Genomic DNA, 72,089 nt, shown 5'->3' with positions numbered 1-72,089 from the left:
GAGCAGTGTCGATGCCCGGTGAGGGCCATTCGGGTTGGTTGAGCGGGTTGGATCCATTCCTGACGGGGCCCCGACCGTACAAGTCCATCGAAACGGGTTTGTGTTGGAGTATCTGAAGTGAAGAATCTGGTTGGTGCTAGAGAGATGTTGAAGCGTGTGGAAGATCGGAGAGGTTGTGTTGTTGGGTGGTTGCGAAGCGCAGAGAGAGAAAGGGGATTTTCACAGCTTCACTGTACAGGGCGTGCGTTGGAGCGTGAGAGAGAAAGTAGAGAGAGAGAAAGTGTGCTTTGTTTTGCTTCTTCTCTCTGACTAGGACTGTACGGTCTCTAGTGTAGTGTGGTGCGATGGGGTTTTCCGCTCCATTTTCTTTTCTTTCGCTGCTTTTCTTCTATTAATTTCCGTTTTTTGTTCTCATTTTGTGCCTACCCGCCACAGTTCAAAATCAGAAAACGGAGTTCTTACTTAACCAGTAACCGACACTCATCCTGTGTAAAGTGACGCAACTGTCCTTCCACTTTTCACACACTTTTATTCCATTCCAATATAATATTATATTGAATTCATAATAATAAAATTATTATTATTATTATATGAAGTTCCACAATTTTATTAAAATAATAATATTATTGTTTTGGCTCTTGGTTCATATTATTGAAGTTAACCATAAACAATTTAAGTAACAAATTAAATTCTATTCTAAAGAAAGTAGTAAAGTTTTGGATTTTTTTAAATTCTTTAAATTGTTGTTAATTTTGGTTGATGATGTTGTATTTAATGAAAAGTTTGGACACTCCTTTTAAATGGTATGTTCGTGTGTTGGATACAACATTCATATAACACTCGTAAGACACGTATTAGTGAAGTGTTCAATTCAAAAAATATTTGTTGAATTTTTTATAATTCTATTACGGTTCTAACACAATTTAAAAAAATATATACATTAATTTTTTAAAAACTCAAATTTATTGTATAAATTTTTATTATAATTATAAAAATAAGGAACGAATTCTTTTAAACCAATCATGAAAAACATCTTTCTACTTAAAAAAAATATAAACATACTAGTGTACAAAAAATTTTATTATCACTTTATATAATTCATAATTATATAATATATAGATTTGTGTCTTCGTATCCTACATTTTAAATATTATATGTGTTTTTGTGTCTGTGTCCGTATTTTGTTAGCGTCTATGCTACATAGGTAACAGGTAATGGTGTATTTATAAAAAATATTTTGATGTTTAAGTTAAAATTTAATATTAAGTAAGTATAAAATACTGTTTAATTTAAAATTGAGGTGGATTATCATATTAACTTTCTAGTTTTAGATTGTGTTAAAAGATTATTGTGAACTCTATAAAAAGTATAAAAACTATATGATTCGTAGGTATTAATAATGATGTTGAAGGAGGTATCTGAGTATGAGTAGCCTATGTTACTAATTGAAATTCCAAGTTGATTTGACTGATTTTCCTATTAGAGGTAAAGTTTTGTTGAGAGGAAGATCGGTGAGAAAATGTGGTCATCTTAGTTACGGATTGATTTGGTTAAATCCTAAACTTCTTTTTCTTTCTTTTCTTCTTCAAGTGGGGACAAGGCTTCCCAAATGCCGTATCAGACTGTGCCTCTTTATCTCTTCTTAAATAACTTTTTTTTTATTGTTACAGTTGAGAAAATTGGATTCATCTTCTTGTATTTATGTTAAACCACATCTACATTCTCACTAATTTTATAACAGATATACACATTCTTATGCTTTCTAATAACTTGAATTACAATTCCCTTTTGTACTTCATTTAAAAGTAGCATCCACTCGAAATTAAATAAAAAATTATACAAATTAAAATTTAAAACTATGATAAAAAAAACTAAATAGTTTAATGATAAGAATGTTACTCTGATATTTTATTAAATAACTTCTTATTTTAAAAGCTTTAATTATATTTATACTCTTGTCAAAATTACATGTAAATACAATGATAAGTTAATAAATTTAATCATGTATTTTATATTTATTTACTTATTTTTATATTAAAATGTTTTTTCTAAAAATATAATTTTTTATATAATTTTTATGATATTTTAAATATATACTAAATCATTCATTTTTTTTATAATGTTGTATATTTTTATTATTAGAATATTAATTTTTAATTTTTATAACTTTTATTTAACTTTTATGTAGTGTAGCACCACCAGCTATCATACCTAAATAATATGATATTACAAACTAATATTTATTTTCATAAAAAAAAAACAAATATATAATATATCAAGATAAAACAACAAAAGTAAAAGGAAAATTATTATCGTTTAATGTGAAGTTATATCACCTATAATCTTTCTTATATTCTCGTGTAATACACAATCTTTACATATTTAAATAACACAAATATACAAAGAAAATATGATGAATTATATATTTTTAAAATTTTCAATATAACTTTAGATTCAATTAAAATAGTCATAGACATCTTAATTTTCACACTTCATCAATTACTGTATACTAAATAATCAAGTGTCTATCTATAACTTATTATTATTTATCACTAATATACATAGATAATTTACTATAGTTTCGGAAGATACATGCATTGAATTTGACTTAGATATTTGTATCTATCATACTACCGTCACTGACTATCTCTCTGATCCAAATGAAACTGAAATTAAGTCCTCTCATATGACATACTAGCTCAAATTAAATTACAAATTCAGTCATAGGAATCTTTATTGTCGGAATATCTTCATCTACACGATTCTAATGTATTAGGAGAGTCAATATATCTCCTTAGTACATATCTCTAGTTCAATACATCATAAACAATCTCAACACAATTTTTTTTTTTAAATACTATGTATCAATCATATTTCAACAAGATTCATATTTCATACTACACATTAGTATACCATCTAATCACGGTATTTAGCTTTTAAAACATATTATAAGTTTTGTAAAATCATAATTTACATATGTAGAAGATGTATTCTTCTCCAACAAATCTTAGACTAAAAAAAAATAACTAACTCTCATCTTATTATGTTTAAGAGACTGCATTTCAATAATTATAGTTTGTCATCACCAATAATAATAAAGTGTTTATGTCACATTTTAAAAATAAAATAGCAATAGAAGAGAGAAAAAAAAAGAAAAAAAACAAGTTGTGGTAGTTAGAAAAATAATAAATAGGATTATAATTACGATTATATTAAATACATTTAAGAATAATAATGATTAGTAATCACGAGTGGTGATAATTCAGAAAATACCTAATAAAAAAATCACTTTTATAAAAATACCTTTGAACTATTATTAATTCACCAAACCCACTATGTAAATGTAAAGGATAAAGGAAAGACAAACAATTATATAAATTAAAATTAAATTGGTTCATTTTAGATAAATCATAAATATGTTAACCCATTGTAAATTTTCACATAACTTATTTTACCACATCTTTTTCTTACAAAATAAAGATAACATTTTCTTTTCAAATCATTGAATGCATGTAATACTTTATTTATGGAATTTGTAAGCACAACTCTGCACAAGTGGGGTTCCCATTAATATGCTACCAACCCACTAATTATAACATTTAATCTATTATTATTATTATTATTTGAATAAAAGTAAATAATATGTATTTCTTCTTTAAAGTCTATTTCTTACTCTCTTTTTTTATAATGAATGATAAACAACATAAATGATACAGGTACATTGAATAATGAACATTAATAATATTTGTCCTACCTAGTGTTTTCCATAAGACAAATTAAATTAATAAAACTGAAAAAACACATTCATAATATAAAGTCAAAACTCAGTATAAGATTTAGATAAAATGTTGAATTAAATTTTTTTGTTTCTGTGGATTTTTTCTCTCTCTCTTTTTACTTTTGTCTTTTTACCTTTGTGATATGGAAGAAATATGATTTTTTTTTTTTTAGTTTTTACTGAAAGATTAAACATGTCTATGAAAGATGTTCAAAGAATAGAATTTCTATTTTTAATTTGTGGAAATTTGTGTGATGAGATTCAATTAGAATATTCATAATCAAATGAGTTTTATTTGAACACATGGGAATTAGGAAGATCTATTACTTGATATAGAAAATTAAATGAATTAAAATTACTCCAGTGTTTCAAAGTCAACTTGAAAACCTTATAAATATTTGATTTAAAAACCATTATTGAAAGATGATTTAGTAAAATTTGATCATCTCATTGTATGTCATTTAATGGTGATGTGTGTTTATTCTTCATGAGTTGTCTAGTGTAAGTGTCTCATTTAGCTTTAAATAATGATATGTATGCCTTACAAGATATTGTGCTTTAATGTCCTTTGTTACAAGGTTGAATTATGACACAAAATGTTATGGCATGGAAACTAAAAAAACTTATTTGAGTTGCATAAGCAATGATTGTTTTGAAATGACAGAGTGAATAAGCCAAATTGCAAAATTAGATTCAACACGGGACAACAAAAAAATATGTTATGAGTCATCTCTCAAAAAGACCTAAGACGAAACATTAAAGAACTTCAAAAGCTGGAAGCATATGTAAGAGAATGAAGTTGAAAAGATAAGAAAGAGGTTCATACAAAATAATGGTTTTGAATTTTATTTAGAGTTGTTCAACAACTTATGTATCAAGAAGGACACAACAAAGCATCAAATAATATGGAGACTCCTACAAATATGACCTATTCAGAGATATTCAATAAATCCATTTTGGAAATACTTAATGTATGCTCTTGGGTGTTGGAGTTCAAAAGATGCTTTAGGTTGAAACTGTTGATATTGTTGCATATATTGTTGCATACATGATTAACAAATGTTGCTCAAGAACGCTTTATATGAAGAATTTTGAGAAAATTTTGTTAAGAAATTCTCCTAAACTTGATAATTTCAATTTTTAGTTGTTCTCTATACTGTTAAGGTTAGAATGAGGAGAACGATCCAAACTCCACAAAGATATGGATATGTAGAACTTATTGCATTTCCTTAATAACTATTATTGAGGTATTAAATGATGAATCCTCAAGTGTATTGTTTGCTTTAATAAGTAATGAGAGAACTCTATGGTTAAACATCATGAAAAATGAGGTGAATTCGCTTCATTTTCAAACACAAGGATGAAATTCCAATAACTTATCATAAGAGATTGATGGCTAGAGACTTTACTTAGAGAATGAAATTATTATAATGATGTATTCTCTTTAGTGGTGAAACACAAATCAATCCAAATGTTGTTAATCGTGACAAATTTTCTACATGGGGACTTGGAAGACTATATATACGAAACAACTAAAAAGAATTTGAGGTAGAAAAGAATAATACCTTTGTTTGTAAGATAAAAAAAAATGATACAATATGAAGCAATACATTGTAAGCATTGACTTTGAGAAAAGTAAATAGATAATATGTTTACTTCAAATTCCTAAGCAAAGATCATTTCATAGTATTATTGTGGTACGTTGAAGATATGTTAATAACAAACAATAACAAGTATGAGATTAAGAAAGTAAAAGGTGAGATGAATGCTCAATTTGACATGCAAGAACGGTGTTAAGAATTTTGGGGATTGAAGTCATTAGAGCGCATGATAAAAAACGTCTTTTGTGTTTTAAGTGGCACACCTAAAAAAAATCATTAACAAGTTTGATATGAGCAACTTGAAACCTACTTTCTAACTTCTGGCTCAACATTACAACTTTAGTGATCAATAGTGACCTAAGAAGGTGCATGCACAATTTTATATGGGTGTTCCACATGTAACCTTGTTGATTTTTTCTATGTATGTAATGATTGTCACTCGTCTCGACATAGTGTTTGTTGTGAGTATGATTGTACAAGTTCATTGACAAGCTTTTAAGTGGATTCTCAAATACTTGAAGGATTTATTTGATGAGTTATAGTTTGTGGTGAAACTAGACGTAATGCCAAAAGTACTTCCATTTAAGGGTGTGTTTGGATTAGGGAGGAGAAAGGTGAGGATTTGAGGGAGTAAATTTGAAGTGATTTGAGTGGAAAGTGTGAGGAAAGTTAGGTTGTTTGGATTAAGGTATATAGAGAATGAATTTGTGGAGAAAGTTTATTAAAGTTGGTGAGTGATGTGATGTGTGTGAGGAAATTTTTAATTTTTTAAAATATTATAATGTAAATTTATAAATTTATCTTAATCTTTAAAAATGAAAAATAATTTTTAGTAATTAAAATTTTGTATATTTATTTTTATTTATTATAAATATTTTTATTATTATTATTTATTATTATTTATTTTTATTAATAATATTATTAAATATTTTTATTGCTTAAATTTATTTAATATTTAATATTTTTATTTTTATCATGGATACATATAAAAAATATTTTATAAATAAAAAATAAAAAATTATTTTAATTATTATTAGATTTATAATTTATATTTATTATTATTGTTTGTAATTTTTTATTTATTTTAAATTTTATTTCAATTACTATTACTATTTATAATTTTATTACTTTTTATATATTATTAATATTTTAAATTTTATGTATATTATTATTATTTTATAATTTTTATATTTATATTTATTTTATTAATTTATTTTCTTTTATTATTATTTATAAATACATTTAAATTATTATATAAATGTATTAGTTTATTATTATTATATTATATTACCTAACTTCTTCAGAATTCACTCATTTTCTTCGCATTGTTGTAGACAACCTGTACCGTCCTGGTAGTCGGAAGTGATGACGTGGCACCAAGCTACAGTGTAGGCGTGTTGACAAGGCGCCAGGTTGACAGAAGGGGAGGAAGTCGGGGGGCTCGTGAAGTCGCCAGTTATTAAGTCGGCGTGTTCCGATCTCCAGCATACCAGGCGATCGGCCAGTGGAAGGTGAAGTCGCCAGATGTAAACTCAGGCGACCAAGCGATCGGAGATCGCCAGAGCACGCACATCGCCAGAGATGAAAGTGGTGCAGATTATGAAGGCGGCCGGCGAGACCACAGGGAAGGTGTACGAGAGCACCCTAACTCGCCAGTTCCAGTAGAGATTGCACTCCCAAGTTAGCTATGCACTGGGCAGTACCATGCATAAATAACTAGCCAAAAAGAGAGTCAGAAGCAGCGCCCAAGTCAAGGAGGCTCCAGATGATGGCACGTGTACGACTGGATGCGAGCCACGTGTCCAGGTCTGTAACTGCCAGGAGAGAGAAAGTGACCAGGTATATAAGAGTTCTCAACGAACTTTCTGAGGTACGCACGTTCAGATTACACTCTTTACGCTTGCGAGTTCTAAAGCTTACTGTGAGAGAGAACATTGCACGGTTCCTTGAGATTTCCTGAGTGTTCTTGCTCTTAGTATTTGGTGGTTCGGTCACTGACTTGGGCGTTGGAGTGCGATCGGCCGTAGCGGCGCCGATCTGTTCTTTTGCAGGTTCTTGAGGTGGATCTTGAAGAAGGACGGAGGTTCGAAGCGGTGCACAAGTCGATCCTTTGACGAGGCAGGTTCCAACGTTCTGGTCAACAGGCAGGATCATCAGGCGCCCACCGTGGGGCCGTGTAAAACCTGTTCCCATCCACAGCGTGAGTTCTTGGAGGTTTTCGTGATTTTCTGTGTGGTTGTGTGCTGGTGCAACCGCAGTTTGTTGTTCGCTTGAGTTTTGTTCGATGTTTTCGCGTTTTTCGCCGTTCGTTCGAAGTTTTGTTCGGTGAAGTGAGGTTTTCTGCTGTTTACGCGTGGTTTGTTCGGTGGAGATCGAGTTCCTTCGCTCGTTTGGTTATCCGTGGGAGAAGCAGTGGTTTCTGGTGGAGTTGTAGGTTTCTTTGGAGGTTTGCGGTGTTCTTGAGTTTCTTGCAGAGTTTCGCGCAGTTTTTCCGATTGATCGCTGAATCGATCGTAGCTGAAGTAGGTGTTGTTCGCTGCATTCTGTGATTCGCTAAGTTTCATGAGAAAAATGAGAAGCAATCGTTCAAGTCCAGTTGCGCCCGTCGCTGCTGAAGGCGCCGCCGCCATGACCATGGCGCAGATGGCAGAGATGATGCGTTCGTTGCAGGCAACTGTGGAAGCCTCGCGCAAAGAACAGGCGAGAATGCATGAGGACCTGGTCACCTCTCGCGCCAGGAATGATGAGCTCAACAAGGTGACTGAGGAGCTGCGTCAAGCTCTTCAGGAGCAGCAAGGGCGTTCTTCTGCTGAAGAGGTTGCGTCGTCGTCGCCACCTCGTGTTTTTCCTATGCCTTTTGTTCAGGCAATTACTGACACGCCTATTCCTGCGAGTGTGGTTCCTGTTAAGGCTGTTTTCACCGGCGTGGAGGATCCTGAGGCTCATCTCACCACGTTCCATACGCAGATGATGCTGTCAGGGGGATCGGACGCCGTGTATTGCAAGATGTTTGTGAGCACGCTCCAGGGAACGGCGCTGGAATGGTTTGTGAGCCTGCCTAATGGTCACATAACCAGCTTCCAACAGTTCTCGAAGATTTTCGTCGAGCAGTACATCGTGAATAAGGCACCGCCCAGGGTGTCTTATGATTTGTTTGATATAAGGCAATATCGGGGAGAGTCCCTCAGGGACTACCTAAATCGCTTCGGGGCGCAGATGGTCAGATCGCCGGCCAAAGATGAAGAAATGCTGGTTTATGCATTTAAGAAGGGCGTGTTGCCGGGACCATTCTGCGAGGCGTTGATCAGGGCACACCCCGCCACGTTTGCTGAGGTTAGGCGACTTGCGGTGGCCCACATCGCCGACGAGAGCGAAGTCGCTGAGAAGAGAGGAAGCGTGGCTCCCGCTAGGCCACGCGCCCAGACCAGGATCCAGCCGCAGAGGGTGCTGGAGACAGCGGCGGCCAGGAGGGATAAGAGGACTCGCCATCCTTATGATCCAAGGAAGAACAAGGGCAGGGGCCAAGGACGCCAGCAACCAGCACGCCGGGAATACAATCGCCCGCCTAGGCACAAGTTTGTTATGGGATTGGCGGATCTGATCGCCATTCCCAACATATCCGCTAGGTTGAAGGCGCCAGAGAAGGTGGGCGACAAGGTGCTGGGACCAAAGCCAGACGCCTGGTGTGAGTTTCACCAGGGCTTTGGCCATACAGTGGACTCGTGCTTAGCATTAGGATACCAGCTTGATCTGGTAAAGAGCGGGTTCCTAAATGATTATTTGCTGGACAGAAGGACGGGGGGCGCGTCGAGCTCCCAACCAGCAGGTGCTGAAGCTCAGCAGCACGAGATGCCTACGCACGGAGAAATCCACACCATTGCAGGGGGTTTCTCAGGAGGTGGATGCACCGCATTACAGAGGAAGAAGTACGCAAGGTCTGTGATGACGGTGGATATGTTTGAAGACCACTCGCCAGAAGTGGATATTACATTCACCAAGCAAGATCTCCGGGATGTTGTGCCTCATGACAACAATCCCATAGTAATTTCGTTGATAACGGCAGGAAGAAAGGTCCACAGGGTACTGGTGGACCAAGGAAGCTCGGCAGACGTGATGTTCTGGCCGACTGTCACGCAGTTGGAGCTGCCCCTTGACCAGCTGAGGCCCTATGGGGGATGTTTGTATGGTTTCGCTGGTGACCGGGTGGAGGTCAGGGGGTACATAGAATTGAGGACAACGTTTACAGACGTGGCGGGTTCAAGAACGGAGAAAATCAAATACCTCGTTGTAAACGCTCCTTCAGCATACAACATCCTGTTGGGAAGGCCCACGCTCAACAGGATAGGTGCCATACCGTCAACCAGGCACATGAAGGTAAAGTTGCCGTCCATGGAGGGGGTGGTTATCACCATCAAGTCCGATTAGAAGGAAGCGAAGAAGTGCTATGAGAATAGCCTGAAGAACAAGAGATCGGTGAGTTACGTAACAACCACCCCGCCTCCTGGTGTGAAGCCCAGATCGACGGTAACAGAAGAGATCGCCGGAAGGGATGTGGAGATGGTGGACGTTGAGCTGGGGGAGGGGAACGCTGGTCTGGAGGAGGAAGAGGCAAGGAATCGTCGTGAGGAAGCGAGAGAGCTGGGAATCGCCAGGGCGGTGATCGCCAGAGAAACCAGACCAAAACCCGTCGAGCAGTGGCTCGAGAGAGAAATCGGGGGAAAGATCTTCAAGCTGGGAAGATTCCTGGAGGTTGAGCTCCAGGACCAGATTGCCAAGGTGATTGAGCGGCATCTGGACGCTTTTGCATGGTCCGCTTCGGACATGCCCGGGATCGATCCCGACTTTTTGTGCCATCATCTGGCGATGGACAACTTGGTAAGACCAGTGCGACAAAGAAGAAGAAAGTTCAACGAAGAGAGGAGGCAGGCGATCAGGGACGAAACACAGAAACTCCTCGCTGCAGGCCACATCAGGGAAGTTCAGTACCCTGAATGGTTGGCAAATGTCGTGCTGGTGAAGAAGAGTAATGGGAAATGGCGCATGTGCGTCGATTTCACTGACCTGAACAAGGCTTGCCCAAAGGATTCGTACCCTTTACCAAGCATAGACGCCCTGGTGGATAGTGCTGCAGGGTGTAAGCTGTTGAGCTTCCTGGATGCCTTCTCGGGGTATAATCAGATTAAGATGCATCCCATGGATGAAGAGAAGACAACCTTCATGACGGAGAGATCGTGCTACTGCTACAAGGTGATGCCGTTTGGGCTGAAGAACGCGGGGGCCACATACCAGAGGCTGATGGATCGAGTACTTGCACCGATGCTGGGAAGGAACGTGCAAGCGTACGTCGATGACATGGTCGTGACCTCGCCGGAAAAGAGCAAGCACGTTGCAGACTTGGAAGAATTGTTCACCACGATCACCAAGTTCAGATTAAAGCTTAATCCAGAGAAATGCATTTTCGACGTGGAGGCTGGAAAGTTTTTGGGTTTCCTCTTAACTGAAAGAGGCATAGAGGCCAACCCTGATAAGTGTGCCGCCATCTTGGCGATGAGGAGCCCAGCTACGGTGAAGGAAGTTCAACAGCTAACAGGTCGGATGGCAGCCCTGTCTCGCTTTGTGTCAGCTAGCGGAGAAAAGGGCCATCCCTATTTTCAGTGCTTGAGGCGCAATAACAAGTTTGCGTGGACAAAGGAGTGCGAGGAAGCCTTCGTCAAGCTGAAGGAATATCTGGCGAGCCCGCCGATCTTGTGCAAACCGCTGGTGGGAACCTCTCTCAGGTTGTATTTTGCTGTAACTGAGAGGGCGGTGAGTGCGGTGCTCGCCCAGGATCAAGATCAGGCTCAAAAGCCTATTTATTTTGTGAGTAAGGTGTTGCAGGGCCCCGAAACGAGATATCAGGCCCTGGAAAAGGCTGCGCTGGCTGTGGTATTTTCGGCGAGGAGGTTGCGCCACTATTTCCATAGCTTCACCATTCTGGTGATGACTGACCTGCCCATCCAGAAGGTCTTGAAGAAGCCTGACGTTGCAGGAAGGATGGTGAAATGGGCAGTAGAATTGTCAGAGTTTGATATTAAATATGAGCCTCGAGGCCCGATCAAGGGGCAAATCTTTGCAGATTTCGTGGTTGAGCTCTCATCTGAGGCGACGCGAGTTGAAGGGGACGACTTCCGTTAGGTACTCTCGGTGGATGGATCGTCGAACCAGCAGGGCAGCGGTGCTGGAGTCATTTTGGAAGGACCCAATGGCGTGCTGATCGAACAATTTTTGAGATTTGCCTTCAAAGCCAGTAACAATCAAGCAGAATATGAGGCGCTGATCGTCGAGATTTTGCTGGCCAAGGAGATGGGAGCCAGGGTGTTAATGGCCAAGAGCGACTCGCTGCTAGTCACAGGGCAAGTAACAGGCGAGTTCCAGGCTAAAGATCCACAAATGGCGGCCTATTTGGAGTATGTGCAGGAATTGAAGAGTTCCTTTGCCTCCTTTGAAGTAGTGCATGTGCCCAGAGAGCATAATGCCCGAGCTGACTTGCTAGCTAAGCTCGCCAGCTCAGGCAAGGGGGGTAGGCAGAGGACGGTGATTCAAGAAACTCTGAAGACGCCGAGAGCATTTGTGGCAGATCACCTGGTTCTTCAGATAAGCAAGTCGACGGAGAAAGCAACGAGAAGTCATAAGTCCCTGACGCAGGAAACGTTGAGATCGCCGAGAATTAGAGCATGTCGAGGAGAGAAGGTGAACATGACGCAGGTCTGCGCGATCCATGAGCCAGACACCTGGATAACACAGTACAAGCGATGCCTGGCAGATGACCTTCTCCCACTGGATCCGACAGAGGCTAGGAAGGTAAAGAAAAATTCTAGCAAGTACACATTGATTGATGGCGATCTGTACAGGTTTGGGTTCACTCACCCACTCCTGGAATGCGTACATGGCGAGAAGTGCACGAGAATCATGGCAGAGCTCCACGAAGGTATATGCGGAAGCCACGTCGGGGGTCGAGCTCTGGCCGCAAGGACTCTCCGTGCAGGGTATTACTGGCCATCGATGAGAGAAGACTGCAAGAAGTATGCCCAATGTTGCAAACAATGCCAACAGCACGTCGATTGGCACAAGGCGCCTCCCGAAGAGTTAAAGTCGATCTACAGCCTTTGGTCGTTTCATACTTGGGGAATCAACATCCTGGGACCGTTCCCGCTGGCGATCAGGCAGATGAAGTACCTGGTGGTGGCGATTGAGTATTTCACTAAGTGGATCGAAGCAGAGCCAGTGGCCCAGATCACCGCACACAAGATCGAAGGTTTTGTGTGGAAGAATATTGTGTGCCGGTTTGGAGTGCCCAAGCGCCTGGTGTCAGACAATGGGACTCAGTTTGCAAGCCACTTGTTGAAGAAGCTGTGCGAAGGGGTGGGAATTCAACAAGTGTTTGCATCCGTCGAGCACCCTCAGACGAATGGCCAGGTGGAGTCAGCTAATCGGGTGTTGCTGAGAGGTTTGAAGAGAAGACTAGAGAAAGCCAAAGGAAGCTGGGCTGAGGAGGTACCCCGTATAGTCTGGGCGTACCACACCACCGAGCAGTCAGGCACCCATGAGACCCCATTCAGCTTGGTCTATGGGTGTGATGCAATGATTCCAGTAGAGATCCAGGAGAGCTCGCCGAGATTCCAGAACTTTGTAGAGGAAGACTCGAATGAAGAGAGAAGGCTGAACCTGGATCTACTGGATGAGGTCAGGGAAGAGGCGAGATTGAAGGCTGAAGCGGTAAAGAGAAGGATTGAGCGAAGATACAACTCGAAGGTGATGCCAAGACAGTTTAGAGAAGGCGACCTGGTGATGAGGAAAACCCACCAGTACGAGATGGAGAATAAACTGTCGCCCAAGTGGACAGGGCCGTTCAGAATAACCGAGGCGCTCGGGAACGGCGCCTACCGCTTAGAGACATTGGAAGGAGGGGCGATTCCTCGCACTTGGAACGCCACGCACCTGAAGTTGTATTACAGTTAAGAAGCCTTGTAAGTAAAGACAAACGCGAAGTTATATTACAATGTCTCTGTTAAAACAGTTTGAAGGGGGCACTCTTTTTTCCCTAAGGAGGGTTTTTAATGTGGCCACCCAATAAAGAGAAGTTTTCGAAGTACAAGTTGTTTTAGATTGCGTGCCTGTTGTTTTCAGAAAGTTTTGAAGAAAGACCTTGTCACTTGTATGTGGCTTAAGGCAAGTTAAAGATATGTTGCATGCTTTCTAAAAAGTTTTAAGTCCTCATCGTCTTTCGGCGATCGGAGGCACCAGTTGAAAGTTTTAAGTCCTCATCGTCTTTCGGCGATCGGAGGCACCAGTTGAAAGTTTTAAGTCCTCATCGTCTTTCGGCGATCGGAGGCACCAGTTAAAGTTTTAAGTCCTCATCGTCTTTCGGCGATCGGAGGCACCAGCTAAAAGACCTCAACGCCCTCGCGCGTCCTGAGGCGAGTTAAAGACCTCCTCGCCGTCGAGCGAGTGCAGGCGAGGAAGAGCGAAAAGTCCTCAGTGTTTCTGGGGGCGAGGAGATGTAACCCCTGGGACAATGTAGAGGCACCAGTGAAAAGTCCTCAGTGTTTCTGGGGGCGAGAAGATGTAACCCCCGGGGCAATGTAGAGGCAAGTAAAAGACCTTCTCGCCTATGAGCGAGTTCAGGCAAGATAAAATCCTTCTCGTCTCGAACGAGTTCAGGTATGGTGTTAAGGGTGGACGAAGTTTGGAAGGTGGCTAAGGTAGGTTCGAAGAGAACGCCTAGCCACCCGGTCTTTTATTCTGAAGTTCAGGAAGGTAGAGAAGGATCCGAAAGGCGCCTCTACCCCCAGATAAAAGAACAATGGCCAAGGCATGAAGCCAGAAAGAAGCTGATATCGCCAAGAGTCTTTGGCGACCAGGAAAAGTTCAAGCAGCGACGAGAAAGTTAAAGACCCGTGCTGATGGAGCAGATCGGGTGAAGAAATGTTTTAAGCCAGTGGTTGAGTTGAAGATCGTTGCTTGAAGAGTGATTTTACGTTAAGGTTAATTGCCTTAAGATTACGAGCTGTGAAAGTGATTATTATTGCTTGAAGTTGAAATGGTTCGAAACAGTTAAGTGCAAGATCGGGCCTACAAAATTACTAAGTTATTTTTTCTGAAGTAAAATTGCGCAAGGAAAGTTGAAGCAGGCAAAGAAATTGCAAAAAGAAATACAAAGGCAATTTCATTAAAGTAAATGACAGTTCAAAGCACATGTATAGAAAAAAAAGAAAGTTCATTACAACTGCATACAAAGAAAAAGCATAAAGGTGGTGGATGAGGGGAAATTGATCAGTCTTCGACGGGAACCACCTTCCCATCCACCACCTCGTTGTTTAAAGACACCATGCTGAGATCCAGATCGGGGAACAAGCATGCAAACTGTTCCCGTGCAGCAGCGAATCCAGCAGCCAGAATTTGGGCAGAACTCATATTAAGATCTTCAATCTGCTTCTGGAGTCCTTCAGTTTGTTCCTTCAGCCCCTTATTCTGCTGCTCCAGCTCTTCGACTTGCTTCTTGAGTTTTTCGTTGATCTCTTGAGCCTGGAGAAGGTCTTGAGTAACCTTCTTGGATTCCGCTTGCACTTGGCCCAGTTCAGCAGTGATTTTCCCTTTCTCTTTGTTGGCCTCGGCAAGCTCAGCAATGGCGTCGTCCCTCGCCTTCTCCACCTTACCCAGGAAGATCTCCCGATCAGCAGACCTCTGCTCCAGTTTTTTCACCTTGGCGGCGTCAGTTTTTATCGAAGCTTCCAAGTCAGCCACCTTAACGCGATAAGGCACAATTTTGCTCTCTAGTTCGATCTTTTCTTGAGCCAGTTGCTGTACCTTATGGCGGAGTTCAGTGGCCTCCTTGCGCGCCAATCGGAGCTCGGTGCTCATCGCATCTTCTACTTGGGAGTGTTCAATCTCCGCGAGCGTTAGATTGAAGGACAACTTCTCCACCTCAACCTTCATGGTGCTGTTCTCAGTTTTAAGGTTGAAGAGGTCGTCCTGGAGCTTCCTGGTGGAGCTCTGCACAGCTCTAGTTATGATGGCGAGGATGTCTTCTGCTATCGTCTTCAGCTTGGCGGATAAAGGCTCCCACATCCTCGTGACCTCGAGAGGGAGGTTTGCTGCTTGTAGAGGTGCTGGATGGGCTTGTTGTTGGTTTTCGTCGCCACCTTCTTTGGTTAGTTCTTCAGTAGGCGCTTTTGGGCGTGGTGGCGACGTCGGGGATTCAGTAATCAGGATTGGAGAGGTATGGGCAACCTCATCCCCGATCGGAGCAATGTCTGCGGCTGAAGTATTTGAAGGAGGACCCCCTCAAGCTGATACATACGGTGTGGAGGCGCTCGGGGGGTCCTCCAAGAAATTGTCTTCGGCGGCCTCAACCGCGGGTGGTGCAGTTGCCAATGGAATGGCTTGGACTGGGGAAGCAGGAGCTGGTGGAGATGGCATTGTTGGAGGTGGAGCAGGCGTGGATGGCGGCGTTGAGGTGGGAAGAGGGGGTGGTGCAGGTGGTGAAGAAGGTGCCACCCTCTTCCTCTTCGTGACAAGGCCATCTTCAGTGGCCTCGTCGTCTTCCTCCTCCTCCTCGTGGACTACCTGGGGAGCTTTCCTCTTGGGCCTTTTGAGGACAAGTTTTTTGCGCGGGGCAGCGGGTTGGACGTCGGAGGGAGCTGGGCCCTTAGGTGGCGATCGGCCCTAAGCGGCGGCGATTTCCACCACCGAATTTGGTACTGTTTGAGAACCCGTTGCCAACCCGTGGAGTCGGGCGAGCGTCCTTAACTCAGCAAGCTTGCCCTGGCCCAACATGTTATCTGCATAGAGCAAAAATGCATGGATTAGTTCAGAGAGAAGATAAATGCATAAGGCAGTATACACAGCAAAACAGATGAAGGGTGCAGAAAAATAAAACCAAAGTCTTGCGCACAACGCACAAGACGCCCAGAAATAGTTAACAGAAGCAAGTATTAAAACAAGAAGCTTGAATGTTCTAACCTATTCGAATTTCGAGTTGGTCCTCGAAAAATTCGAAGCAGATCAGGGTGGTGGTGAGGAAGGTGACGTTGGCATCCACCACACTCTTCCAAAAGAAGCAGAGATCCCTGTCCAATGCACCCATGCTATCAGGACTTCTGGGTCTCCTGAAGCAGCTCTTGGACTCTTTGCTCCCCTTGTTTACCCAGTACAAGGGGAAACCGTTGAGTAGGGAAGTGTCCTTGTTGTTAGGGCGCACTTGGACGAACTTTCCCTTCCAGTCTTTATAGGATTGTTGGAAGATGGAGAAGATCGACCTCCCAGCAATCCCATTTAAGCTAACCCACAGGCGGTCTCCTGGGTGCTTGGCTTCAAAGAGAAACAAAAATACATCTACGGATGCGGGCAACCCCAGATGATCGCACATCACTTGGAATGCTCGCACAAACGCCCAGCTGTTGGGGTGGAGCTGGGCGGCGGCAATGTTGAGCTCGGTGAGGAGCTCCCTCTCGAAACGTGTAAAGGGAAACTTTAGTTTCACCTTCTTGAATAGCGTTGTGTAGACGAAGCAGAAGGGCCCGTCATTGCTCGCCTTATCGTCGGCACAAACGGGCAGATCGGGGGGCAAGGTAGCACTATCATCTTCTCATCGTGCTCCTTATGAAATGTTTGGTGAGGCTCATCCCCCTTAGTCAATCGCAAAACTGCCCCAGCAGTGTTCACGGAAGACGTTTCCTTCAACAGGGTCGAGTTGGCCCAGGGATAGAGTTTTTTGAAGTCTGGTGGGGGGACGGGGTCTCCTCCGGTGATAGGTGGAGTCGCCTGGGCCAGGTTGGGGCGGGAGGGTACAGGCCTCTCAGCCTGGGAAGACGAAGCACCGCGTGCTCGCGGGGGGTTGAGTGCTTGAGAAGAGGGGTTTCGCGATGAAGGAGGAGGATTCGGGGTGATCTTTGAGCGAGTCATTCTCGAAGCTGCAAAGGAAGAAGAAAAGGAAAAATGATCAGAGGTCACAGAGGCTGACTCGATCATGGAAGAAAGGTGAAAAACGAACGAACGTAGGTTCGTTGCGACGTTGGCAGAGCCCTAAGTTATGAAGAAGGAGGAATCGCAAAAACAACCCACAACGTATGCACCAGACAGTTACAGGATGATGCGAATCGGTTAAAATGCAGGAAAAACCAGCAGAAGAAGGAAAGGAAGTACCTTTTTATGATCAGAAAGGCGATGAAGAATGTTGGTGATTCAGAGAGTTGAAGAACGTCGAGAGCTTTTTCGCAGAAGAAGGTTAGAGCGTTTGTGAATACGAAGAAAAGTGATGGAACAGTGTGGAGTGAAAATGGGTTTAAGGTTTTTTCGAAATGGGTTTGGGAAGCGCAAACGGTAACTGAAGGTAACCGTTGATGAAGCCACGTGTCGAGCGATGGGTGAGGGGTTTGGTGAAGTGTCAGGGAAGCAGAAAGTACAATCGCTTGGAATTCTGCGTCAGTGCCACGTGGGTCGGTGTTGACGTGACTCTTTCAGTCTTTTCGCTGGACAAGTCTTCGCTTAAGACTGGGGGGCTTGTGTACCGTCCTGGTAGTCGAAAGTGATGACGTGGCACCAAGCTACAGTGTAGGCGTGTTGACAAGGCGCCAGGTTGACAGAAGGGGAGGAAGTCGGGGGGCTCGTGAAGTCGCCAGTTATTAAGTCGGCGTGTTCCGATCTCCAGCATACCAGGCGATCGGCCAGTGGAAGGTGAAGTCGCCAGATGTAAATTCAGGCGACCAAGCGATCGGAGATCGCCAGAGCAAGCACATCGCCAGAGATGAAAGTGGTGCAGATTATGAAGGCGGCCGGCGAGACCACAGGGAAGGTGTACGAGAGCACCCTAACTCGCCAGTTCCAGTAGAGATTGCACTCCCAAGTTAGCTATGCACTGGGCAGTACCATGCATAAATAACTAGCCAAAAAGAGAGTCAGAAGCAGCGCCCAAGTCAAGGAGGCTCCAGATGATGGCACGTGTACGACTGGATGCGAGCCACGTGTCCAGGTCTGTAACTGCCAGGAGAGAGAAAGTGACCAGGTATATAAGAGTTCTCAACGAACTTTCTGAGGTACGCACGTTCAGATTACACTCTTTACGCTTGCGAGTTCTAAAGCTTACTGTGAGAGAGAACATTGCACGGTTCCTTGAGATTTCCTGAGTGTTCTTGCTCTTAGTATTTGGTGGTTCGGTCACTGACTTGGGCGTTGGAGTGCGATCGGCCGCAGCGGCGCCGCTCTGTTCTTTTGCAGGTTCTTGAGGTGGATCTTGAAGAAGGACGGAGGTTCGAAGCGGTGCACAAGTCGATCCTTTGACGAGGCAGGTTCCAACGTTCTGGTCAACCGGCAGGATCACAACCATTTTCTTCTTCTTCCGTAAATCAGCGCATTTTTTTCTTCACAACTGAATTGAAACAAATGTAATTTTTTTTTTTATAAATCATTGCCTTTCAATCCGAGTAAATAGTATTCTCTCGGATCCAAACTAAGCCTAAAAGATTTGTAGACTTGGGTCACATTGTGGATATGGACACCAAAAGATTCCTTCATGGAATTTTTACTATGCATGACACTACTATAAGTTGGAAGGTTAGTTTATACACTACTACAGAAAAAAATCTTTTAACATTGATTATTTTCAACATTTTACATCGTTATAAACTTGATGTAGATACCAACAAAGTACAAAGTGAGATACTTTTTACATTGGATCTTCGCATTATTATAAAAGAGCATGTCTGTCAAGTTAAAACTTGGTCTGACCCCTTTTATCAAACATTGGTTTAGAAAAAAAAAAAGAAATTTTAGATACACAATTCAACAATGATTTGTTATATATTTTTTCTATTTTTACATGTACCTTTGTACATTAGTTACATGACTTTTCTTATAAAGTTGATTCTATTAAACTTGTTTCCCAATATATAATTAAAATTAATTTAAACACCAAAATTTATTAATAACTTTACTTAAGTATATTCATATCTATATCAAAATATAATCACCATTAATCAAAACTAAACTAACTTACTAATCTAAGTATGACAAGCCTTTTAAGAGTGATGTTTGCAACACAACTCCTTAAATGTAGATGATGAAACCATAACTTGAAGATGATAATGTGACAAAAAAGCCAACACATGTATGTGACATTCACTATATAAGAGTAATGGAGGAAGAAGAATGAAATAGCAATGCAATCATAGAAAAGTGAAACCCTAGATAAAAAACCAAAACTTATTTAACAAAACCACAAATTGCACCAATTATTTTATAATTGATATGAGATGTGAAATTCTAGAAAACAATTAATATAATATTATAATTAGAAAATTGTCATTATATTTTATTTTTTATCATTTTATAAAAAATAATATAAAATGCATGATATAAAATTATATTTTAAGACTAGTAATAGAAAGTAATTAGTCTATCAAGAGTAAAAAAAATACCTAAATTTATGAATCACCAAAACTTGATTAAACCTTTATTCCATCATGTTACCTTAATATAGAGTGAAGATTCGTTGGGCATGTGGCAAAGCGGTTAGAACTTGTTTTCCTGTCGACACATGTCACACCTAGCATACTTGCGTCAGATTGACGTGATTGTGAAGACGAAGTTGCCAGCTGAAAGGATTCGGCATTGCTGCAGCAACTATTATCTGATTGAGGGGAAAAAACATCAGAAGTTAAGGAAACCCTAGTTAGATCTTAGAATTGGAAGAAAAAAGCATGGGGTTTAGATTGAGAAATCTGAATCCCATATACCGAACATACATTACACGCCTTTCCTCTTCGAATTCCCCCTCTCCCCTCTTGGAATCGCTTAATTGCCCTCCGTTACAGTCCTGTTTAATCGAAAATCCCGCATTCAAAATCCCAAAGAGATGGCATTTGGGTCATTCCCACCACGATGAACACGATCGCCGCCACAAGGAGGGAGAGAATATTTTCCGCTTGGGTCTCGCCGCCGACATCTGTTTAGCCACCGGAAAAGCCTTCACCGGCTATCTTTCCGGGAGCACCGCCATTATCGCAGATGCTGCTCATTCCATATCTGATGTGGTAAGTGCTAACTCTCACTCGCATATATTCCGTTAGTGCAACTTGTCTTGGAATGACGTTCATCCTCGTCATTGTTGGTGTCGCAGGTTCTTAGTGGCATAGCTTTGGTTTCTTTCAAGGTTGCCAAGGCGCCTAGAGATAAAGAACATCCATATGGTCGCTTGATTTGTATCTACACGCTACTCCGTTTATCTCTTATGCATCGTGTTGTAGTTTATATTAGATATTCTGAATGAGTTGTTTGAATATAATTGGTTTGCTTATCTGCCAGTTACATATAATTATACCAATACTAATAATAATTGCATAATGATCTTTTGTTCTGTTTTTGTTGTGGTTACTCATTAGACTAATGCTCGCCATTCATCTGTTCTTTACTGAAAGGTTTCTGTGTCATTTATGATTAAATTTCTCTGGTTTCTTATCTCAGGACATGGTAAATTTGAGACTTTAGGAGCTCTTGGAATCTCTTGCATGCTTTTGGCTACTGGAGGTGGCATTGCGTGGCATGCTGTAGACATTTTGATGGTATTGAAATTCAAACTTTGATCTATTTGTTGCTTCATTTATTCCCATGAAATATGTGATATAAAGAATCTTTGATTTAGCATTTTGTTAGACTATTTATTGAAAATGGATATTGTATCATCCAGTCAATACTTAGAAGCCATTCAATACTTACGCAGGGATTGTTCTCACCTGGTCCCGAAATGGTTAGCCAGGCATTAACACATGGGCATAGCCACGAGCATGGTGGACATCATCATGGAATTGACATGGATCATCCCATCCTTGCTTTGAATATGACTATTGTGTCAATAGGCGTTAAAGAAGGGTATTACTATTACTTAATATTAACTTGTACAAGGCTGAGGAGGTCCCATTATTTTTTATACTTATTCTAGCCACCTGTGTCCTATATCACTATTTTAAAAATGCAATCTCAAGCCAATGGGGGCTGATAATAAAGTATAATCACTGAGTAGGAAACCTTTAGAGAATAACGTTCAGTTGAATGAATCCCTGGAAAAATTAATTAAGCTATCGCTGTAGTTATGTTAGCTCAAGCATTGTACTTCCCAGAGAATTGTCCATGCGCTTAGCTCCTTGACTTTTCCTCTCCTGAAAAAGGTCTAAATTGAATTTCTTAACTTTGGTTGGGATTCTGACATCAGAACCTTGTAACTTAAATTCCTCTAGTTGTTTCTTTTTCTTTTTATTGATGCCCCCTATGGTTTAATTAAAATATGCATTACCAAGACTTGAGTATCTATATGTGCTTTGCGAATCTGTAGGCTTTACTGGGTAACAAAACAAGCTGGTGAGAAGCAAGGTAGTGGACTAATGAAAGCAAATGCATGGCACCATCGTGCAGATGCAATTTCATCAGTAGTTGCTCTCATTGGCGTTGGTAAAGAACTTAAAAACTTGTTTCTTTGAAAGGTTACTGTTATTCAGAAGAAAGTCCTATAATACTGGCTTCTAGTTCAATTTATGTTGTCAATCAGGTTTTATTGCTTTCAAGGCAGTGATAGTTGTGTTTATTTGTTGGGTTATTATTATTAATCTTTTGATATTAATCATATAATCACATATAAATTATGAGTTTTTGTGGGCATCTTTTAAAAATAAAAAGTGGTTATGGTGATTGAACTCCAGTTGTATACTTTAAATTTAACAATTTTTATTGTGTTTGGACTTGTAAATTCATGAGCTGCTTTTGTTCATCTATTTTTATTGGTACACTAGTAATGGATTTTCTGTTTTTGCTGCTGTTATTATAAAAAATGACATAACTAGAAGTGGTCACTCACATTTTAGTGGCTTTGAAGTCTTAATAGGAGCTTAAGTTGTCTTATGTAGACAATTCATTTGAATTAGTTGAATTGATCAGATGCTGTGGTTTTGTTAAACATTGAAACATAAAAAAGTTAACAAGTGCTTTATTAACTGTGTACAGACTAGAATTCATTACCTTTTTTGGTTATTAATTTATTGAAAATGAGTCTTTTTTTGTGTAAATTGTCAAAGTATCATAATTCTTAAACTACAAAAACCAGCAGATATTTCATTATATTTTACCATCCAAGACCTTGTATTTATATTTTAGTAGAGCCCAAATTGAATCCAAAAAGATCTATAATTCAATTAGTTTTTTAAGGTTACTTTCATGATTTGATCTCAAGTAAATTCAAACGTCTAATCCTTGTAATTTATTTCCTCCGACCATTTTAGTCTAACATGGTTTACATGAAATGCTAACCTGTAACAGCATCATAATACTTGAATATTATAGACTACTAATCAAATCATGAAATGCAAACTTCAAAATTTTTGTTAACAGTATTAGACTAAAATGAAAGAATGGACAAAATTATTAAGGGTTTGAGTGATTAAATTGATAAAATTAATGCCTAAGGGGGTAATGATAATTGGATGTTTCTTTCAGGACTAAAAGTTGAGCGTAAACCTCTAAATAAGTATTTCCTTTTGCATTCCTAGGCGTTGATTCTGAACACTTGATCCATTTTTGCCTCGGGTCTTGCTTACATTCCCTTATTATCGATTTTCATTTCTATATTAGGAGGATCTATTCTTGGAGTGAAGTTTCTAGATCCCCTTGCTGGACTTCTCGTCTCAGGCATGATTTTGAAAGCTGGAGCTGAAAGTGGTTACCAAAGGTACCTTTATTCGCTCGTCTGCAATTTATCTTTCACTTTGCTTGCTAGTTTAACTGATTGTTTATATCTTATTGAAACTGTCTTTTCTTAATCCTATGTATGTCAAGCACATTTTTGAACCCAAGTTAAACAACTTAAGGGAACTAGTGTGATCCTCCTAATACGAGGATACAACAAAATATTGAAGAAACCTATGCTAGACATAGACATGTGTTGGATACCTATTAGATTTATCTTGTTGGATATGACATCTAATTAGATATAACAAGTTTACTTGTTTTTCCCAGAGGGATTTTATGTGTTAATCATACTTTTTGATGGATGGTTGTCATGTTGGACTGATCTTTTAACGATTTACATTTGACATATATAAATTGATGTGTTGTTTCTTTTCTGCATACTAATGGACCCACTTTAATGGCTAATGCAATTCATTTATTTAATAATTTCAGTGTGTTGTTTCTTTTCTGCATACTAATGGACCCACTTTAATGGCTAATGCAATTCATTTATTTAATAATTTCAGTCATATAGTTTTCTACCTCTTTGTCCGTGCTTAATGGAAATTTCAATTTGGGAAACTATTACGATAACATAGAATACAAGTGGGTGTAAAGTGACTCAAGATGTGTAATGACTTGGGAAACTGATTCTGCCTAAACTAAGGGGGATAGAAAAAAGTTTATAGTTCACTAGAATTATCTACAGGGAATTTTGGTTATGTCCAAACTTCTAGCTCTAATTTTTATTGCTGATTTTGATATTTTGATCAATTATCAGTGTCTTGGAATTGGTTGATGCTGCAATCCCGGCTCAGCAGTTGGATCCTATTAAACAAACAATATTGCAAGTTGATGGTGTCAAGGTTTTTCTTCTTCTTTCAAATATTCTTTTTAAACTGTTATTTTTGCAACCTTGAGACTTGCATATGATTTATTTTCTGGTGTCATCTTACTTGAAGAAATGTATAAAGTTCTACTTTAATTTTTTGTATGCACTTTAACCAGGTGTACATTAATACTGCTCTGGTGTTCTGTATATGAATATATCAGCTTAGATTACATTTTTTTGTTCGTTTCTTTGATGTTTCTTTTTTAATTTGTATGCAGGGGTGCCATCGTTTAAGAGGTAGAAGAGCTGGTTCATATCTGTATCTTGATGTAAATATTGAGGTCAGTTCTCCTGTATTTTATATTCTTTATGTCACATGCACTGTGTTATGAACTCATGATTGGACTGCGTCTGTCAGTTTTCAGGGCTTAATTTGTAGGTTTACCTTGCAGGTTGATCCTTTTTCTAGTGTCAGTGCTGCACATGACATTGGTGAAAATGTTCGTCATCAAATTCACAAGTCTCACCCTACTGTGGTTGAAATTTTTATACACATAGGTCTGTTTTTTAGTTTTATAAATTTCTTACTTGCAGAATCATAGTTATTTGTTTTCACATTTTTTTTTAATAATGGACATAGTTGTTACCCAAAGTTACTGTGAACCCCTATAATAGAATTTTTTAATTTTAAATTGCAAATTGAATTGAATAAATTTAGATATACAGTGAAAAATAACTTGAAATATATATAAATCATGTATAGTTCTATAAAGTTGGCTAGGTGGTACAAGTAGAAGAGAGGGAGATATAAGTCGTGGGTTTGAGTCCTCCCACTAATAATAACTAACACATTAACAACTAACATTTGTCAATAAAAACATACTAGGAATTGACAAAAGGACCAGAGCAGAAGTAAGTTTTTATGTCTAGTCTGAACAAAAGAGTAAGCAGTGAAATGTCCGGATAGGAGGCAGTTTACTCTGTTAAACCTCCTCTTTAAAAGACTGAAAACAGAGCAATGGAGTTTGACTGAATAGGGGGCATAGAGTGAGCAACAGTGTCAAGTTCCTGTTTTAGAAGAATGAAAGCTAAGCAATGGAATAATTTGACTGCTACTGAATTAATATCTGTATGAGATTATTATTGTTGGAAATTATAATGGTAATTGTTCCATTTAATAAAGGTAGTCTACATACACTGTAACCTAGAAGTAGACTTAATACTTTTCTCTTGCAAAGTGTGCTCTGTATTTATTAGCCGTGTATGTAAATCTCTTAAGGTGAGCAGATTTCTCACTCCTTTACTGTCACTAAAATATTATCTCCTTCGATTTTAAGTTGGCATCAGGGCAAGGGTTTGACCCATCTCTGCTATGCATCCTTATTTTAGGCGTTGTCTAAAGCTAAAAATGCAGTATGTTGTCTTGGGTTCTTATATACTAATGCATAGTTGTCTCTATTTCAGCACTTGCTAACTGTTCGGCTCTGGTACTACTGATCATTGTATGGAGAGAAAATGCTTTAGCCTGTTATGAATGTCTTAATGAAGATTAAATCTTTCACCATTGGTTCTTTTCATTTTATCTAATTTCACCCACCATAAATCTGTGCATGACAAAGTTATGCCTAATTTTCTATTCATGCAGGCTATATTTTCGAATTGCAGCTTTAAAGCAACTTAAATTCAGTTATTTACAATGATGTATTGTAATGGGGTTTTCTTAAATTTAAAAATCTAAATGACTTTTCTTGTTTTGGTAGTGGATATGTTCTTCTATTTTGTATTTTTTAACTCTAAATTTGCCCTATTCTTATTTCTATTTTGTAGATCCTGCAATGTCACATGCTTCTCCCTGCACAACAGATCAGCAAGATAGTTGGATTGGAGACATGGACCATCACAGTATTGTTCCTGCTGAGGATAGTAACATTAAAGGAATTGTTTCTGACATCATCTCATCAAAATTCCCCCAGGTAACATTTATATGCGAAAAGCAGAAGACAATCAAAATAGGTTTTAGTTGTAATTTTATATGGGTCTCTCCTCTATTTTGGGATTCTTTGATTTTATTGGTTAGATGCAAACGGATTATTCTGCAATTATTCATGTTCTCTTAGCTATAAAATTTGGGGACTTAGATGGTTGCGATTCTCTTACTAGTATGAGTGTCATATCAAGTTTCTGTTTCAATATTTATTGAAGGTGGCTGAAAAACGCTTCCATTTTTAATGGAAGTACTCTTGAACTTTAAAGGTGGATTTAGAATTACTTGTGTATTCAATCTTTAATTGTCTCTTGCCGGTTTCAGATGTCAGTTGAGCGCATAACACGCCACATGTTTCAAAGCAAGATAGTTCTTCAAATTGAGGTTTCCATGGCACCTGATATCCCAATTCGGTAATTTCTCTTGTCTAACCTTTTTGTCAGTTTGGTTGTGAATTGGGTCAGTCTCTTGCGGCAACTTATGTTTATTTATCCACAGGGATGCAATGGAAATGGCACAGCACGCAGAGAAAGAGATTTTGAAGGCTGTCTCGAATACAATTCATGTTGGCATTCAGCTACGTTTGGGGCAACCATTCCCACAGACCAATCATACTTAGGGCCATCTCCATGGATGGTGGAAAACCAATTTTTTGTAACTCCAACCCTATTTATTACTATGATTTATAAGTTAAATAGATTATTGCAATATTATTGTCACCGACTTTGAGAAGTTCTCAGGGTGGAAAGGTAAAGAGACCTCGTAGCCCTGCAAAATTACTGAATGTGGCTAAATAACGAACCTCTTTGAGTTATACAGTTTTTTAACGGCAGAATTATGTCTTTAGCACTTGTAATAAGTTCAAAGTTTTTATCGAAACCTGAAACATTTTGCCCCTACAGTGTTGATCAGCATTAAATATTTTTTGCATCCCCTCTGCCTCGACGTTTAGCATTGGATTTATCGGGTTCCTAGCGTGTATTGACCAATTTCATCCATTCTATTATGTTTATGCAGAGGCTTAGGCAAATACCAAAATGATATATCAAATTTTGTGTATCATTTTTTTGACATTTTATTATAGATATAGAACAGAATTATAGACATTTTATGAAATATGAGAATAATGAGAAAAAAAGATGCCTTGGCTAAAAGTATGAATTGTGTTTTTCACTGACATAAATTCAGAATTACAATAATGGCATAGCCTGACATTAAACCAAACCCTGTCTTATAATAAGTTGATTATAAATTAAGGATTAAATATATTTAGTGATTATAAATTAAGATTTAAATAAAGTTTAGTCTTAAACAAGTGATTATAAATTAAGGTTTAAATATGTTTATTCTTTATAATATTATTTTATAGTTTTTCCTTATAAAATAGCCAGTTTTGTCTAACATAATTTTAGCTTCTAATGTTATTTTTTTAGCTTTTATAAAATCACAATCTTTTATGTAGATTCTTTTTATATTAGAAAATACATTAATTTACATTAATGTATATTATTTTATATTATTTTACCTAGTATTTTAAAAATTAAAACATAGTAAAAAGCCATAAAATAATATTCAGCCGGTATTGTGGGAAGCATATTCTGTGAGTGATTTATTCTAGGTTTTTTTTTTAATTGAAATTTATTAAAAACATAGGTTTAGAAGATAGTTAATGTAAAATGTATTATATTCATATAAACTTTGATTTAGATTAATTAATTAATATTTTTGAGGATTAGATGGTCCAATTTTTAAATTCATTTGCTTGTAATCTTATCCCAAAATCTAAAGAATTAGAAAATGAAACTAAATAAGTCATTTAAAGAATATTATATCTATCTAGCAAATAAGAAAAGGAGTGATTAATGAGAGGATGTAGAGAAATGTAGAGAATAAGAAAATGAGTGATTAATGAGAAGAGAGCCATTGATCAGATAATTGTAGTCTGATTGAATAAATCCACATCCATTAAAGTCAGAAGAAGGTATCATCACTTCAATGGCTCTCTATTCACTCTCTTCCCCAGAGAAGAGTCACACTGTATTCTCTCATCGGCAATACCAATTAACTAACCCAACTAAATATTAAAAATAAAAATAAAAATACAGAAGGCTCAGAAGGATCCATTGGTAGATTTATAATCACAAGGGAAAATTCTCAATTCCCTCATAAAATAGGTAGTTGTTACCATCATTGCCTTAAAAAAAATGCTAAAAATAATTGAGATCGAGAAAATGAAAAAGATCGAAGAAGATCGAATGAAAAGAGGCAAACGAAGTGAGAAAAAGAAAATTGAAAACCTAATAGAAATTATGTTCGGCGAAGGACAGAGCGAGAACACTGTATTCGCCGTGTGTGTGTATATATATATAAAAAAATACGTGATGAAACTAGGGTTACAGTTTTGGGCCTATTTCAACTTATGGCCTTCCTTGCCGGGACTGTTGGCCCATTGTAAGTTACTTTAATAACATTGCTATTTACTTCCCATCTTTCTAATTTCACCTCCACTTTCCTTCTATTCAAACTTTTTTATTAGCTTTTTTTTCTTCTTCTCTTGGTTGTACTAACCAATCAACTCACCTTTTAAACCTATTTTTTCCTTTTTACTGAAAAATAAACGAAGTTTTCGGAAGATAATTTTTGGAATGACAAAGATAATGAAATATGCCTCAAGAGCACACAAAATAAAATTTCAATAAAAATATTTTATATCTCAAATAGAAAAATTATAAAAGTGGAGTGTGAAGAATATATATATATATATATATATATATATATGCATACACGTATATATTATCTATCTATCTATCTATATATATATATATATATATATATATATTAATATAAATATATTAAATAATTAATATATGCATTAGTTATAATTTGTTATTTTTATTTAGAAGTTTAAATAATATTATTTAGTTATTATTTTTTTAATAAAATATTATGTTTTTAATGTTTTATTTTAAAAATAATTGTACTTTTTGCTATTTTTATATAAATATTAGAATATTATTTATTTCTTACTAGTTTTTCTTTTATAATGTTACTGTTATCATTATTTTTAAAAGTATAAAAAGGTTCAATCAAATTTATTCTATTACCCTTCTTTTTTATTAACATTACGTTTTTTATTCTTTTATCATTCTTTTGGTAGCGAGTGCACATAAAAAAAAAATCATGTTTAGGAAAATTTTAGGAACACGAATTAATATTGAGTAATTAGCATAATTTGCTTTTTAAAGTTATAGACTTTATTAGGATATAGTAACTTTTTCTATTTTTCAACTATCTTGAAAAAAATCATTCTTCAATGGTTATCTAGTTTTAAAAGATAAATTAATGAACAATATACTTAATTCAAATTGATTTTGTTTTTGAGATATAATTAAGAAGAATTTTCTTAAAAATATACGATTATCTAGTAATATACATCAATTTTCAAAAATAAATTTACGAAGAATCTTATTACACATGAAATTGGTAATTACTATTTCAAGTTTAAATAATATTTTAAAAAAAAGATGGTTTTAGGTTTAAAAAATACTTATATATTTATTGAAATTCAGACCCATCCTTTACAACAGGTACCTTCCCTAGTTCGGTTTGAACTAATTCGATTTTCTTTTCGTCTGATTTTGAACTCATAATTGATTAAAAGATAGGCTAATTATTGAGAATAAGTGGCTGAGGAACTGTTATCAGACAATGTTACAAACTTACAAGAAAATCATTTAAGGAAACATTCTCTTTTATAAGTCTAAATTAAACCAGACAGCACGTTTGTATCGGTTCTCAAATGTCCCAAATGGACTTCTCCATAGCAGAATCCCCATGTGGAAGGTGGTGGTGAAAGTGATTAATCATTTGTAACCTCTGGTGGGTTAATGCCTCTAACTCCAAACTTTGCTGTTGTTGTTTCTGTGTTTCATGCAAACTTCCTGCCCTTGAAGTTGCACCCCCAACACCCAAGAAATCATGGACCCTTGTCATGTCACCACCTCCAAACCTTGAATCCCCCATTGGATTTCCTTCTGATACATCTCTTCTATGAATCAAACCTGAACCATTAGCACCAACCTCTTGCTCCACGTTCTTCATCACGCCTTGGTTGTGCTCATTTCCCATGAACATTGCACCGAAAATTCCCATATCACTAGTGTTTGAATCAAGTATTACTGATATCTCTTGTTGCCCCTTGTAAAAAAATTGGTTGGTGAAGGCTCCAGCACCACTAATCCCAGCCATGTGAGATTGATCATCAGAGTGTGGAGGATGGAAGGGGTCATAGGAAGAAGGATTATGGTTGGGGTCAGGACCAGTCATGCCACTAACAAAGCTTTTCTGCATAATGGTGGGAGAGTTAATGCTATTATTAGTTGCAGCGGCACCCATTTGGGCTGCTTTCTGCAATAAAGCTGTGGCAGACATGTGAGCTGATGCAGCAGCGTTTTTGCTGTCTTGGAAGTAATTGAAGGTATGTGAGTTGTTGGTGCTGAGTTGAAGGGTGGAGGATGAGGGAAGTGACACATTTTTTGGACCACCAAAGAGTGTACCTGAAGTGGTAGAGGACATGCAACCCCTCATGCTCATGGACTTGAATGGCATTGGGACAAGATGTTGTTGGGATAGGGTTTTGAGTGGGCTCTTACTAGGGTCGTAGTTGCTGTTGAATTCGGGTACTGCGTTGTTGGGACTAGTGCTTAGAGGCATTGTGGCCATGAGGTCCTGCAGTTCATTTTGCAAGCTTGGTGTCATGCTAGCCCCAGTGGTTAATGAAGGGTTTACTCGATTGTTTTCTTCGGTTAATGCGTCACAAAAGGCCCTGTGTGTGATAAAGCTGTCTCTTCTGCAAGATTCAGATTAATGTATTCAATGGAGACATGTACGGATTAGGTACTTTAAAATGCCAACTAACACTAAAAAGACAGAATCTTACCATTTAGATGGGAAAAAAATTTGTGTTGTTCTTTTATAGACAGGTAAAAAAGACAATGATTTCATTCTAGAGTTACGATCTTAAATTTAACAACTCTTGCATGTACTCGCAATTGTGGCTCCTTCTTAATTTAACATGTGAAAAGGTAGACACATCAATGTTGCCATTTGTATTTTGTAATTACAAAACAGTGTTGTGTTTTGACATATTACTCATAATTCAACTTTTTAAGAGTATATCTTTTCTGAGTCGTGTAAAGAGTTTTCAAACTTACCAATCACTTTACGTAGTTTATATAATCATGTCTAGTTTGATACAAGCATTGTTACAGTAGAATAAGAACTAGATATTGAAGTTAAACCTTTTAAATCTTACTAAGAACCCACTAAATAACTTCGTAGTTGTTGCACCATTGGAAATAGTGCATGAGCAAAGAAGTGATGAGACATAGAAGAAAAGAGTGGACCACACCAAATGAATAGTAATGGAGAGTAAATGTTATCTGTCAAATCCAGCATGTGTTTTATTTATGAGCACAAACTACCACAAAGCATAATCAAATGAAAATATATGGGACGTGACAACACTTCTTCCTGTTTGTATACAACAACCAATGTCAACATGCCGCTGATATATAATATTGTGGGCGAAATAAATTAGCATCATTAATATCTAACCCTCTAAAATATGAGCCCCATATGAATGTGATTGCCTCTTTAACCCCAAAAATCACGCAAACATTTGTAATTAAAATTTAAAATTGAACCGTTGGTAATAATATATATATGTAATGATAATATTAATGTGTACCTGGCAAATATGGTCCCACAATCACATTTGTATTCCCTGGTGCCACAGGTTTTCTGGTGTGCCTTCCAATCAGATTGGACTGCATATCTTTTAGAGCACTTGTCACATTTCCATTTCTTTTCACCATGTTTTCTGCTGTAATGCTTTTTTATGCCAGTGAGGTCTCCTAATGCTCGAGCTGGGTTGTGGTGGACGCATGAGGGCTCAGGGCACACATAAACCCGTTTCTTCACCTCATTGCTTGGTCTTTGCCTCAGTTTCCATGGAAGATTGTGACCTCTGCGGTGCAACTGAAGGTTTTGGTCCCTCTGAAACCCTTTGTTGCAGATCTCACAAACGAATCTATTTGTTGCCATTAATGTGGTTGGTGATAAAGCAATAACTTCAGCATTCGGATCTGTTTCATAAAATTCATCCATCACCACCACTATAATTTCAGCAGTAATATTCATAAAGAATGTTAGTACTGCTAATTTATTGTGTTGGTTAAGTCTGCACAGGTTTTTGTTTTATGTTTTCTTAAATTCCATAATGAGTGCTTTTAGCCAACTCATGGTGCAATAATCTTTCTAAGCTCATCAAAAACTGAGCAAATCAAAGAAGAATGAAAATTAATTCGAATAAGGAAACTTTCATGTTGCAGTAGTATTGAAACGAAGATTAATATCAAGTGTTTTTCACACTTCTAAAATTCTCACTAATAATGCACACCAAACCCTCTGTTCAACCATAATTCAACGTATTTTCAAGGACTGCCTAGTAACTAGACTTTGACCAGTAGACTACAGCTAGTATGCACCATTACCACTTCAAATTAAGCAAAATTGAACTAGTCAAAGGCACTTGGACTTCTTTAGTTTTTAGTTTCCTTAATCACACCATCAGTTAATTAATGTAGAATTTCTTGTTTGGCATCAGAAGTTTTCCTATACTGAAACTAATTCAAACATGATTAAAATCCAAATATTTGGGATCACTTAAACTTGATTTGCAACGTAAAAAGTGAAGCTCAGGGTGGAATATTTGCCTGGGGTTCCAGGTAGGTTTCTTTTCTTCTTGGTAGACTGTTGCTGCTGCTGTTGGGAAGTTGAGCTATTGGTGTTGCAAGCACCAGAGCTTGAGCCATGCCGGTTTTGAGGTTGCTGCTGCTCGCTTTCTTGATGAACTTCTTCCACAGTGTTTGCTGAGGACAAACTTCCTTCATCACCTGAAATATTTGACATTTTTTAACATAAAGACTGTAAAAAGCTCTGGTCTTTCTTTTATCTCTTGATATACTGCAAGGAGCTTATGTGGCTTGGTTTTTTATGAACTCTAAGCAAAGAAACTGAGGAATAGACAGAGCTGAGGAAGAACTAGAAAAGTACTGCTGCCATGATAATACTAATATTGGAAGCTGGTTTTCTTTGGCCTTTTATATATATTATAATGCCTGTAAGAAGACAACTACTTGGCAAATGCCACTACCTTCTTGGTATTGTGGTAATATTTTAAATAACCACTAATTTCTCAATAGCAGTCTTACAAATATATTATTTATTTATTTGTTAAAATTAACTAAAAATTATAAGTTTTATGGTTTATGAAATTCACCATTAAAAAATTTTTATAAAAAAAAATAATTAGTTACTGTATTAACTAAATTAGAATCATTTTAGAGACTAAAAAAATTATTAATTTTTAAATTAATTTCTATTATTGATAAATAGTTTCTAAATTGGTATCTAATTAGTTATTCCGGTTTTAACTATCAATTTTTTGTAGCAAAAACCTTGGTAGCTAATTAAATACCAATTTAGAAACTATTTATCAATAATAGAAACTAATTTAAAAATCAATAATTTTTTTAATTCGTAAAAAGTCTATAATTTAGTCAATATAACAACTAATTATTTTTTGTTTCTAAAATTGATTTTTATTTAATGATTTTCTTGTAGTGTATATAATACCCATTTTTTTTAGAGATGATTTAAATAAGGATAAATGTTAAAAATTATAAGTTAAATTTAAGTATATAAATAAAATTTATCTATTTAGCTTTTCATTTTTAAATTTTAATATCTCTAAACTCTCACTACAAAGAAAAATGGTTTTAACGAGGGTCCAAGCACCCACAATTAATATTGCAAAGAAAGCACATCGACCAGAGAAATTCTTTGGTCATATTATCATTTTTATTTCACTTATAATTATTAACATAATTTATACATATTAATATTATATTAACATTATTATTAATATTATATTAACATTATTATTAATATTATATTAACATTATTATTAATATTATATTAACATTATTATTAATATTATTACTATTATTATTGTTAATATTATTATTAATATTATTATAAATATTATTAATATTATTATTAATATTAGTATAAATATTATTATTATTATTATTATAAATATTATTATTAATATTATTATAAATATTATTATAAATATTATTATAAATATTATTATTAATATTATTATAAATATTATTATTAATATTATTATAAATATTATTATTAATATTATTATAAATATTATTATTAATATTATTATAAATATTATTATAAATATTTTTATAAATATTTTTATTAATATTATTATAAATATTATTATTAATATTATTATAAATATTATTATTAATATTATTATAAATATTATTATTAATATTATTATAAATATTATTATTAATATTATTATAAATATTATTATTAATATTATTATAATGAATAGTTTCCAGTGTCGGATTCTTCAAAATTTGATACTGCAAATGTAACCAAAAAATAAATTATGATGATGTATATATGTGATAAGTTAATGTCGCTTCACAAACAACTTATTTTTACTTATTGAAATTCATAAAAACAATCTTTAAGAATTGAATAATAATTTCAATTAATGAAGTGCCTTCTAACTTCAATTAATGAATCAACCTCTAAGACCTAAGTTCAAAGCATATTTAAATATATATACCAGTTTAGGCTAAACTCACTAAAAAATTTAATTATATCTATTTATTAAGAATTGAGAAAATATAAAATATAAAATATTTTATTGATGTTTTACAATAAACTTTTGACACTTAAAAAAAAAATAAAAAACTCTATTATTTTGATGAGATTTTAGAATAAATATTTAGAATTTAACGAAGGTTTTAAAATAAACCTTTGGAAATTAACGAAGGTTAAAAAAATCTTTGTTATTTTATGGAGGTTTTAAAATAAACCTTTGTAAATTAACAAAGGTTAAAAAAACCTTCGTTATTTTGTGGAGGTTTTAAAATAAACCTTTGGAAATTAACGAAGGTTAAAAAAACCTTCGTTATTTTGCAGAGGTTTTAAAATAAACCTTTGGAAATTAATAAAGGTTAAAAAAACCTCTGTTATTTTACTGAGATTTTAGAATAAACCTTTGGAATTTAGCTAAGGTTAAAAAACCTCCGTTATTTTGTTGAGGTTTTAGAAAAAACCTCCATTAATTAAATCAATTCCTAAGGTTATATTAACCTCCACTAAATAACCTCTATTAAAACCTTTTTTTCTTGTAGTGTCTCTTCTTCTACATTTTCTTTAGCTTTTTGAAGTCATTTTTTACTCTCACCTATTAGTAGGTGGCTTCAACTAGATTAGTCTTATTTGATTAGAATTTGTTTTATTTAAGTTTTTTTATTCTAATGTTTTTTTTTCTATCTTTCTCTTTTGGTTCCATTTGTGAATATAATCTATTTCAGAAGTTCAACTTGAGAATGCTTTCTTTTAATTGTTCTAGCTTCTAATTATTGTTTTATTTGGTTAGGTAGTGTAAATTAAGGTTATGGAGTTTACGAGGGCTCTCAGTTCTTCCTCTTAGTTGTTCTCAATTAGAGTTGTTGTTGCTTGAATGACAAACAATAATTACAATAGACGAGTTTATTATATTTAAATTTATTTGATTTTTTTAGGGAAATTTAAAACTTGTATATTGAATGTTGAATGAAAAATGATTAAATTTGAATTTTTAGTTTTTGAATTATACTAAGTTTTGATGAAATTGAGACGCGAATCATATTTTTAAATCATAGATCAAATTATGATTTAATCAATGGAATCAATGGAATGGATGGAAATTGATGTTTATAGCAATTTAGAATAAATAAAATGAGTTAATTGAATTTAGAGTTGATTTAACAGTTTGCATAATTTTTTTTTTTATTTTGCATATATCGTTTGAGTGTTGGACTCTCGCTTAAGTGATATAATTTATTACAAGTACAAGTACAAGATATTGTTGCTAAAACATTCATATGGTCACTCAAATTATGACTTGAGGTTAAATTAGGAGAGAAGTCAAACAATTATTTTTATTGTGGATCTCTCATCACTTAAGTGATAAAGATGTGGAGTTTGAAATGAGAATTCTAGAATTATGGAGTGTATTGTCAAAGTCAAGTTGCTCAAGCAATGATAAGGTATTTGAGAGACAAAAAGTCAATTGATTTTCTTTCCATTGGGAGTTTGGGCACTCAAACGCCCTTTGGTCACTCAAATGAGGAAAATACAGAATCAATTATCTTTTCTCTCTTTGAAATATTGCTCAAGCATTAAAGCGACATCACGTCACTTAGATGAGGATGTTGTCGTTCAAACTATGTATATTTTCATACTCAAGCAACATAACCATGACTCAAGCGATACTCTCAATTAATATAAACATGACATTATATGTTGTGACATATTACTTCACGTTAAATATTGACAAGATGTTATACATAGTTATGGTATATGTTTTTGAAAAAGAGATGGTAAAATTACATAGTGTGATTGTTGAATATAATATTTTACGAATGAGTAATAATGAGAGTAATATTATTGTATCACACATATGAATGTATGATGTAAGTATTAAGTTAGATATTTTATGACATATTTATGCTCTAATAATAGATTGAGTTAGATAGACAAATGTATCACGTACTAAGAATTGATGAAGGTTTCTAAATTAAGTTGAGAGTGAAAAGTCATTGATAGCTAACGTGATGTGTAAGAAATTATCTCTTCATAAAATGTTGCTAGATGAATTTTTAAGTATAATGAGTAGATTGCCTAACAAACCAAACATTGTGACATATATTAATATTTTAAGTCTAAACTTAAAAAATCATTATGTATATATTGTTGGATAAAATGTATGATGTTCAATAAACTTAATATTTTTGTAATTGTGTGTTTAAAAGAGTTAACTCATGCTTTTGTTTTTGTTTATGTTTTTTATCACTATATTTTTTTGTTGACATGAGAACAAATAATTTTATAAGTCGAAGAAAATGTGTAGTTATTCTTAAATGTCTATCTAGTTTTTTTTTTATATATTTAAAATATTTAACACACAGACTAACTATGTATAAGAATATTTTTATGTTTTTAATAGATTTAAAATTAGCATTTAAGAGGTTGCATATCACCTATCCTTATAATTTCAATACTCAAGATCACATTAGCTTCCAAACATATATTCAAAATCCTTACAATTTTTTTATTAATAAGTACATTTCAATATATACTCAATTATCTAATTATAATTTCATTCACACAAGACCATTAACTTTTTTTTATAAGCAAACTCATGAATAACATAGTCAAAAGACTAGCATAGCTAATTAAATACAAATTTAGAAATTATCACTACAAGAAAATTATTAAATAGATACTAATTTTAGATACAAAAAATTAACTATTATATTAACTAAATTAAATACAAAAAATAACTAATCCCTATAGTCTAAAGTTGGTAGCTACAATTTTGGTTACTAATTATATACCAATTTAGAAAATATTTATTAATAATATAACCTATGTTAGATACAAAAAAATTTGCAGTCTATAAAATCGTATATAGTTTAGTTAACATTGACTAATTATTTTTTGTCTCTAAAATTAATCTCTATCTAATCATTTTCTTGTGTGTATTTACTAATAATAGAAACAACTTTGGATATCAATAATTTTTTTAGTCTCTAAAATAATATCAAATATAGTATAGTAACTAAATATTTTTTGTCTCTAAAATTAGTTTTTATTTAATAATTTTCTTGTAGTGAATGTGTAATTACAATATTTTCAAAAATTTAATTTTAATCATTTACATTAAGGTATGTTATATTCTTTTATGTTTGGAAATTTATTTTATGCTTAAACGTTTTCATTTTCAATAATTTAGTTTAGGTATTTTATCTTTCTTTTATCACTTTCCGGTAAGTATTTGAGAGATGTTCTAACTCATGTACAAAACAAGGTCTATTAGTTTCCTACATTAATTCCACCAAACTATAACACAATTTTGACTAACCAAAGGCTTCAACTTATAAAAATAAGAAAATAGTCTAAATCTCTTTCTTCAATTTTACAGAGTTCATCTTTCCCAATTTAAACTCCTGCTGCACATAGTAACTTTACAAAGATAAACCATTAGAATATCTCTCATCTAATTTACAAGTTTCCCTTCCACCAACATAAGGACTTTACAATAAGAAAAAAAACCTGGAGGCAAAGTAACATAAATATCAACCATCTAATGTGCACCAGAGCCTCTGTCTTATATATTTCACCTGCAATAATAAACACATCTAACATGAATATACTTCAAGTTAAATATTGATAAGATGTTATACATAATTATGGTACATGTTTTTGAAAATGAGATTGTAAAATTACATAGTGTGATTGTTGAACATAATATTCTATAAATGATAATAATCAAAGTGGTATTATTGTATTAAATATATGTATATAGTAACAAAGGACGTACTACTGAGATGAATGTATGATGTAAATATTAAGTTAGAGATTTGATGACATATTTATGCTCTAATAATAAATTGAGTCAGACAGAGACAAATGTATCATGTAGTAAGAATTGATAAATGTTTCTAAAGTTGAGAGTGAAATGTCATCGATAATCAACATGATGTGCAATAGATTAATTGTATGTTTAAAAGAATTAACTCGTGCTTTAACTTCTGTTTATCTTTATTGATTACTATAACTTTTGTTCGCATGAGGACAAATAATTTTATAAATTGAAGAAAAGTGATTCCTAAATGTTTATCTAATTTTTTTTATATATTTAAAATATTTAATACACATACTAAATATGTATATGAATAAATTTTATATATAATTTGTATGTTTTAATAGATTTAAAATTACATATCCTTATAATTCATTACTCAAAGATGACACTAGTTTGAAAACATATATTCAAAGATCACACTAGCTTCAAACATATATTCAAAATCCTTACAATTTTTTAATTAACAAGTATTTCAATATATACTTAATTATTTAATAATAATTTCATTCACAAAAGACCATCAATTTTATTTTTTTTCATAAACAAACTCATGAATAACATAGACCATCAATTTTTTTTTTCATAAACAAACTCATGAATAACATAGCCATAAGAGTAGCATCGTGGATGATCTCATAATATAATCATTTAAAAAGCGATAATCCAAATAAGTAATCATATAAACAAGCTTGCAATTCCTATTATATATGTTTCCTCTAAGACCACTGTTTTGAGATTAATAATTTTTTCTCTCTCTTAATCTTAATTAATAATCCCCCAAGTACATAGTATTATCTTATTTGAATAAATTTCTCTATACAAACATTTCTAAAAAATAAAATAAAATAATATTTGAAAGAAACTAAACTAACTCATAAACATTTTAAAAAAAGTAAAATATTTTTTAGTAAATTAAAATTAACTTATACATAAATATATAAATAAATTTGTACAAATACAATTTCTCAAAAATATGATTTTTAACTTTTCTATAAGTTAATTTCAATTTATAAAAAGAACATTTTACTTTTTTCTTTCTATTTTTGTTAAAGAAATTGTTAATCGCCAGTTTATACTAGTATCGTTGGATTTTTTAATGAAGGTTTTATTTATAACTTCTTGAAGCAGTCATAATCCCACGTAGAAAAGTTGTTTTTTTTTCAGGCTTAAAATGTACCTAATTGAAAGAAAAAAAAAATAATAAAAAAGTGAAAAGTGACAGAAAGTAGAATATGATACATGAGGTAAGCTTCACATTTGAAGTGAATAAAATTTGAAGATATTCGATCTGAAAGACATGGTTGAAGTTATCGATAGATGGATCGATATAATTGATGAAGCATGCATATTTACACCAATATAAAAACATAAGGTAGCAACTTATTGATTAGTGTAAAGCCTAGTTACAATCACATTTCACAGAATTTCCACTTTCCTGAATGTTCAGAATTACTAATTGACATACACAATAGAGCTATGTGGATAAAACCAACCATATGGATTATTCTTTTCCATTGTTTCCATCACCATTTATCTTATACTTCTTCGATGCTAATGTTTTGTTTTTCTTTCTCTCCCTTTACATTTTTTAATTAACAAAATCAGTATTAAAACACTACAACAAATATTACGTCCTTTCTATATATATATATATATAAAGTTAAACTTGTTTAGTATACAAGTTATACAGGTCAAGTAGAAAAAACTTACGATAATTTTTTTAGTAAAAGATACAAGTTGGCACTCACATTTAATGAGTTATGGAAGAAGTTTGAGGTTGGTTTAAACCCTAAATCCCAAACATACCGTACTACATTCACTTAACCTTTGGGTCAATTACTTTTTGACTTTTAAATAGGATGGGGAATATATTCCAAATTTGGAATTTTGGAATACAGAATTTTCAAAACACTTTTCTGAATTTGAATTTCTGAAATACATTTCTGAATTTATATTTTTGGAACATTTTTTGAATATTTTTTTTCTGAAATTCTTTTTCCAATTTTATTTTCCATAATATAATTTATTTTTCAATTCTGGATGTTCAATTTGGGAATGAAGGAAATTTTTTGAAATTTTCAAAATTAATTGGATGGAGGTTCAAAATATTTGCAGGAAGCAATTTTCAACTTTTGGTCCACTTCATGGCCCAGCAATCTGTTGGGCTGTAGATAATTATGCGCAGACTCATTTGCCAGTAGCATAAGGATTTGAAGGCAAATTCTTCCTGCACCATATCAATTTTAACCTCCACCATATCAATTTTTTAAATTTCCAAAACTATCCTCCTGCACCATATCAATTTTAACCTCCACCATATCAATTTTTTAAATTTCCAAAACTACCCTTATTCCAAATTAAAAAATCCAAAATAATAATTATAATTGAGAAATAAAAAAAATACATTATGGAAAAAAAATTCTAAACACAAAACTAAAAATACATTATGGATAAAAAATTTCAGAATTCAAAAATATATTCCGAAAATTAAAATCCAAAATATTTCAGATAAAAGTTTCAAAAATAATTTTTTCCATTTTTGTGTAAGATTATTTTTCATCATTTAAAGAGGGGTATTTTTGTCATTTTCTAAAACTGATTGGGTGCATGCTGAAATTGATATGGTGGAGGGAGAAATTGCCGGATTTGAAATGTGACCCAAGTAAAGAATAAGCCCAAAAAAAATGTTACTTAAATAAATGCTCCGCTGTATGCATTAAAGAAGGACAAATTCTCTCTCCACCTTAAGAGGTGAGTCTTAATTTTTTTAATTTTTTAAATAATTCTATATTTGTAAATAACTTCTGCACCTCTGCATTTCTTCTAGTCGTATATCTTCATTTTAAAACCACATAATTTGACAGAACAATTTTATTATTTGATTGTATGTGAGAGGATTGACAAAAGATTTGAGGATTGATAAATTTGTGTTTTGAGTTTTATAGTCATTTTTGCACCTCGCTATTTTTTTAAATTTTGTGATTTCCAAAAAAATAAGTGAATAAAAATACAACAACTACCAGTAAAAACACCACAAAACTTATGTAAACCACCAACATTCACTATCAGTCAACAAAAACAATCAACACTACTTAAAAATGAATCAAATTTTCTAACATCCTTAAAAAAATATTGTTGGAATTAAAAAAAATATGAAGATTCATTGAGATCTTATACAACTAGAGAACATTTGTCTCGGGAATGTGACTTGAGTTCCTAGTAGGATTAGGCCAATTCAGTTTTTAGAATGCATTTTTATATTCCAAAAATAATTTTTTCTATAACTCCTCTAGATTTATAGTTTCTTTTAACATAGTCTATTTTATTGACATATTTTTTCTCAACGCCCATGGTACATTTAGATGGTCAAACACATTTAACTTAATTTTTTCTATCAAATCGTAGTTTAAAATGCCATATTTGTCTATACACAAGTTTAAATATCCAGTAAATATCACACCTTATCTCTTAGAATACAAATTAAAGTTCTTATGAAATAAATCTATATTTTTTATAAATTTTTTAATTGTTAGTTATGTTTTATTAAATAAATTTAATTTAATATAATACATTTTTTAAAATACAAAAAATATCATCTATCAGATTACATAATTCTACAAATGTCCAATTTATTTAATATTTAGTATGTACATTTGCTGAATTAATATCAGAATATTCAATATTCGAATTAGTAAAACTTAATTCATAAAAAAAGTTATTCGAAAAATAACTTTATGAAGAGTTATTTTTGAAAATTCCATCTTTATATAGATATATTAATTAGAAGTATTTAAGTTTTTGATTGAGTATATATGAAGAAGCAAAGTTGTAATATGATCTCCTTCCACAAACTTCTTAAGATGGTGAGAATTTTGTTTTGTTTAAAAAAGAGGGATTTGAAAGTAAAACATTTAAGGTGAGGGTTAGTTTATGGGAAGATTAAAAGTAGAATAATATGGGGAAATAAAGGCACTATAGAATTGAGTGGGAAGTAGTTAGGGATGAATGAAGGGCCAAGAATCCTAACCAAGAGAAGAGAAAAGATTTGGAATGTTTGAGTTTTTCTTTAACTCCATCATAGAGACCTTTTGGGTCTCTCAAATTCTCTCTACCCAAAACAAAAGTCTCTTTCCCACTCATGTGCCTACACCCACTTTCACCTTTATATTACTTTATTGTCCCAATTTGTCACAAAGAATCCCATATCAAATCTTACTCTTCCTCCTTCTTTATTGCTCTCTTTTATTTCTTAATTCTCACCCCATTAAAATATTATTAACTCTTTCAATTGCCACCACACCACTACTTAGGACTTTACAAAAACACCGGAAACTAATATAGTTAAATATGTTATATAATTAAATATGTTTTTGTTAATGTATTTTTAAGTAAATTTGATTTTCCTTTTTAGTTCAAATTTTATATTTACTTGGTATGTATAGTAAGAAAATAGTCATTTTGAAAAAAATTATAATATTATAATACAGTTCACACTAAAAATTAGTTTATTAAGTAAAAAAATATTCTTATAATTTCATTATTACAGATATATAAGAGATTTAAAACTAATTTTACGTTATACATATTTAATTCTATATATAATGACCAATTTCTGGATAATCTATGATAACAAAAAAACCTTGAAGAAACCTAAATTGAAATTTGGAGGAAGTGATATTTAAAATAGACGTTAGAGAAAAGTTGTTTTTAGGACTCAAGAATAACAGTTAGATCCATTATCCACACAAGTGAGGACCATAAGTATGTTTCTTGGATTGTCTGTCGAGAATATTAAATACATATTCATGACTGCATATAGCTTCAACTTTTCTATTGTTAATTTAAGATCTCTGAATAAGGACCACACATACCACGTTCCTCCACAGTGATTTCAACCCCAGAGCTTCAGTTATACCAAAAACCTTTCACTTTTGCCCTAGGTAAAATACTCTACCATAGCAACACAATTTCTTCCATCTTATTTTAATATCAGAAACAACTCCAAAGGCATCACGCCATAATCACACTTCACATACTTTCACTTTATTTTATGAATATTATTTTCTCTCCGAATAGTACTATCTTTTTCCTGTACCACTTATTACTCTATTTTTTTTAGAAAAGATGAACTAGTTCATCCCTATACAATCCCACAATATATATTACTCCTCAATGTGTTGTGTAATAATTGAAATCAATTGAGATTTTTGTATTCTGTTTGAGGTAAATGAAAGCAAATTATAATTTTCTCAATACACACGAGTAACATCTAAAACTGTTTCTGCTTATTTTAGACTAAAACTGTTTCTGCTTATTTTACTTATTCTAAGTGGTGCATTAATTCTGTAACTTGTATGTTTTCAATTAAGTAAACTTTTGTAAGATTTACTCTTTTGGTTCAATTGTTTATTGTTTTAAATTTCAGAGAATTAAATTATTTAGAAAAGATGTGAAAATTTACTGTATTATGATTTATAGTTCATATATATATATATTTATTTATTTATTTATTTATTTTTACGAATAAAAAGACACACCAAGAGAAAAGCAAAAGACAAAAATAGGAAAGAGATAGTATAATTTTCTCAGCAAACGAACACGTTTAGGGTTTCGCGTTTTCATCAGAAACGAAGATTTCTTTTTCGTTACTCGTTTGCTTTTTCCGGGAAGTTTGGGAAGGTTCCTGAAATTTTGTTATTTTATTTAAGTCTTAAACCTTTGAGCCTAACTAAGCTATAAAAGGATAGCCCAATTCAGAAACTTTATTCTCAGTTTCAACCCTTTCCGCTTTAATTTATTTTTTCTCAGTTACTAAATCTGGCCACTTAGTCTGCAAAACTTATATGATCTAAATTCCCAAAACAAAATAATGTTTTTGTTTACAAAAGGATCCAACTATTTTCATAAAGTCAAACAAATATTAAACATTTGGGCGTGGGCACATAGCATATACAACTTCAATTTGAATTGTGCAGATACATCGATATTGTCACTGAACATCACAACTTTCATTTTAAAAAAATAATAATGAGAACTCTGATGAAGTTTTACAAAATCCTATATAAGATATAGAAGCAAAAGAGAAATAATTTCATAATTTCACCATCATGAAGAACTTTCTTATATATCTTCATTGTCTCTCTTTTGCATTATTTAAATTTTTCTACTAATATTAGAATTATTAATTTAAAGGAGAAAATTGGTTTCTAAATTAGTTAAGTTAAATGATTTATAAATTGATATCTAATTAGTTTCTAAATTTGGTAGCAAAAATTTTGATTGCTAATTAGATATCAATTTAGAAACCATTTAACAATAATAAAAACTAATTTAAAGACCAAAATTTTTTTTAGTTCTAAAATGGTCTATAATTTAGTCACTATAGCAACTAATTTTTTTTTTGTCTCTAAGTTTCTATTTCATGATTTTCTTGTCGTGTATATATACATATGATCTGAAAAATATTTTTTTTTTCATCGAATGACTAATTTCATAAAAACATATTAATGAATACACTACCAGAAAATCATGAAATAAAAATCAATTTTAGAGACAAAAAATAATTAGTTGCTATAGTGACTATATTAGAGACAATTTTAAAAACTATTTTTTTTTTTTAAATTAACTTATTGTTAAATATTTTTTAAATTTGTATCTATTTAACTAATATTTTTTTTTTACTTTCTAAAAAATAACAATTCCGAAAAACAAAGATAATAGAGTAGTCATCTTTAAAGTTATTTTTGTGTTTTTCTTTTTAAGCTTAAGGGAATCCTCATAATAAATAAAACACTTCTGTACATGCCACTAATAAATGTGAATATACATATTCGAGTAAAGTTAAAACCTTTTTTAACAAACAGCTTTTTCTTTTGTTTTATTGTTAAAAGCTAATAAACTATATTAAAAAGATGTGGTAAACGAGTTAAAAGGTAAAACAAAGAGACGCTTAATGTCCGGTACAGAATTTGAATTTCATAAAACCAATTTAAATGATTAAGGCACCCTTCCTTAAATAGACATATAGCTAAGTCACATGTCCAAGATTACATGCTTAACCTTTAGTCAACAATAAAATAATATTTGTTAATTATTTTTATAAACAAAATTTTTACTTTAGAATTCTTTCACCATTAGGTTGGTCCTGCCCATTTAGGTCCCATATTTTAAAATAAAAATAAAATCAAAGCACTAATCAAATTTAAAAATAAAGGAATAAATCTATCTATAAATCTACAAATAATAGAGGGTACAAAGTTTAAGGAATTTTCAAGGAGGAATAACTCAAGGTGGCCAAATCCTAGATTCAAAGGATGGGAAGATAATTGCAACTTTTCTTTCACATCTAATAGGAAGTTAGTTAGATGGATGAACTAACTCTAACTAACTTATATTAGAACCTTTTAGAAGTTTCTAGAGTTTTTCAATATATTTTAAATAAAGTTTACACTATTTTACAATTTTCTATATTATATTATATCATTTTTAAGCTTTTTGAGTTTATCTTAAATTATTTTTTTCTTTAAACTTTTTTTTTTATATTTCTTTGATATTTTATAAAGATTCTTTGATGTGGTTCTTCTTTAGTAAATTCTCTTCATAATATAAATATTGATAATCTTTTTTTTTTAACTTTTTTATCTGCAAAAAAAATAAATATAAAATGGAGGTATTTTAGGGATATCTCAACCCTTATATAAGAGACAAGAACATACCTCTAACCTTGGGCAAGCCTACTCTTCTCTACCTTACCCCTAATCACTTGTACTCACACATCTGTTTTTACCCTCGCACCTCTAGCCATTATTATTCTTAATAGATCTCATACACACCAATGGTTCCAGACATCAATCAGAGTAAGAAAAACATGCTAAGCGTAGCTTTGATGTTACTGACAAATGCCTAATTTCAATAATATTTCATATTAAAATATAGGCACTTATGAGTATTAATTGCTAAAATAAATATAAAATAATCCATAATTTATGAATTTATACATATTTTATGATCTTTATTTGAATAAGAACATTTTATTCCCAAATTATGTTAATTTCAGGTTTTTAGGAAAGAATGAAGATACCTGGGCTAAAGAAGAATAATATAAGCTAAAAGGAGAAAGTTGGAAGGCCCCAAAATGCACAAGTGCACACAAACCCCAAATGCGCCACACAAGAAGTCACTTAACCTTAGCAAATTAGGTTAAATAGGAGGCTTGAGGCTCAACCCTAGTGTGTCAGATTGAAAGGAAAACACCATTGAGTGACTTGTAATCCAATTGGGAGATTAGGAGGTGTAGGAAACATTAGAGGAGGCAGCCGTCAAGGAGAAACATTCTAGATCTTCTTTTCATGTCATCCTTGTGTGTAATAGTCATCATGAGTGGCTAATTCTATCCTTTGGGATTGAGAGTAATTTGTTCGAACTCTTATATATTGAGGTGATATTTAAATATAATATTTTTTTCTTGATTGATTATTGATATTATTGTTTTGTTTCTAATTCTTGATCTAGAATCTTAAATATGACTGGAAAATATTTTTATGGTTCTGACCTAAAAAGTAATACTTAACATATTTGAGTGCTAGGAATAAACTTGAAATATTAATTGCTATTAACGTCTGAGCTTGATTCTAAGTTGTTTTTATGAATATGCGAGAAATCGATATTTAGGAAGCATCTTAATAATTTTATATGCAAGGAATCGATATAAATGAATTTTATACGGGTATCAATATCAGTAAAAGAACATAATGTTACCATAGTAACAAAATACATAAAAAGTGAGAAAGATGAAACCTAATCCCTATTTTTTCCAACTTGAAGCAACCAATTCTTTAAATGTTTTCTGATTAATCATTGCCAACACAACCACTTTCAACACACTTTTTGTTGTTTTGTTTTTATATTTAGCGAACATTTGACTTGATTATTCAATTGTTCCTTGTGGGTTTGACATCCATCCTTATGGACACATTATTACTTTTGACAACACGTTGCACCTGCCGTAAAAAGTCATCAAGTTTTTGGCACCGTTGTCAGGGAACAGTTTGATTTTTTGAGTATAATTTCCAAAATATTGTGAATATTTTAATTGTTTTGATTTGTTTTTATTGTGTTTAAAGTTGTTACTATTTTTTTTTCCGGATTAGTTATTTTGTTTTTATTGTTTAAATTGTTATCTTGAATTTATTTTCTTTTATTTGTTTCTATTTAGTTTAAGATTTAGTCTTTTTTTTATTCTTGAATTTATTTACTGTTTTTTTTTCTTTTAATTGTTTTTAATTTTAATTTTTTTTTTTAAATTTTTTTTCATAACTAGTGAATCCTTCTACTAATAATTAGGTATTTTATATTATATTGAGAGGTCAAATTCTCAAAGACCAATTGTTATTTGAAGCAGAGATTGAAAGGGCAACTAAAAGAAATAGAAAGACAAAGGCAAAAAAGAAGCAATGAGACACTAAAGAGGAATCTTCAACAAATTCTTCTTTTTCCACTCATATTTTTCACCTCCTAGGAGGACACTTGGAGATTATGTCATGTATCGAGTGTCAAGACATTTTTCTAGTATTGCAATACCTGCTACAATCAAGGTCTTGGATATAAAACACGTTTTCTCACTCTCATCAGTACCCATCAATTTACAGCAATAGATCATGAAGATCCATATGCACATTTGTGTACATTTTATGAATTGGTGGGAACAATGTGCTTCCATTCAAATGATCTTGAAAATGTCTATATGCGTGTATTTTATTTTTCATTGGCAGGAAAGGCTAAGGAATGACTCAAGTCTCCTAATCAGAGCTTTACTAGCTGAAATGATGTAGAAGAAAAATTTATGCAATTTTATTTCCAATCTCTCGCTACATCAAAGCAAAGTCTGAAATCTATATGTTCAGACAAGGAGCAGAGGAATCTTTTAGTGAGACATGGCAAAGATTCAAAATTATGCTTAGAAAAGGCCCAAATCATGGGTTTGAAGACATTACTCAACTGAGAGTTTTTCATAATGGTCTTAGATCTGATATCAAGATGCTTCTAGATGTTGCAACTAGTGGTACAATGATGGCAATTGATGTAGAAAAAGAAACAAAGATTATTGAGGTAATGACATCCATAGATTATCAAGCCCAAAATGATAGCAAAAATTAGCCAAAGAAGGGGATGATGGATCATAATATTTTAAACACACATGTGGCTCAAAATAAAATTCCGACACAACAGTTGGAAGCATTAACTACACAAATGACTAAACTTCCTCAACAAATACAATTTGTGAAGGTTTCTCAAAGTCAGGGTCAATAAATAAGGTGTGAATTGTGTGGAGGTGATCATTTCAATGGGCACTGTGCTTATCAGAATAATTCATCTGAAGAAAAAAAAATTATATGGAAAATCAAGGAAGGCAAGGTGAGAGAAGAAATCAAAATCAAAGTTTTAAGCAAGACACTTTTGAACAACACCAACCACTATATCCTTCGTCCCAAGAGAGAATAAGCAAACTAGAAGATATAATAGAGAAATTTACACACACAACAACATTGCCCATCAAAAGAGTTTTGAGAATTTGGAGTCACAATTGGGCAAATGGCACAATAGTTGAAGAAGTCCAGGGAGTAATGTACGTCAGTTGATAACTGTCGTTTTGCTGTCAAATTAATATGATTCTAGCGTAGACTTGTCCAACACTAGAGATATGATAGTATAATTGTGGTCAGATGACCACAAATCGTCTCCCAACAAATCCAATAGTGATTCAGTTAACTGAATTCAAAATCTATCTACAAGCAATGAAAAGTTAGTAATAACAATAATAATAAAAAGGGGGTTACGATAGTTATGCAGAAAATATAAAAGAGATTGAAATAGAAAATAAAATGCGGTTGATCCCCAAGTTCTTCCACCATTGAATTCTTCACATGTTCTCTAAAGATTAATCTTTTCTGAATCTTCCAACAGAGTTAAACCAAATTAAACATGCGCCAATCTAATTCAACTGAAACTCACTAGTAAAACATGCGTCTACTGGTTTAATCAATACTCACTTTGTTCCATGCGTATACTCCATGGGAATGCTTACCTCCTATCTCTTGAATCATGTGCCCAAGAAATTAATTAGAACGATGCGAACTAACTAAGAAACCAAAGTTTAAGACAAAGAAGACTCTCAATCATGCGTTCAAATACAACCTCTCACAAAAACTAGTTTTTCGGGAGATTAGACAATAAAAACAATTGCTATAGAGAATTAAAAATCGAAACTTTTATTCAACAAAACCTCAGAACTCAATGGCAAATTACAAAGGAATCAACCAAAAAGGTTTAGCCTTCCATGCGGAGGTAAAACAAAAGAATTACTAAGAAGAAAATAAACTAAGAAAACCCTATGACGCTCCCCCCTTTTCTCCTTGATGCTTGTGTCCTTTTATAGGTTTTTATGCTCCAAGGATCTTGGGAAAATATTGTAGTTTATATTTTGTTAACAGTTTTCAAGTTTCCAAAATTCTTGTATTTTGCGAAATATTTGCTTCCAATTTTGTTTTTGAGATATTGTAGATTTTATTTTCTCTTTCTTCTCCTCGGAACATGTTTCCCGTTTTGGTTCAAGAAACAACTTGGACTGTTGCATATTTGACACATTCACAAAGGTAGATGCTTCCTTCGAATAATTTACTCTAAAAACAAAAAATTAACAAAAATAATAGTTAAGACCCAAATAAACCCAATTATAAGAATATTAATTAAAATAATGGATTTATTTATTATTATAGTCCAATAATCTATGATTAAGGCAACTGAGTGTGAATAAATATATGCTCATCATCAGTCACTACTAGAAGTGAGATAGTTGTAGGAAAGGGGATTGGTGATAATTTGATTGTTGAGAAAGAGAGAAAAGTTAAGGAAAGAAACATGGAGAGTGAAGAAGAGAGAAAAAGTGAGGAAAGAAAAACAGAGAGTGAAGAGGAAAAAGAAGAGAAGAAAGAAAAAAGTGAGAGGGTACAAGAAGAAAAGAAAAAAGAGAATAGGAAAAAAAAAATTCAATTTTAGATTTACCTTATCCACATGCTCCCTCAAGAAAGAATATAAAAAGGACATTTTATCAGATTTTGTGAAATTATGAAACAATTGGAGATAAGTATTCCTTTCACTGAAGCTTTGGAACAAATGCATATTTATGCCAGATTTATGAAGGATCTCTTTACCAAAAAGAGAAGATTAAAGGAACAAGGAATCGTGGAACTAGAAGCAGGATGTAGTGCCATTATTCAGAAATCATTGACATAAAAATCTAAAGATCTTGGGAGTTTTACTTTGCCAGTCACAATAGGAAATTTTACAGTGGGTAAGGCATTGCTAAATCTTTGGGCAAGCATTAATCTCATGCCACTGTCTATGAAGAAAATTGGAGATGTTGAAATTTTTCCTACAAGGATGACATTGCAATTAACTGACAGATCAATAAAATATCCACATGGAATAGTTGAAGATCTTATGGTGAAGGTAGACAAATTCTATTTCTCAGTTGATTTTGTAATCATGGACATAGAGGAAGATGTTGAAGTACCTCTCATTCTTGGACGTCCATTTATGCAAAAATTATGATTGATGTGGACGAAGGGAAGTTGAAGGTTCGAGTGCAGGATGAAGAAGTTAGCTTTGATGTATTTGAAGCAATAAAACATCTTTTGATGAGAGGGATTGTTTTAGGATGGATGCACTTGATGAACTATATTTGGAAAATCAAAGACAAATATCTGCAGATGATTCGTTAATGAAAGCAATCCTAAATAATAATGATGATTTAGAAGACTAGGAGGATAAGGAAGTCAAGGAATGCAAGATCTAGGGAAGCCAAAAGGAGTACATCAAGGGGGTTTTGATGAATTAAAGTTAAATAAAGCCAGCACTCCACAAAAAATAAAGCTAAAACAGTTGCCAACTCATTTGAAGTATATTTTTCTTGAAGAAAATGGGGAGAAACCATGTATCATAAGCAACCGTTTATCCGAAAAAGAAGAGAAAAAAGTAATAGAAGTGCTGAAGGCAAATAAAGAAGCTATAGGATGAACATTGGCTGACTTGAAAGATATAAGACCATCATATTGTATGCATAAAATTCACATGGAGCAGGATTTCAAACTTGTAGCTTAACTACCAAGGCGCTTAAACCCTTCTCCGAAGGAGGTTGTTGGAAAGGAGGTACAAAAGCTTTTAGAAGCATGAATAATTTATCCCATTTCAGACAGTGTTTGGGTTAGTCAATACAGGTGGTACCTAAGAAAGGAGGTATGCCAATTATTTATAATGAAAAAAATGAATTAATTCCTACAAGAATTGTTACAGGCTAGAGAATGTGCGTTGACTATAGGAAGAGAAGAAAACACAGATTTAATCAAACACAAGCGACCTACCATAAGAGATAAACTTACCTTTCCATCTACCTAGCCTATTTCTCACTTTCTCCACCACCCCTTCTCAAAAGATTCTTCTTTTATGACCCTCCCAACAAGCAACCCCGAGTACATAAAAGGATTTTCATTACTTCACAATTCAAGATTGAAGCACAACACTAAAGCAAATGTTGATTGCATCCTACTCCTCCTATGCAGCTCTTTAAAAAAATTACATTTAAACCTGATGTAAGTTCGAAGCAATTTAGCATGGCCTTGATCACAAACACACTTTGGGGATTCGATTTACAAAAGAAAAGTGTGTCATCCACATATTGAAGCATATTCACCTTTACTAGCTTCTCATCAACTGTCAAACTCTCTAGCAACTCTTTGTCCAACGCTTTTCTTACTACTCCAGCTAAGCCCTCTGCCACTATAAGGAAAAGAAACAACGCTAAATGATCTCCTTGTCTCAATCCCCTCCTGTGTTTGAACTCCTGAGTAGGACTACCGTTAACTAATACCGAAATCGATGAGGATTCAATACATGCTCTTATCTGATCAATCCAAAGTCTACAGAAGCCAAGCCTTTGTAGCATATAATAAATGAAATCCCAGTTAACTGAGTCATACGCCTTTTTCATAGCCAACCTTGAAAAAAAAATACAGGTCCTCTTTCTCCTCTTCACCTCTTCTAGAACTTCATTGGCCACTAACACACTGTCCATTCTACCCTCAAAAAGTGCAGATTGCCTGACATGTATGACTTTGTGCAAAACCTTCTTCAACCTCAAGGACATGATTTTAGCAACTATTTTATATAGGAAACCCACCAATGAGATCGGTCTAAACTCATTTAAAAGTTGAGGGTTCTCCACTTTAGGAATAAGAGATATAAAAGAGGCGTATGTTCCCCTTAGCCACCTACCACTCTCCTTAAAGTCATGCACTGCCATTATGATATCCGCCTTGATCACTTCCCAACAAAACTTTATGAACCCGTCAAGGCCCAGGCTCTTCGAGCTTTTGCAGCTCCACACTGCATTCTTTATTTCTTCCTTAGTGATTCTTTTTTACTGACATACCATTATCTTCATCTGAGATACAAGTGAAATATGCGTTGTCGAGCCTGACTTGTTGCCAAACCCCTCCATTAAACCTTTCTTTAAAGAAATCTTTAACCTTTCCCTTCATCGCCACTTGATCTTCGAGCCATTGGCCATTTTCTCTTAGGCCGCTGATTCCATTTCTTAACCTCCTCCATTTAATAACTGAGTGGAAATACTTAGTGTTCTGAGCCTTATTTATATTTCCAAAAACGTCTTTATTCCACACCTTTAAATCTGCTTTCAACTTCTTAAGGTTTTCTTTGAAGACAAATAACCCACTGCCCTACACTTCATAACTCTCCCATTTGATGTGAACGAAGTCTTTAAATCTATCATGTGTATGCCAAATATCTAGACTTATGAACGGTTTAGGACCTCAATCCATGGTCGATCTTTTTACACCAGGGCATAATGATCAGACACCGCTCTACCGAGAACAACTTTTTTTCTATCTAGCCATTTATCCAACCACTCCCTTGAAACAAAGAATCCGATCTATTATACTCTTAATCGTCCTATTGGGTTTGTACCACGTGAATTTTGTCCCAACCATCGGGATGCCAATCAATTTTGACTTGTAATAAAATCATTAAACCTTCTCATCTCCCTTTTGTAGTCAATATTAGTGTTCACACTTTTCCTCTCACCTGGCCTCCTAATAGAATTAAATTCGCCAACCACGCACCATGCCGTTGAGAGTTGCGTCTTTCTCCTTTCCTGAATATTCTCCCAAATAACACTCTTCTCCCTTAGGGTTCCCGAACTGTAAATGTTCACTATGGTGATTTAGGTAGTCACCCTCATTTTCCACTCCCCTTCAACAATACAATAATTCTCCCCAGAGATGACATTAACCAAATGAAAGCAACTTCTCCTCCACATCATTAAGACCCCATCAACTCTATCTTCAACTCCCCTCTCAAGCCAATCAATCTAATCAGTTCCCCACATCTTAAAGATATACTCCTTCCCCAGCTCCTTACACTTTGTCTCTTGTAAGCACACGACATCCACCAGTTCTTTCTGAATTAGATCTTCTAGAGATTTCCTTTTAGAATTTCCCCTACTCCCCTAATGTTCATACTAATTAGTTTCATCATCAGAAACACTATTCTCCATCATGCTAATACTTGTTGTAAAACAGAATCAAGTATTGCAAAATAAAAAAACGAAAGAAAACAGAGTGTGTGCAGAACCCTAGCGTTTTTCGGGGACGTTGGAGTAGATCGTGGAAGTGGAACGGTTACTGGATCTATGCCAAGTTGATGCGCATCGTTGCCCTCCACATCCTGGATCGTGGTCACACGTCTAGGGAAGGTTCACATCCTTCACTCTCGTTGCGTTCCTTCATCTTCGCGGTCTTCCCCAATCTTCCAACGGTTGCTCCGTTTTCGACGGCCAGTCAATGGAACGTGGCACGATAGTAGTTATGAAGAGGCAACGGATTCTTGGATCCTCTCCCTATATAAAGAGAGCTCCACCCACTTCAGAAATGCATCTCACACACTCACCTCTTAATCTTCTTCAAACCCTCCATTCACCATCTTCTTCTTTCTCCAATTTTTCCTTTTCAATTTCTCTCTCCTCATTATTTTATTATTATAATATCTCTGGGTTCTATTTGGGTATTACTCTTTTAAAGAGAAACTTGCTAGTTCTGATCCTCGGAAATCTCTGGGAAGTTCCTGTTGTATTCTGGGGGACTTGCACAATACACCGCGGATAAGTCATTACGGATAGTGATCACTCACGCCTCGGGAAACCAATTTTGTTAGTTTTAAAGCCTATTTTACTACAATCGTAAGGACTTATGGCTGAAAATACGAACAAACACGACAACACTTCTCCGAGAACATCAAATGTTGTTTCCGTAACGCAAACCATTTTTGCGAAACCATTTCCGGATGTCTCTAAAATTGAAGTCTTCACCGGTCAGAACTTCCGACGTTGGCAAGAACGCATGTCCACCCTATTGGACATGTACGGAGTTGCTCATGCACTTACAACTGCCAAACCCGACTCAACCACGGTTACGAAGCAAGTTGATGATTGGATTCATGCGAATAAGGTATGTCGTCACACTTTACTCAGTGTGTTATCTAATGATCTGTTCGATGTTTATGCTTCTTATAAGAATGCGAAAGATATTTGGGATTCTCTTATCCTCAAATATACTTCTGAAGACATCGTTAGACAAAGGTTCGTAATTGCAAACTACTATCGCTAGGAGATGATCGAAGGCAAAGACATCAAAATCCAAATAAACGAATATCACAAGTTGATTGAAGATATTAAAACTGAAAGCATAACCTTGCCGGATGAATTCGTGTCCGAATTCTTGATCGACAAACTAGATCCAAAAAAGGGTGATTGCTTTGTCTGTGGAAAGCCAAAACTCTGTCTGCCAAAGCAAACGTGGTAGAAGACAAACTAGATCCAAAAAAGTTCGAGAAAAAATTTGATCATAAAAAGAAATATAACAAATTCTCTCGTCCCAGTGGAACTAACCCCACTTTCAAGAAAAAGGGTGATTGCTTTGTCTGTGGAAAGCCAGGCCATCATGCACCTCAGTGCAGACATAGGGCCAAAAACGACTATCCTCCTAAGGCAAATCTAGCCGAAGGGGAAGATACTATTATGGCAGTCGTTTCACAAGTAAACCTTGTGACAAATGTGAGCAAATGGATGATAGACTCTGGGGCAAATAGGACTCTTAAAGAAATGATGAATGCCATGCTTATTAATTCTAATGCTCCTGATAATTTATGGGGTGAATCTCTGCTTACTGCGTGTTTTTTACAAAATAGGATACCACATAGGAAAACGGGTAAAACACCCTATGAGTTGTGGAAAGGTTATCAACCTAATCTGAAATACCTAAGAGTGTGGGGGTGTTTAGCTAAAGTGATGTTACCTGATCCTAAGAAAAGGAAAATAGGCTCTAAAACATCTGATTGTATGTTCTTAGGATATGCAGAACATAGTGCTGCCTATAGGTTTCTAGTTCTTAACAGTGATATAATTGAACGTAACACTATAGTAGAGACGAAAAACACTGAGTTCTTTGAACACATCTTTCCACTAAAGAGCAGTGGTACATCTGAACAACCTATAGATAGTGCTTGTGATACCTTGAGTGAGGATGTTAGGAGAAGTAAAAGACAGAGAAAGGAAACATCTTTTGGAGATGACTTTTATACTTATCTAGTTGAGAATGATCCAATAAGTTTTTTAGAAGCTACTAGTGCTCCTGATGCTAAACATTGGGATAAGGCCATTAAAAATGAGCTTGATTCAATTAAGAAAAATAATACATGGACCTTAGTAGATCTGCCTAAAGGAGCAAAACCCATTGGTTGTAAGTGGATCTTTAAGAAGAAGTACCATCCTGATGGATCCATAAAGAAATATATGACAAGATTAGTTGCTAAAGGTTTTACTCAAAAACATAACACAAATTACTTTATACTTTTGCACCTGTTACTAGGATTTCCTCTATCCGTGTGTTGCTAGCCTTAACACCTATCCATAAGTTAGTAATTCACCAAATGGATGTTAAAAAAGCTTTTATGAATGGTGAGTTAGAAGAGGAAATTTATATGACTCAACCTGCAGGATGTGTAGTTCCAGGTCAAAAGGAAAAAGTATGCAAACTTTTAAAATCTTTGTATGGTTTAAAATAAGCACCAAAACAATGGCATGAAAAACTTGATAATGTTTTACTTTGTGAAGGTTTTTCTACCAATGATGCTGATAAATGTGTGTATTCTAGATTTGAAAATGGTGAATATGTCATTATATGTTTGTATGTGGATGACATGATAATTTTTGGTACATGCAATGATATAGTTCTTCAAACAAAATTGTTTCTTGGATCTAAGTTTGAGATGAAAGACATGGGTGAAGCAAGTGTGATTCTAGGAGTTAAAATCATAAGGAAGGAAGATAGTATATTACTATCCCAAGAAAAATACATTGAGAAACTTCTAAAGAAGTTTGGTTACTATGACTTTAAGTCAGTGAGTACCCCTTATGATGTTAACTCTAAATAAAAGAAGAACAAAGGAGAATCTATTTCTCAAACTCAGTATGCCCAGATAATTGGGAGCTTATTGCATTTAATGAGCTTTTCTAGACCAGATATTGCTTATGCAGTAGGTAGATTGAGTAGATAGACTCAATGTCCTAGTCAGGATCATTGGGATGCACTTGCAAGACTCATGAAATATTTAAGAGGTACAATGGATTATGTCATTTGAATATAGTGGATTTCTCGCTGGGCTAGAAGGGTATAGTGATGCTAACTGGATCTCTGATTCAGATGAGACAAAGTCCACTAGTGGTTATGTATTTACACTTGGGGGTGGTGCAGTTACATGGAGGTCAGCCAGACAAACTATTATTGCAAGATCAACAATGGAATCTGAGTTTGTTGCTCTAGAAATGGCTGGTAGTGAAGTTGAGTGGTTGAAAAACTTCTTAGTAAACATTCCTTTAGGAATGAAACCAACCCCATCTGTATCAATGCATTGTGATTGCCAATCGGAAATAGCTATAGCTAAAAATAAAAGCTACAATGGAAAGAATAGACATATACAATTGAGACACAATTTGGTGAAACAACTGTTAAAGAGTGGAACGATTTCTATTGACTATGTTAAGTCAGAACGGAATTTGGCAGATCCTTTGACAAAACCCCTAGGGAGAAAAATGATTTTAGAAACATCGAGGGGAATGTGACTTAAGCCACTTGCAAACAAACAAGTGATGGAAACCCAACCTTTGTGATTGGAGATCCCATGAATAAGGTTCATATGGGTAAAAACAAGTCACTGGTTAGTTTTGCTAGCACTCATATTGATTTTAAATCAATTATGTCCATTCCTATGGTGTGTGAAAGTGCTAGTTACTGCATTATCAAGAGGATAAACTTTGTGGTTAAAATTCAGAGGTAAAAGAGTTTTAACGATTTACAAAGTTTTAATGATTTTCATATCCCTTATGGGTGGTCTATGATTTGCAGCATACACTTGATGGAATCACCTATATGAGTGTCAAGTGGGGCCGCTTGAATGAGATCTTGGCAAGATCTCTATAACACTCATGAATATCGGGCACACGCATGGCCTAGTAGCGCAACACAGCGATAACAACAAGTAATGTGGGGGTGTATTGTGATTGATAAACCTCTAACACATACTAAGTGTCTTGGTTCATATAGCTTGCTATACCAACTACACTATGTGTTATGTTCATCAATCTAAGACTGGTTCATATAGCTTGCTACACCAGTTCTGATGCATTACATCTTAGATGAACCCATAATATTATTTTCTTTCTTTATCTCTATGTTTTATCCTTTGCAATATGTGGGGGATTGTTGTAAAACAGAATCAAGTATTGCAAAATAAAAAAACAAAAGAAAACATAGTGTGTGCAGAACCTTAGCGTTTTTCGGGGACGTTGGAGTAGATCGCGGAAGTGGAACGGTTACTGGATCTATGCCAAGTTGATACGCATCGTTACCCTCCACATCCTGGATCGTGGCCGCACGTCTAGGGAAGGTTCACATCCTTCACTCTCGCTGCGTTCTTTCATCTTCGCGATCTTCCCCAATCTTCTGGCGGTTGCTCCGTTTCCGACGGCCAGTCAATGGAACGTGCCACGATAGTAGTTGTGAAGAGGCAACGGATTCTTGGATCCTCTCCCTATATAAAGAGAGCTCCAACCACTCAGAAATGCATCTCACACACTCACCTCTTCATCTTCTTCAAACCCTCCGTTCACCATCTTCTTCTTTCTCCAATTTTTCCTTTTCAATTTCTCTCTCCTCATTATTTTATTATTATAATATCTCTGGGTTCTATTTGGGTATTACTCTTTTAAAGAGAAACTTGTTAGTTCTTATCCTCAGAAATCTCCGGGATGTTCCTGTTGTATCTTGGGAGATTTGCGCAATACACCGCAGATAAGTCCTTACGGACAGTGATTACTCACGCCTCGGGAAACCAATTTTTTCCGTTTTAAAGCCTATTTTACTACAATACTCGTCCTCCTACTTACAACATTATCCCTGAACTCCATAGACTAAAGGTGGCTTATAACCACATCCTCCTCATCTATGAACGAAAAAACCCATTTCCTTTCCCAAATTCCAAATTCCAAATTCTTATAGCTTCTGCAGGTTCCATTTTCATCCATAAAATCCTATTGCAATTCCAAACAGCACTATCAGATAAATAGTTGTTTAATTTGTCTAACCTTTGATCCTATTGTCTTGAGTTGTTCATTAGTGTAGATCCTGGCGTTCCCTCCATTCCCGCCCTGCTTCCCGCGCTTACACCTCTGTTTGGACTACCCTCATCTTCCATATGCTCATTGCCATTGCTTCAAACAAAATTCCTTACCAAACCCGAGCCTAGTATTCTTTTCTCCCCTACCGCAGCTCCTTTTACTCTGCACTTAAAGAAAGCAGTCACTGCCACCACTATCTCATGAGATCGTACGATAGCTTCTTCCAAAGTGATTAACTTTGGGTTGCGCCATTTGCTTTTGTTCCTCTTGCGTTCCCTGCCACCACCATGATAGAGCCGACGACTACACTGTCCTCACTGGCTTGGTTGTCGTGAAGGGTACTACTCTCGTGGATGATGTTATTTCCGCGTGAACATGAGCCAAAAGGCTCTTGTCCTCTCCTCTCACACTCACTTGTGCCTCATCTTCTCCACCCTTCGCTTCGGGCGTAACTCCGTCGCGCCTTCATCCCTTTCACGAGCCACGTCCGCCATTTCCAGAGGCTCTCAAAATTCCAAAGGTATAGGCTTGCACCACACACCCATACTGTTCTGCTACTATTTCAATTGGGCCCAAACCCTTAAACCCGCTAATTCCAACGTCTTCCTTCAATTGGGCCTTAAGCAACCCATCACAAATTAGGTCTTCCCTCCTCCCTATTCTTTTAGCCATTACAAATTCAAAACACTTCAAGCGTTGTTGCGTTGCCACTAGTTCTTTAGAGACTCTGCCATCATCTTCTTTCCTTGCAGACATTGTCACCCTCCATTTTGATGTAACCTCCCCCGTTTTTGGAAAATCCACGTGAAGCACTACACGCGCCTCCCATGTGGTGTTTCTCCTTCCCTGGGCACTGCACCGAAGACTCTTCATCGGTTCTTGCTCTATCCTCCTTCTCATCACTGTAGTTCGAACACTCAGACTCATAGAGCTCCGCCCCTCCTTTTTCCTTTGTTCCAACCTCCAATTCCACCTCTGAGCAGTCCCCCCATTTTTGAGGTATAACATGTAAGAAATCCATGTAGGAAGGCTCCTCCTCCATAAAAACCCGACTCTGAGTTCCATTTACGCACACGTATTTGATAATCTTTGCCTCTCAATCCACTGGCACCCTAATGTGCAACCTCGCGTATTCCAACACTTCTTTTCTTATGGTTGCTTAATCTACTTCCACCAAGGATCCAACAAGACCTCTTATCTCCTCGAAGCACTGCCTACTCCAAAACCTAAGAGGGATACCTATGCATCGCATCTAGACGAGCTTTTCCTCTACTACGAAACAATTATTCCATGGCTCCACCGATTCAAAGATCGTTCCAAACCAATCATTGCTCTCCGGAAAGTAACACGTACTTCTCCCCCAGATACCTTACTTTGATAAAATTGAACCCCTCCATAATAAAACTCTCCTTGACAACCTACACCTCCCTACCTCAATTATTCTTCCTACAAATAACCCTTTCAACAACTTTGTACTCTCCTCCTTAACCGTAACACGGGTAACGTTTGCAGCCGCACCGCCCTACTCCCTCATTTCCTTCCCCTTCTACATTTCTTGTGCGTAAGTTTATCGTTGCTCCTTCATCCTCCACACCTTCCTCTATTGCATTAGTCTATGGTTGTTGTTCCACTCCTTCCTCGTCTCCTCACTCTTATATTTTGGCATGTTAACCCTCAGTTTTCAAGTCCCTATCTAGGTTTAACCTACTTTTCAACGCTTCTTCATTAACGACCTCTTGAAATCTAACAAACCCAAACCTTTGATTTCTAACGTTTAATTTTTTTAAAATTAATACGTATTTGATTCTACCCCTTCTCTAAAAAATTTTCCACATATCTTTATATCTTTTTAATCGTAATCGCTAGAAAAGTTGATGAAAAAAAACTAACTTCCATTGTTGACTATAAATATTGATAATAATAATAATAACAATAATTATTAATTTCTCATTCCATACAAATGAGAGATATTGGTGATAACAAAATGCTAATGGGAGATATTAAATTACTTTCTTCATAATAAATATTAATTTGTGTCTCTATTCGGTTTGCTGTGTCTAATACATGTACCATATTATTTTAAGGAAAATAAAATAAAAATTCGATGGTAATGGTAGGTTGATCATTTTAATATAATTAATCATTTCAGAGGTGCATATTAATTGACGAGTCCTTATCTCAGTCATGATTCTTCAAACACCTTTTCTACTTCTTTTAATTTTTGAGGTGGAGTTCTTTTTCACAATCTACATTCATGAAAATGACACTAGTTATGTGTGAAACCCTATGAGAACCAATTTTATGATATTGATACTTATTATGCCTAGATGCTTATATTTCTTATATCAAGTATGAAGCCGAAGCATCTTAATAGGATCAGAACCAATACTGGAAGGAATAATATCAAAGTTAAAGAAAAATATAAGTGGGAAGAATTTGTTTCCTACTCTAATATATAACCAAGTCTAAGCATTTCCTTTCAAAGGAATATTATATATATTAGTTTTTTTTAAAAGATATCGATCTATACAAACTGATTTGAAAAAGGGGACACATCTTTCAAATTTGATTTTTTTTTCTTTCAAATTTGCATGTTCATCAACTCAAACTTATCAATGCTTTTAAATAACAAATAACATTAATAATAAAAAATAGATATCCTATTTTTTTTTTACATAAATACCAAATTTTATACCAAACTATAGCAATGTGCAAGTCAAAAAAAAATATGACACATTTAGACACATCATCGTGTGGAAGACGACTTCATTTTACTAAAATCGTGTATGAGACATATGATATCAATTTGAATGGTGCTCGTACACTTAAGTTGTCAAAGAATAATACGACTTCAATTAAAAAAGTTGAGTTTAAAAAAGGTTGTGAAATAAATTTAAAATATTTTACTATTTTATAAAGAGTTTGGTTATATTAACAGTATTTAACTTATTTTTAAAAGATATAAATAAAGTGAGTGAAGTGGATTAAAAAAATATAAGTGAGTGAAGTAGGATTAAGAAAATATAATTAAATGAGATAGACAAATTAAAGCCTAAATAGTTGATAGTTACTTATAGTTGATGCATCCGAATCTAACTCATCCTAAATCCACTTTGAAAATTTCAATAACCTTTCAACTTGGAATTTTGTAGATCAAGTTGGACGAATTCTTAATATATTTTCATAAAAAGTACTTTAAAAACAAAAATACAATATGAAAATATATTATTTATAATTTTATAAACCCTACTCTACCTCATCAATTATATTTTTCTAAAATCCTACTTCACTCACTTTATTTATATTTTTCAAAAACAAGTTCAATATTTTTAATATATCAAAACCTTTTATAAAAAATAAAATACTTTAAATCTATCCCACAATCTATTTTAAACCCAAAACTCTTTAAAATATTAATTTATATTAAAAAAACCACTAAAGTAAAGTTGTCGTCATAAAATATGACCACTTAAATGTAAAAACAAAACGGCACGAAGAAATGTTTAATTGGGTCTCACCCTAGACACCAATATTTTGGTTCAAGTTCAAGTGGCTTAAAATCAAAGCATTCAATGTCCCTCCTAAATTAGGGTTGTCTTGTTTATTGACTTTGTTGAAGGTAACAAAAACATCTTTCCAAAATTCTCATTGAATATTTTCTAAATCTGCATTTTTTTATCAATAATATAAAATATAATGAATGAGAGTATTTAAAGATACTTCACCTATTACCTAAAATGAGAGTATTTAAAGATACTTCACCTATTACCTAAAAAAATCAAGAAAAGTACTTTAAAAACAGGTTATATGACCAACCAAATTTATTGTGTGCTTCTTAAATAAGCTAAGTAGATTGACTTGGACCAAGACATAATTGTCTAGACTTGGCTCATTATAGTTAAAAAAATAAAATTCTTTTATATGCCTAGGTACCAACATGTTACTAGTTTAAGTAGAAATATATTTGATTTCTTCAAGGTTTTTAAAATTTTATCATAGGCGACCGAGTAGTTTAATTTTTCAGTGAATTATTAATATACATAAAACTTGTAGATACTGTGTACTGTGACGGTAGAAGAAAAAATAGTAAGTAATCCAAGAGAGTTTATTTAAAATTCATTGTTTTTCTAGGTTTGAGTTCTGTAACATATACGTGTAATCGTGTCCAACAATATTCAGCAACGTGCACTCATATTGTCCACAAGTTTGAAATGGATTAATTTACAGCATTATTTACTGTACTTGGTTCCAAATTATGGACAGCATTAGTAGACGAAAATGGTTAAATATAATAAGATATAAAAGGAAAGGGATGACATTGAGTCAATTGATACTAAGATACAATAAGATATAAAAGGAAAGGTGGAAAAGTAGGGGACCACTCTCTATAATTGTTACAAGTTTTGAGTCATTTTCTTCAAGGATCTCGGAAAGTTGAATTGCCCCACGAACACTTAGAGATCCATATTTAAGGTTAAACCATCTCAAAAGATATAAACCTAACTCACACCAACAAACGGAATTGCCTGCCACTGTGTCCCCTTATAAGACTGACCTTCTTCTGTTCATCAAGTGCCATGTGTCATCAATGACTTAAATACCACATGGTGCGCATACACATAGACATGCACGTTTTTTGAACATAAATCATGAGATGGATCTGCTGCAACAATACATATAGAGTTTAGCTATATATAACCATATATTGAGTACTGACCACAACTGAGAGCAACGTGTCTGTGTTTGACAGGACTAAAGTACACAGATGGGTGACAACATCAACATTGGCAAAGTCTTGGACAGAGAAGGCTTTAAGTACAGCTTCACATCTTCAACTGCAACTGCAAGTGACACCTCTGAACAAGATGGGGTCATTAAGGAGCAGGATCGGTTGCTTCCAATAGCTAATGTGGGGAGAATCATGAAGCAAACTCTTCCTCCCAATGCCAAGATCTCAAAAGAAGCTAGAGAAACCATGCAGGAATGTGTCTCCGAGTTCATTAGCTTTGTCACTGGGGAAGCTTCTGACAAGTGTCACAAGGAGAAGCGCAAAACCGTGAATGGTGACGATATTTGCTGGGCCTTGGCTACCCTAGGGTTTGATGACTACGCTGAGCCTCTTAAAAGGTACTTGCATAAGTATAGGGAGCTGGAGGGTGAGAGAGCAAACCAAAATAAGGGTAACAGTTATGAAAACAACAACATCGCAAACATATAATTAAGTGGGGAAGGCGAAGGCTTCCTCCAATTCCCATCTTCAACGTGATTCATATAGCTCAAATTACCAGTTCTTCTTCACCTGATCTACTTTTCTCCTCACATTTCAGATGTTCAAGGTGCTTCTATCCTTATTTGGTATATATGTATGAGGTGAGTCCTATAAGCGTAGACGTGTTTTAGACCTTATCTTTTTTTCTGGGTTGAAATTGCTGGGTTTGACACTAGATGATCAACACCTAGTAGCTTGAGAATCGTGAGTTATATCTAATCTTTGTATTTTTGTATGTCCAATAATAAGCTTTAATCATTTCCAGAATTCACTGGCAAATAGGCCTGCATCTTTACTTGTAAATGTGAATGTGAAGATCTTAATTTGAGCATTATTGTCTAACTTTTTTATCCTTAACTCTTCACATCATCTTGCAATTGGGAACTTGAATATTTGAACAATTGATAAGGCTGCTTCCAAGAGTTTCCGCTGTCAATTAAGTTCATCGATGAAATGAGTACTTATATGAAATGTCCTGCAAAGTGGTTCAGATACTCGCTTCCTACACTTGGAGTGAATTTGGAGAGCTATGGAGAGAGCCAAAAGGATATAACTAATCATAGTAACATATAAATAATCTTTTCCTTTTCCTGTGATTTGGATCTCATTAATCAGTATGTATTTGCCAGCTAATCCAGATTCAAGTAAGAATTTCTCCATTGCAGAAACTATGACTTCTTTTTACCCTAACTAATTAAGAGATATGATGGATGTATTCGACGAAACTATTTCTTGTGCATAAGAATATCAAATACAACTGTTTTTTATGTTAAAGGGTTTTGTTTTGTGCAATTATTTTTCTTTTGTGCTTTAATTTTTCATTTTTTGTTTTTGGATTTGTATAACCCTCAACGTTTAGAATCTAGTTTTCTGATGTTCCAGTCATTTTCTCCAATTTGTTCCTGTTTTAGTAATGTTTCAGCTTTTTAGGGTCTTAAATGTTTCTGATGAGTAGACTTGAACTCATTTAAGGAAATAAATATCTCACAATACCTTTTTTTTTTTAATTCACAGCACTCTAATTAGAAGCTCAAATAAAAAACTAAGTTCTTCACTACTTGAAGCAACAGAGAGGTGAATTAACTCATGGTTTTAATAAATAATTTTGATATATGTTCTTGTTTTCCTTCTCTCTCTACCTTCGGTCTGTCACTGATGCTCCAAGTTTCCTGCTTAGCCTTCCTTTTTCGGTCTTCTGACTCTACAGACGGTGGTGGTACCTGCAGAAGACACTCCAACGCTCAAGTCAGTCAGGATGTCGACACTCGGATGTCAGAGTACTGTAGATAATGATGTACCTTTCTCCTTGAAATATGTGTTATTTATATTACCTTAATGATTGGTGGGTCGAATTAGAATGTTAGTTCAAGTTTAGGGTTGTGCTAAACAACCCTTAATTATGTATTAACCCTGCTGACTTGATCAACCCATGACATGATGCCTAGGGACAGTCACGCATAATCATATGACTCTCTCACTGTGGTGAAGTGACTGAGTGATAAAGTTCCTCACCGAGTAAATGAGTCACTTGATCGTCCTATTACAATATATATTATTAATTCAACATGGAGAAGAAATTCAACGTTTACAATAAATAATGGTAGTGAATTAAAGGATTAGAAGGATTCATCAGACAGCGTTTGATGCCGAAGGAAAGAAACTGAAGTGAAGAGAAAGGTGACTTTGGCATTCTTTCATTTTAAAAACAATTGAAAGGTTCTTTTACGAAATATAAACTCTTATGATAATGCTAAAAAATAATAATTTGTAACATAAACAAAATATTTGGAATGACCAAACTTTCTATACAAAGGCAAAATATAGAAAGAAAAATAGTCTATTATAATACTTTATGCATACACGAACGCCGAAACATGAAGCCGGCAAAGACTTTCCCATACTCATCTTACAATACATAATGAGGAAAACTTAAGCGTGTTAATAGAACTTTTTTTTATAAACGGAGAATAAATAAAATTGAAAGAAAATCTCAGGAATGGTTCGAGTTTTATACATAAATAACTCCAAAATTTAGAGTCAAACAACTCCAAAAAATAGCACCTCTTTATCATTAATGTTTCAAGCAAAGCTAACCGAGCTTGTTCCATTCTTGATTTTGTGTTGCATAAACACACACTACCACCACTAGCACTAGGATAGTCACATGGTCCATTGATCCTATGAGATACAAGTAGCAATCTTATGAGGAGGTTTGAGTGGGAGAAGACCCAGGTCTCTCAGCTTTATGAGGAGGTTTCTGGGTTGAGCCTTGTTTTGGATTCTGATGACTGGTGGTCTTGGAAAGGTAGTGTGCCTCCAAATTTTTTGGTGAATTCTGCCTATAGTCTTTTGAGGGGAGAAGGCAAAGGGGAGTTATCGTATTTTTATAATCTGTTTTGGAATTGTAAGGTTCTACCTGCTGCTCAGATTTTGGCCTGGGGAGTGTTGGAAAACAAGATTACTACTAAAGTTAACTTGGATAGACGTGAGGTGGTGATTAACAATACTCTTTGTTGTTTGTGTGGGGTACAAGAGGAATCTACGAATAATTTGTTCTTTGGTTGTAGAACTGCTTGGATAGTTTGGAACCGGTGTCTCTCGTGGTTAGGTTTGGTATCGGCTGTCCCATTGAGCCCTTCTCAAATTTTATTCAATTCTTTTTATGTAAGGCATTTGTATCTGTCAACTCAGTTCTGGGAAGCCTGTGGATTTTTGTGGTAAGGGAGATCTAGAATCATAGGAATAAATGGTGGAGTGGTGGATCACCTTGAAATTTTTTCTTTGACAAAACTGAATGTTTGGTCTTGGGTTACCTCTAAAGTTCTCGCTGCTCATTTTTCCTTTTCTGATTGGTATTTGGTCCCTATGTCTTGTCTCAATTTGTTATAAGTTGTTCGATTATTGTTTTCTTTAGTTGGTTTTCATGTGATAGTTGTTTGTGAGTTTGGGTCGGATGTTCTTTAGGAGGTTTTTAGTTTGTTTGTTTGTTGGATTATTATTCTCTTTAGAGGCTATGGTTGTTTATGGATTGTTTTCTGTTAGGTGGTGACTTCTTTTCTCGTTTGTTTGGGAGTGAGTGTTTTTGAGAGATGTGTTACAGTGTTTTGATATATTTAAGAGTGGAACCACTCTTAAAGTGGTTCTATTTATTTATTTTTGTTGATAAAAAAAATGTCCGTTTCAAATATTACATCCAACTTTCGAACCTAAAACCTTGTGCCTCGGTCCTAGCTAACCACCAGCTTATAACCCTACCTAAAGACTAAACTCATATTTGCCTCTCTAGTCTATATTCGGTGCTATTTGACCTATTACAAGTGGCTCCCTGAATACAGCTAGGTAGTGCATGGTGGGATTGAAATTTATGTGGGATTTCGTCGTGGAACGGTTTTTTTTATAAGGGTTAGAATAGCTAAAATGTCACATTCAATTTAATTCATTTATTAATGATAAAAAAAATCATTTCATATTTATTACCTTCTTCCCCTTTGTTGGGGTACTATAAGTTCTAGTCATATACCCCTTCAGATCATAGACTAATGTAAACCCTTCAGCCATGATGTTCCTTTGTTTTTTGGTATGTAATATTTAAGATTTTAAGGCCAATTTTTTTTGTGTTGCTGCCATGTATATTTGTAGAGGGAGAGTGAATGATGGTAATAGTTTTTTTTTATTATACATATAAATAAATAATTTGTTCATTCAGACACATTATAACAAAATTATTAAAAAAAATTAATTTTAAATATAAAAATAATTAGTTATTATTTGACTAAATTAAAAATTATTTTATAATTAAAAAAATCATTGATATCTAAAATAATTTATATTATAAAAGTTTTTAAATTGTTATCTAATCATTAGTTACCAAAATTTTAAATTAATCTTTATTAAATTTTTAGAAACTAATTTAAAATATAAAATATTAGTAACTAAAATATCGATAACTAATTTAAATATCCTCATCCTCTGGAGCAGTCATTTGTTAAAACTTTTAGATAAATAATGTAGCTAACGCAATCGAACCATCTACTCCATTAATTGTACACATCTATCAATACACTTTTCTAAATAACCCCCAACACTATGCTTCCAAGTTAGAAGGAGGATATTAGACGAGATGTTGAAAAAAAGAAAGAGAGTTTATGATGTATAAAATGGATGTCTATAAAGTTCTTTCTAGATCTGATGCTATTGTTGTAAATATTTTAGTTGAAAAGGTTAAGATTTAGCAGGTGATATGTATTGTTGTTATTAGTTGAAAATTTATATTATTATTTATTATTATTAAAGTAATAAATTTTAAAAAATTATTAGTTTCTAAAAAATATTAATTTATTAAATAATATATCATTTAATCAATATAGTTATTAATTATTTTTATATTTAAAATAAATTTTTATTTAATAATTTTCTTATATTAACATATTTAATAAAATGAGTTTATCGAAGGAATATTTTGTGGAATTATTTTGTAAATATGTGCAACATATTCATGGGTCGTAGCACCTGTAAGGTTCCATTTTAATTAATTTTTTATTATTAATTTAAAAAAATCACTTTATTCCGTGCACCGGTTAAGTAGATCTTATTTTCCCCTCAATTATCTATTTTATTTACCGTAAATTTATTTCAAATAAATAAAAATTCATACTTGACCCATTCACGATGACACAATTAATTAAATATAAGGATGGACCGAGGTAGACAAAAATGAGAAAAGAGAAAAGAAAGTAAAAAAAAAAAGTGAGGATCGAAATGCAATGAAAATGGAAATAAAAGTGAAATAAAAGATAAAATGAATAAATATTTTGACTTTTCATAAATTATTGAGTGAGCAAGTTGAGATAAATATGAAGTAGGTGATAATTTTGTGCAATTTATGACCGTCTATAACTAGTATGTTAGCTTCTATCTCCACCATTGCTTATTATTTGTCTCTTAGAAAAAAAAAACTAAAAAATATATAACAAATGGAGGCTGGTCAAAGGTGTTCTCGATGGACGGGATTCACATTGACATCCCCATATAAATGAAAGCGTCACTATTTTTTTATATTATTTTAAAATTATGAATTGATTATGTTATCAAATGAATTTAATTACAATGTAGAGATAGTTTATTTTATTTTTTTACACTTTGACATATCTGCATATACAAACCATGATTTCATTAGCTATTTTTCTTATTTTTTATTATTTACAAATAATATTAATATTATTAAAGACTATTGTTAAAGACCTTAAATAAATAAAGAATATTTAATAGTACTACACAAACTTTGTGATCATATTATAAATATTATGATTATAATTATTATTATTATTAACATTATTTTTATTTTTATCAACCATAATAATAATATTAATATTATTCATAATGACATTACTAATATTTTTAACATAAACATAAATAATGTTAATATAAATAATATTAATATTAATATAAATATTAATAATACTATTAAAACCCTAGCAAAATCCAGGGACCATATTTGTGACTCTACCTCCCACACCACACATGTTCCGTGGTATTGGATTTTAACTCCATCGATTGGTGGGTGTCCATGAACTTGCCATTTAATTTATTCGGTAGAATTTGTCTTCTAACATGTGAGGAGGATTCTGTGTCTATATTTATAATCTTCGTAAACAAGAACTTGTGTCTTATTTTGCTTCTTAGTTGGCATATGTTGAAATTGAACAGAGAAAGTGAATACAACACCAGTTAAAGCAATAAGAACAAAGCATATTATATAATTCGTCTTCATTTAATTAACTACCGTTGTGGGGAAGAAGTTCTCAGAAAAGTTGAAGTATATATAAAACAAGCTTAAGTTAAAACATTCTTTATAATAAACATGACTTCAATTGTTGCTATTAATTCATCTAAAACCGCATGGAAATATCAGTAATTGAAAAGGAAAAAAGCTGCATGATAGTGAGATTTGGACTTATACTTCTATCACAGTATTAAATAAATAAACATATATATATCAGGCCATACAAGCTAGAGAAGTAGGAAGATTAGAAATTTTGTTTATCGGCTAAGAAGATTAGAATTATTCTTGTGGAAATTAATTAGTGGCCAGAATATTGTTCAAAAGTACGATGATGATCACTAAGAAAAGTTATATTATAACTATAGAGCAATTATTTAATAATTTTCATAAATATAACAAAAATTGTCTCATTCCATAAATACATTGGTTATTTTTTATGTATTTCATTCGTAAATTCAAGTTAAATAAATTTTTGCTTAACTAACAAATTAACATAGATATATGATAATAAAATTAAGATATTTAACTAGACATAAACCTCATGTCTTCTCTGATTGGATCTTATCCTTAATAATCGGCATTAACATGACAACAAAATAAATTGTATGGCATAAAAGCTTCATTAGCCTTATTATTGCTTAACTTTTCCGGTTGGGTATTGTAGTTCTTGAGTTTAAAATATGTTATATGTGTCATTATGGTAGCCGAATGTATTCTGATGTTATGTTATTCTTGAATTTTCTAAGAGATGTGAACGGTATTGTGATTTTGGTGCAGGTTAAGTTGTTGTGATGCAGGATACCTTGGGGGGACTGCTTGAGGCAACAAAGTGTATTGAACAGGGCAAAGAAGTGGCGGGATTGCATTTGGCAATTCTAGTAAAGGGACAAGAAGCTGTTTTCTAATCTTTCCTCTCGCATTTTAGATAGTCTCGGGAAAGTCTGCAGGTTTTTTGTGCACTATATTAGATAACATTTGCCTTTGTTTTGGCGTAGGTTTCCAGCAATAGTAGAGCCTATAACAAAATTTCTTATGCCCTATGTTGAAACTTGTTATCACAGCCTGCATACCTATTTTTGAATTTGTTTTAGGTCTTTATGTGTTGGGGTGTAGGTAGGTGATGTTTTTTTTTTTTTTTTTTTAATTTTTGTTCTGAGGAAAAGTTATGTCTTTATTTTACAGCTTATGTTTCGAAGGCTGTTAGCCTATCTTTTGTACACAGGCTCAAGCATCTCTTAAATGTTCCTTTTAATTTAATTCATTCATTTCTTAAAAAAAATAAATATAAATCACTCAATACTTAAATCATAAAAATTATAATTATAAATTGTATTATAAAGAATCAAAATATATGTAAAGTTGTAATGATGAATGAGAGAGAGGAAGCAAAAAGGAAAGGAAAACAACTTATACAATAACTCTCATATATGATATTTTTTAGGTAGGCCTCTAATATAAAGGCAGTGTGGATAACAGAAATCAAAATTTGTATGTGTATTTATGTATATTATGTACTATATCTCCTTAAACTTATGGTTGAAAAAAAAAACTAGAAAATCAGTGACTTAAAATTGGCTCAAATATAAATTAGTTCCATAAACTTTTGTTGTACAAAATCATGAATGACGTGTAAGTTGAGTTCAAAATGTTTGGACTTTGAATGTAGGATTGGGTTAGCAGCCGAAATAACAACACTAAAATTGTCAGAATAAACTTTG

The 72,089-nt window shown here is 34.1% G+C and overlaps 4 protein-coding genes and 2 non-coding genes across 12 annotated transcripts in view; 2 read left to right on the top strand and 4 right to left on the bottom strand.

Annotated features, from left to right (window-relative positions):
* Window positions 1-518, bottom strand: part of LOC137829619 (Zinc finger C-x8-C-x5-C-x3-H type family protein) — a 4,421-nt gene extending 3,903 nt beyond the window's left edge. For 2 of the 4 annotated variants that reach the window (XR_011084046.2, XM_068636464.2), the window contains exon 1: window positions 1-501. This exon is cut by the window's left edge and continues 6 nt beyond it. Coding sequence is in view for 3 of the 4 variants with exons in the window: in XM_068636464.2 (XP_068492565.1) it covers window positions 1-88 (88 nt within the window). In the remaining variant the exon portion in view is untranslated. The other 2 variants (XM_068636463.2, XM_090304375.1) reach the window with 2 other exon arrangements.
* Window positions 519-19,915: 19,397 nt separating this feature from the next.
* On the top strand, window positions 19,916-26,842 carry LOC137829618 (Cation efflux family protein). 3 transcript variants are annotated; one of them, XM_090304373.1, is made up of 12 exons: window positions 19,916-20,447; window positions 20,534-20,615; window positions 20,878-20,975; window positions 21,134-21,282; window positions 21,743-21,858; window positions 23,032-23,128; window positions 23,909-23,993; window positions 24,238-24,300; window positions 24,412-24,517; window positions 25,787-25,932; window positions 26,268-26,356; window positions 26,442-26,842. In XM_090304373.1, the coding sequence occupies exons 3-12, from the start codon at window positions 20,922-20,924 to the stop codon at window positions 26,560-26,562; spliced, it is 1,026 nt and encodes a 341-aa protein (XP_090160499.1). In that variant the 5' UTR covers window positions 19,916-20,447; window positions 20,534-20,615; window positions 20,878-20,921; the 3' UTR covers window positions 26,563-26,842. The 3 variants fall into 3 exon arrangements, with proteins under 3 accessions (XP_090160499.1, XP_068492562.1, XP_090160500.1); XM_068636461.1 differs by having other exon boundaries at window positions 19,917-20,447; window positions 20,534-20,603; XM_090304374.1 differs by lacking the exon at window positions 20,534-20,615 and having other exon boundaries at window positions 20,015-20,447.
* A 1,022-nt stretch (window positions 26,843-27,864) lies between these two features.
* On the bottom strand, window positions 27,865-27,941 carry LOC137830797 (small nucleolar RNA Z155). Its single transcript, XR_011084270.2, has one exon. It is a non-coding gene; the product is annotated as a small nucleolar RNA Z155 (small nucleolar RNA).
* Window positions 27,942-28,046: 105 nt separating this feature from the next.
* On the bottom strand, window positions 28,047-28,143 carry LOC137830795 (small nucleolar RNA R41). The gene has a single exon (XR_011084268.1). It is a non-coding gene; the product is annotated as a small nucleolar RNA R41 (small nucleolar RNA).
* A 1,450-nt stretch (window positions 28,144-29,593) lies between these two features.
* JKD (C2H2-like zinc finger protein) lies at window positions 29,594-33,073 on the bottom strand. The gene is made up of 3 exons (XM_068637001.2): window positions 32,720-33,073; window positions 31,693-32,089; window positions 29,594-30,792 (listed from the first exon to the last, which is right to left on the bottom strand). The coding sequence occupies exons 1-3, from the start codon at window positions 32,913-32,915 to the stop codon at window positions 29,739-29,741; spliced, it is 1,647 nt and encodes a 548-aa protein (XP_068493102.2). The 5' UTR covers window positions 32,916-33,073; the 3' UTR covers window positions 29,594-29,738.
* Window positions 33,074-63,808: 30,735 nt separating this feature from the next.
* LOC137829611 (nuclear transcription factor Y subunit B-5-like) lies at window positions 63,809-64,928 on the top strand. Of its 2 annotated transcripts, none has more exons than XM_090305438.1 (2): window positions 63,809-63,927; window positions 64,071-64,928. In XM_090305438.1, exon 2 carries the CDS (start codon window positions 64,086-64,088, stop codon window positions 64,536-64,538), a length of 453 nt encoding a protein of 150 aa, XP_090161564.1. In that variant the 5' UTR covers window positions 63,809-63,927; window positions 64,071-64,085; the 3' UTR covers window positions 64,539-64,928. The 2 variants fall into 2 exon arrangements, with proteins under 2 accessions (XP_090161564.1, XP_090161565.1); XM_090305439.1 differs by lacking the exon at window positions 63,809-63,927 and having other exon boundaries at window positions 63,955-64,447; window positions 64,648-64,928.
* Window positions 64,929-72,089: the final 7,161 nt, after the last annotated feature.

This window comes from Phaseolus vulgaris, chromosome 7, assembly GCF_051622355.1.
Source record: "Phaseolus vulgaris cultivar YP4 chromosome 7, ASM5162235v1, whole genome shotgun sequence".
Taxonomy (NCBI): domain Eukaryota; kingdom Viridiplantae; phylum Streptophyta; class Magnoliopsida; order Fabales; family Fabaceae; genus Phaseolus; species Phaseolus vulgaris.
Note: the sequence above shows the minus strand (reverse complement) of the source record. Positions and strands in the feature narration are given on the sequence as shown.

Excerpts from the sequence above, each read along its gene's own strand:
- LOC137829618 (XM_068636461.1), top strand. The coding sequence starts at position 20,115 with ATGGGGTTTAGATTGAGAAATCTGAATCCCATATACCGAACATACATT. Across the intron at positions 23,994-24,237 it reads TGCAAGTTGATGGTGTCAAG|GGGTGCCATCGTTTAAGAGG; the intron begins GTTTTTCTTCTT and ends ATTTGTATGCAG. Across the intron at positions 25,933-26,267 it reads TCTCATCAAAATTCCCCCAG|ATGTCAGTTGAGCGCATAAC; the intron begins GTAACATTTATA and ends TGCCGGTTTCAG.
- JKD (XM_068637001.2), bottom strand. The coding sequence starts at position 32,915 with ATGTCAAATATTTCAGGTGATGAAGGAAGTTTGTCCTCAGCAAACACT. Across the intron at positions 32,090-32,719 it reads AAACCTACCTGGAACCCCAG|ATCCGAATGCTGAAGTTATT; the intron begins GCAAATATTCCA and ends TTTATGAAACAG. Across the intron at positions 30,793-31,692 it reads TGTGGGACCATATTTGCCAG|AAGAGACAGCTTTATCACAC; the intron begins GTACACATTAAT and ends TGAATCTTGCAG.
- LOC137829611 (XM_090305438.1), top strand. The coding sequence starts at position 64,086 with ATGGGTGACAACATCAACATTGGCAAAGTCTTGGACAGAGAAGGCTTT.